Source organism: Sarcophilus harrisii, chromosome 3 (genome assembly GCF_902635505.1).
Source record: "Sarcophilus harrisii chromosome 3, mSarHar1.11, whole genome shotgun sequence".
Classification (NCBI taxonomy): domain Eukaryota; kingdom Metazoa; phylum Chordata; class Mammalia; order Dasyuromorphia; family Dasyuridae; genus Sarcophilus; species Sarcophilus harrisii.
In genome coordinates this window covers 461,788,623-461,849,570 of record NC_045428.1, presented here as the reverse complement: position 1 = coordinate 461,849,570, position 60,948 = coordinate 461,788,623, and the positions used below count along the sequence as shown (strand labels likewise).

The 60,948-nt window shown below is 33.4% G+C and overlaps 3 protein-coding genes and 2 pseudogenes across 5 annotated transcripts in view; 3 read left to right on the top strand and 2 right to left on the bottom strand.

The window, feature by feature from the left end:
* Nucleotides 1-9,561: 9,561 nt before the first annotated feature.
* On the bottom strand, nucleotides 9,562-10,509 carry LOC100929994 (annotated as a pseudogene).
* A 6,232-nt stretch (nucleotides 10,510-16,741) lies between these two features.
* On the bottom strand, nucleotides 16,742-23,511 carry LOC100928198 (annotated as a pseudogene).
* Nucleotides 23,512-24,310: 799 nt separating this feature from the next.
* On the top strand, nucleotides 24,311-29,361 carry LOC100930257 (olfactory receptor 150-like). Of its 3 annotated transcripts, none has more exons than XM_012545111.2 (2): nucleotides 24,311-24,327; nucleotides 25,780-26,701. In XM_012545111.2, exons 1-2 carry the CDS (start codon nucleotides 24,311-24,313, stop codon nucleotides 26,699-26,701), a joined length of 939 nt encoding a protein of 312 aa, XP_012400565.1. The 3 variants fall into 3 exon arrangements, with proteins under 3 accessions (XP_012400565.1, XP_012400566.1, XP_003764387.1); XM_012545112.3 differs by lacking the exon at nucleotides 24,311-24,327 and adding an exon at nucleotides 29,335-29,361 and having other exon boundaries at nucleotides 25,769-26,680; XM_003764339.3 differs by lacking the exon at nucleotides 24,311-24,327 and having other exon boundaries at nucleotides 25,769-26,701.
* A 3,592-nt stretch (nucleotides 29,362-32,953) lies between these two features.
* Nucleotides 32,954-33,883, top strand: LOC100914550 (olfactory receptor 150-like). The gene has a single exon (XM_031957233.1). The coding sequence runs from the start codon at nucleotides 32,954-32,956 to the stop codon at nucleotides 33,881-33,883; it is 930 nt and encodes a 309-aa protein (XP_031813093.1).
* A 23,376-nt stretch (nucleotides 33,884-57,259) lies between these two features.
* LOC100930511 (olfactory receptor 150-like) overlaps nucleotides 57,260-60,948 on the top strand; it is a 5,734-nt gene continuing 2,045 nt past the window's right edge. The window contains exon 1 of the mRNA XM_023499523.2: nucleotides 57,260-57,278. Coding sequence (XP_023355291.2) covers nucleotides 57,260-57,278 — 19 coding nt within the window. The remainder of the gene's footprint in view (nucleotides 57,279-60,948) is intronic.

The window sequence follows — 60,948 nt, the reverse complement described above, 5'->3', positions numbered from 1 at the left end:
ATATGGCCTAGGGTGATCCATTTCTATTTGAGTTTGATATCACTTGTATAAAAGAAAAAGATGAGTCAGTCACATTATAACATAGAGAAACCATGGGACACATGCTATCCATATAATGTCAAGAGATCCACAGCAAGGTTTCCAAGAAAACATTAGGTGGATGCTGGTGATGAATTAATCAGAGGGCATGGAGAAGATTCATTCAGGATGGCAAAATATGAAGGGATTACCTCCTTAGTAGTAATAACTTTGCACATGAAATCGTAGTTGTAATGGAGTATTAAAGAATTTAGGAAGGGGAAAAGGAAAGAGAAAAGCATAACTTGGGATAAATAAAATGGAAATACAGAATTAGTTATTTTAACTGTGAATGTGAATGGGATGAACTCTCCCATAAAACAGAAGTGGATTGCATAAGGGATTAAAAGCCAGAATCCTACAATATATTCTTTACAAGAAACACATTTAAAGCAAAATGATACGTACAAAATAAAGGTAAAAAGACTGGAGCAGAATCTATTGCCTCAGGTGAAGTAAAAAAAAAGCAGGAGTAGTGATCCTGATCTCAGATTAAGCAAAAGCAAAAATAGATCTAATTAAAAGAGATAGGAAGGACACTATCACTTGCTAAAAGATACCATAGATAATGAACCAATATCAATACTAAACATATATGCACCAAGTAGTTTAGTATCCAGATTCTTAGAAGAGAAGTTAAGAGAACTGCAAGAAGAAATACACAGCAAAACTATACTAGTGGGAATATCAAACTTGCTCTCTTAGAATTAGATAAATGAAATAAGAAAGAAGTTAAGAAGTTAAAGAGAATATTAGAAAAGTTAGGTATGATAGATCTTTGGAGAAATTTGAATGAAGACAGAAAGGAGTATAATTTTTTCTTGGCAGTTCATGGAACCTATACAAAAACTGACTATTTACTAGAGCATAAAACCTCAAAATCAAATGCAGAAAAGCAGAAATAGTAAATGCATTTTTTTTAGATTATCATATGATAAAAATCACATTCAATAAAAGGCCAGAGGAAAGTAGACCAAAAATTAATTGAAAACTAAATAATCTAATCCTAAAGAATGAACGGGTGAAACAACAAATCATAGACACAATCAATAACTTCATCCAAGAGAATGACAATAATGAGACAACATATCAGAATTTGTGGATGCAGCCAAAGCAATAATAAGGAGAAATTTTATATCTGTAGATGCTTACTTACATAAAATAGAGAAAGAGAAGGCCAATGAATCGGGCTTACAACTAAAAAAGCTAGAAAAAGAACAAATTAAAAATCCTCAATAAAATGCCAAATTTGAAATTCAACTCTGGAAATAAAAGAGGAGATTAGTAAAATTGAAAGTAAGAAAACTATTGAATTAATAAATAAAATTAAGAGTTGGCTTTATGGAGAAAAAAACAACAAAATAGTTAACCTTTCGTTAATTTGATTAGAAAAAGAAAAGAAGAAAATCAAATTGTTAGTCTCAAAAATGAAAAGAAAGCATGTTCCACAAATGAAGAGGAAATTAGAAGTTATTTTGCCCAACTATATGCCAATACATTTGATAATCTAAGTGAAATGGAGAAATATCCACAAAAACATAGATTGCCCGGGTTAATAGAAGAGGAAATAAGCTATTGAAATAGTCCCATTTTAGAAAAATAAACAGAACAAGCTATTAATAAATTCCCTAAGAAAAAATCTCCAGTGAATTCTACCAAACATTGGAAGAGCAGTTAATTCTAATACTATATAAACTTTTGTAAAAAAAAAATAATAATAATAGGGAAAGAAGGAGTCCTACCAAATTCCTTTTATGATACAGATATGGTACTGATACCTAAACCAGTTAGGATGAAAACAAAAAAAGAAAATTATAGATTAATTTCCCTATGTAATATTGTTACAAAAATCATAAATAAAATATTATTAAAGGGATTATAGAAAATCATCCCCAGATTAATACACTATGACTAAGTAGGATTTATATCAGGAATACAGGACTGGTTCAATATTAGAAAAACTATCAGTATAATTAAGAATATCAGTAACCAAACTAACAAAAATCATATGATTATCTCAATAGATGTAGAAAAAGCATTTGATAAAATCCAACACCCATTCCTATTAAAAACATTAGAGAGTATAAGAATAAATAGACTTTTCCTTAAAATGATCAGTAGCATCTATTTAAAATCATCAGCAAGCATCATATCTGATGGGGATAAATTAGAACTATTCCAAATAAGAATGGTGTGAACAAAGTTGTCCACTATCACCACTATTATTCAATATTGTATTAGAAATGTTAGCTTTGGCAATAAGAAAAGAAAAAGAAATTAAAGGAATTAGAGTAGATAATGAGGAAACCAAACTATCACTCTTTGCAGATGATATGATGATATTCTTAGAGAACCCTAGAAAATCAATGAAAAAACTACTAGAAAAAATTCACAACTTTAGCAAAGTTGCACGATACAAAATAAATCATCAGCATTTTAAAATATTACCGACAAAGTCCAGCAACAAGAGATTCAAAGAGAAATTCCATTTAAAATAACTGTCAAAATATTTGGGAATCTTATCTGCTAAGGGAAAATCAAGAACTATATGCACACAATTACAAAACACTTTCCACACATCAGAAAAATATAAAATTCTCATGAGTAAGGTAAGAAAATATAAAAAAATGATAATAATACCTAAATTAATCTAATTATTTAGTGACATACCAATAAAACTCCCAAGATATTATTTTATAGAGTTAGGAAAAAATAATAACAAAGTTCATCTGGAAGAACAAAAGGTCAAGAATTTGAAGGGAATTAATGAAAAAAAAAAATGCCAGTGAAGGTAGCCTACCTGTCCCAGACCTAAAACTAAAGCAGTAGACATCAAAACTTAGCTTCCTACTTCCCTCTGTTTTTCCAGGAACTGTCCAAAAATCAGAAGAAAATAAATTTTAATTATAATTTGAAGGAATTAATTGGGCACATAATTGTAGTCCAGCATTAAGTCTGGGGCATAGTCCTATACTCATCATTCTTTGCAAGGATAGCTTCAATTATTTAGGTTATTGGTGGGCAAATTCAGTAAACAGTTCTTTAATGAATGATTCTTTGAATTCTTCAAACAGCTATGGAATAAAAAAAAAATCTCCTTATCATCAAGACCACTGAATTTAGAATGCATTGCTTCCTCCATTGTTCACACAATTTATGACGAGACCAACAATTCAAAGACACAGCCCAACTACAATGAGCCTGATGTAATGCTGGAGAAACTGAGGCAAGATAGAGATTAAAGAGTATTTAATAATTTACTGGCACCAAGTGGATCCGTGGTTTGGTTCCAGGACTGAATGAGACTATCGTCTCCAAGAATCCAGCAAACCATGTGAGTTCTCAATGACCTAAAAACACATGGCTCAGACTCAGGGGATAGAGTGAGGCAGGGGTGAAGTCAGGGTGCTGAGAGCAGGAATGGGACTCTGACAATCAGGTTCTGACAGGGTGAGGGGAGGCATGGGGGATGGGATGACCTAATGAGAGGAGGAACCCCGGAGATTGGGAGAGGCAACTTGATAAAATTGATAAGTATCTGACATTCTGATAGCTTGGGATGGGGAGAGGCATTCTGATATTCTCAAATATAAGGTCTTTTTATCCTTATCAAATATTCTGATTAAGAAGAAGGGGAAATTTTGCAGGACTGAGCTTTGAGCTGATAATTATAAACTGAAGCAGAGAAACTGAGTCAGCACTGGGTCAGGATAATTAGGGAAATTGAATCAGGATAATAAAAGAGAACTGTGGCATAACACTGATATTATTTCCTTGATCTTCAAGAAAAAAGCACCAGGAAGATTAATTTCAATTTATTTTCTCTGGGAGAGTTCTGAAAGAAGCAACTACAATTATAATATGGATCTTTCCAATTGTGAATTCTGTGATTGTGTAATTTGGTGGCATAATGGATATAGACTAAATTCTATGGGAAGTCTTTGAAAGGATAAGATTTAACAATTTAGATTCCATTCTGCCTAGAGGTAGGGAGGTCAAGTGACTACTTGCTTAAACTCCTACTGGATGATCCTTTGAGATCTCTCTCCAGTTTCAAATTCTATAATTTCATCTCTACTACTACCTGGTAACCCATTACATTGTGTATTATTCACACAACTCTTCAGGACCAACAACTCAGTGTCAGAAATAACACTTCAAGAAATCCAATTAGATGCCTTTGTTTAGGGTTTCAGAAAGGGAAAAGACCTGGGAGATTCATTTAAAAGCTGCATTTTTTGTAGAACCATGAGAGGTCTCTAATTGAGTCAAGAAATAATCGTAATTCCTTTGAGTTTATGCTAATCAACAAAAGATTCTTCCTTTAAAGGACAGAAAGTTTGTTCAATGATGCCAAACTTTCCTTAGTATTAATCATGTGGGATTCTCAGAAAACTACCTCTTACAGCATGTTGATTTGGCATTCCAATAAATTGCACAAAATCTTGGGGTTAGCTTCATTCTGAACATGCTTGATGATATTTCCTTCCCTCTTCTCATCTCAATTCAGAACAGGCACAGGCATCTCCTTATTATTGAATCAGGCATAAAAGGGTTAATATTGTGTAATGATTAAGTCTTTTAATTGACTACTGAGCTAGAACCCCATGTATATATTTAAGGGACAATTCACAACCTATTCAGGACTCTTCTTCCTGCCACTCATGAAACATAAAAAGCCTGTACTGAGTCAGTTACATGGTAAGAGTCAAATCTTCTCCACTTCATCTTGACAAAGAGACCCCAAAACTCTCTAAAACTCCTTGAAGGAGAGATTCTCCTTGAACCCTGTGTCTGTGGGACCCCAAGGACAGAAACAACATAAACAGCTTCATTCTGTTATCTAGGTGAGTCTAGCTGAGTTGGAAATTCTAACCCCATTAAATTGGAGAAACACCCATTCAATTCTGAGATTTTCTATTCAATTCCAGCTCAAACTCCATTCACTAGCTCTCATCTGGAGCAGGCCTCGGCTTGTGGCTAAGGCTTCTATTATTTAAAAAAAAAAAGCCAATTTTAAATCCTCTCCTACCAAAAGACCTAACATGCCATACCATGCTATGCCATGCTATGCTATGGCAAGGAAACTCTGCCTGCTGAAATAATATTTTCTTTCAGTGTTATCATCTCCCTATCTTTACCTATTTCCCTAACAAGACTTTATATCTCTCTGTCAGGATTTCTCTACTAGAAACTTTACTTCTCTGTCAGGACCTTGCCACTAAGGAATTCAGCCTTTCTATTCATGCATAGCAAAGGCTGACTTCCCAATGCCAATAATAAACTTCTTTTTATCAGTCTAGCTTTTCAGGTTCATAAATTCCTTTATGAAGGACCTCTGTGCCACCAGAAGGGGGTTCCCACAACTCCCTACCTTGCACCAATCTTAAGGGGATTTAGGGGAGCCAAACCTCTTCATTTGGTTCCCTGAACCTCGAACCTGCTACTAACCTCATCATTTAACTCCCTGACCACCAGAAACCCTAACCTCATCATTTACTTCCCTGAATCTAATCTCATCAATCTGTTCTTGGCCTCCAAGACGAGAGAGTGCCTGGAATGGATCTCCCTCCATTTGTGTTTTCTTTCCTTTGGTAAAGGGTCTTATGAGATTCCAAAAGACATTTATTATCTCTATCTAAACTAAATAGCCATACCTTGGCTACCAGAGCAGTTGCATCAGCAGTAATTGTGGTAGACTAGTTGAAAAGACATTGATCCTGCTAAACATAATCAGGAAAATGACAAATGACTAATTAGCAGCCATAGCAAATTACCTTTTTTATGAAAGTCCTAATGAGACTTCATTATTAGCCTCTCAACTAAGCATAGTCATTTTTTGATTCTTAGTTGTATAGTATGACTTTTTCTAAATGGAAACAAACTTTCTCTGTGCTTGATTTATCTGATTCAGGTATGAAATCAGGGTGCCTTTTTCCTTCATCTCCTCCTTCTTCTCCCCGTTTATTGGGGAGAACCTTAGATTAGAGCTAAAATGGAATTGTTCCTTTACACTCTGTAGAGAGGCTGAAATTGAAACACTGGGAATTCTATATCCCTCACTGAAAAGATAGGTAACAACAAAGCAAAGATTTTGAGGCAAATAAAGGATAAGGAATGGAAAAAATCATCAGTCACTGTGGTCACAGCCAAAAAGTACCTTTATAGCCCTAGTGCATGAGTCATTATATTATTCTTTATACAATGGGCTCCCTTTCTTGATATATTTAAGCTATTATAAAGTAACCTCATTTAAAGTAGCTTTGGACAGAGTGAATTTTTATGAGTTATACAATAATATGTTCCTTTCATTTAACACAAATATCACCAACAAAGAAAATCCAAATGAGCTCTTGTCTGAGGTGTGCTAATTTCTTTACAAGGAAATGCTTGAGTTCTGAACACAGCTGGAGATAATTCTTATTCATAGCTATTCATAATTACAACTTCAATCCAGTCTCTAGGCAATTATAAAGAAATCAAATTTGACTCTAACAGAAATCCTCTGAAAGCAGATGGAAGTCCCTTTCTTTAACTTTCATTGTGAGCATTTATACCTCAAAAATCAGTAAATGTAGATCAGATCTCAATTTGTTGCTTTGTTTATTGTCTAGACTTTAAAAAGGAATGGACAAAATGTTCATAAAGCAGATTAAGCTTCAAAATATTTGTGCATGTGCAATGCATTTTCTCCATTTAAGTTTGTCATATATTTCCCAGCATTCCTCTGTTCTTTCCCCATCCATAGGCAGCTCAATTGAGTTCAGTAATTATTTTTACTATAGGTGGTCAGAGTAAGAGTATGTTTTAGGGAAATTTGGGGTCACTGCTGTACTCTCCAACATATCTAAATGGTTAGACCTTTTGTTCATATATCCTATAGACCTGGAAATTTCTACATGAAATCTGAAATAAAATCTCATAATAATAAGACATATTTATATAAATTTATACTTTTAAAAAAAAATTTATACTTTAAAAAATTTAAAAAAATTTATACTTTCATGTATGACATCTTACAAAAGTCTTATAAGAACCCTGTGGAAAAATTAGAACAAGGAATTTTATCCTTTTTTTAAAGATGACTGTACTGCTGCTTAGAATGGTTAAATGATTTATCCCAAGTCACATAATTAAATGAAGAAAAACTGATATACTGAATTGGTAAGTTCAGAAGCTTAGGCCTTCATTTTTAACAGAAAGTAAAGATTCAAAAGCAAATGAAATTAAACAATTCATTATTATTGTCTCAGTCAAAGAGGCTAATAATAATATTAACTTATTCCTTTAAAGATGTTTCTTCTTTTCTGGTCTTGCTAAAGACCAGTTTAATTTTAACAAGTCTTGGTTTCTAAAGAGATGAAGCAACTTCTTTTCTTGAATTCTTTCCCTATGGACACACACACACACACATTCACACATGACATCAAGAGATTGAAGGCATAGAATTTGTGTTTAAAAATTCCATCATAACTACTAAAAATGGAGGTGGGAGAGATGACACAGCCCCTCATGATGATATTCCAGAGACTTTAAAAAGCTTAAAATGCTTTATGAACAATAGCTAGGAGTAGTGATAATAGTTTTATGACCCAAATTCAGGAGACAGGGAATCAAAGCAAATGTCATTGTTCCTTTTAGAATAATTCAACACCCACTTATTCCTATCTATTGTAGTAGGACTAAGGGTGACCCAGGGTTTACCACATCATCTGAAATACCAAGTTATTAAAATTGCAAGTGAATGTGTTCCCAAAAGTAAACAGTAATTTCTGCTTTCCCCAGGAATTGACCCAACCAAAACAAATAATGTATCCTGAAGTTGGCAGGGCCCAAATATTTTATTGTGCCTACCCTGTGAGATGTTTCATTGTGCCTACGCTGTGAGATTACCATATTACAATAGAAACAACAAGATTGAGCAACTGGTTGGATGTTGGAGTTGAAAGACAAAGGTAAATCCATAGTTAATCAACTTCACTAGAAGGATAGAGACAAACCTGAACAGAAATAGGAAAATTGAGAACTGAGTTATAATCTTTTATCCGTGTGTTTATGAGGTATTAACACAGATTACTTTTTTGAATGTTTTATTTTTCTCAAATGCATCTAAAACACCTCTTAAGATTAATTACTTTTTACATTTTTGCTTCAGATTCATTCCATCCTTCCTTCCCACTTTATTCCCTGAAACAGAAAGCAATTTGTTATAGATTATACATCCAAATGTATAATTTCAATCAATATAAATGTATAATTTCAATCCTGCAAAATGTATTTCCATATTAGTCAGGTTGGGAAAGAAACTATGGACAACCCCCCACCCCAAACAAATCCATGAAAAAAATGCGTGGAGGCTCCATCAATTCTTTTTTGGGAAGCGAATAGTATTTTTTCCTCATGCATTTTTTGGAATTGTCTTGGATCATTGTATTGCTGAGAATAGCTAACACAGTTGATAACCTTTACAATATTGTTGTTATGTAAAGTTCTGATTCTGTTCACTTCACTTTGTAACAGTTCATATAAGTCCTTCCATGTATTTCTGAAATCATTCTGTTCATCATTTCTTATAGTATAGTAGTATTACATTATAGTATTCCATTACAATTATACTCCCCAACGTTTTCAATCATTCTCCAATTGATGGATGTCCCCTTATTTTCCCATTCTTTGCCACTACAAAAAAAGTTGATTTAAATGTTGTTGCCCAAAAAGGTCTTTTTTTCTTTTTTATGTCTTTTTGGGATGCAGATCCAGTTAGTAGTATTGCTGGATCATATAGTATACAGAACTCTATAACTTTGGGAATAGTTCTAAATTGCTCTCCAGAAAGGTTGGACCAGTTCATAATTCCATTAACAAAGCACTTTGTCTCAATTTCCCTTATTACTTCTAACATTTATCATTTTTCTTTTGTTGTACCTTAGAATTATTTTCATTTTTATTTTTCAATTGATATTGATTTACAACATTTTTCATATGACTGGATAGTTTTCATTTCTTTGTCTGAAAACTATTCATATCTTTTAGTCATTTATCAATTGGCAAATGACTTGTATTTTTATAAATTTGACTCAATTCTCTATATACTTCAGAAATGAGTTCTTTATCAGAGATATGCTATGCAAAAATTTCTTCCAACATTCTGCTTTCCTTTTAATTTTTGATGTACTGGTTTGGTTTGTACAAAACTTTTGAATTTGATATAATCTCTCTCTCTCTTTCTCTCTTTCTCTCTCTATCTCTCTCCCTCCTTCCCTCCCTCTCTCTCCTCCCTTCCTCCCTCTCTTCCTTCTCCTCCTCCTCCTCCTCCTTATTCTTCTTGTTCTTCTCCTTCTCTCTCTCTCTCTCTCTCCTCTCTCTCTCTCTCTCTCTCTTTCTCTCTCTTTCTCTCTCTCTCTTCCCCCTCTCTCTCTTTCTCTCTCTGTCTTTTTGTCTGGACAAGATCTAGTAACGCCAATAACATTATGAGAATTAGGTCTAGAATTTTAGTCTTTCTATCACTTTCTTCAAAGCAATTTTGACATCCTTATTTCTCAAACTATAAATGAGAGGGTTTAGCATGGGAACAAGTATTGTGTAAAAGACTGAGGATACTTTCCCTTGATCCAGGTAGTTGACTGAAAATGGCTTTAAGTACATAAATGTAAGGGAGCCAAAGAAGACACCAACTGCTGCAATATGGGAGCTGCAGGTACTGAAGGCTTTTGATCTGCCTTAAGTGGACTGAATTTTTAAAATACTAGCAATAATCAAAACATAGGAGCAAATAATTGTTACGGTTGGGAAAAAAATATTAAATGCATTGGAGGCCAGAGTCACCACTTCATTAACATAAGTGCTAGAACAGGAGAGCTTCAAGAGTGGAAGGAGGTCACAGAAATAATGATTGATGGCATTTTCATTACAGAAGAATGCTCTAATCAAACAACTTGTGTGAGCTGTGGCCCCAATTAAGCCCAACATATACACCCCACACACCAGCCATGAGCACGCCTGAAAGGACATGATAAGATTATAACGAAGAGGATGACATACAGCAACATAGCGATCATATGCCATCACAGCCAACATTTGACATTCAGAAATGGCAAAAAAACCAAAAAAATAGAACTGTGTCATACATTCAGAGTAGGAGATGATATTCTTCTCAGACACAAAGTTCAACAACATTTTAGGAGTGATGACAGTTGATTGGCAAAGATCAATGAAGGACAAACTACAGAGGAAACAATACATGGGGTTATGGAGATGAGAACTCAACCCAATAAGTATAATCATGCTCAAGTTTCCCACCACAGTGACTACATAAATTCCTAGGAACAGGAAGAAGAGTGGCATCTGGAGCTCAGGCTGGTCTGTCAGTCCTCTGAGAAGGAATTCAGTCACTAGTGAATAATTTTCTTTCTCCATTCGTTTTTAGTATAAAGTAAGACACAAGAATCTACTGACAAGAAACGGAAAATGAGAGTTCTCATTGGTAACAGTCTTAAGTGAGACCTCAGACAAAACAGTAAAAATATAATATAAATTCTTCTGATTCTTTGGTCTCTGCCTATTTTCCTATAATACTGAATATGTCTCCCTGGTATATGACATGTAAACCAGACTATTTGAAAGTACTATGCTTGGACTTTTATCCTACAGGCAGTAGTAATTTTGATCCATACAACTATTTAATTTCAAGGGTGTTTACTAACAAAATAAAGTATATGCAAAATATTAGACATGCATTGCATATATGAAATTTTAAAAGAACATTGTGGCTTAAGTTCACGCAACATATTTACGTAAAGTAAAAGACAAAATACTGAATCAACTTGCCTCAGCAATTCATCAAACCTTTTGGGTCTTTGTGAAACTATCATAGAATAGGCTTTGGAGGTGTCAACCAATTACTTTTGGAATTTATCAAGTTGGGAATTATTGCATCCATTTTCTTTTTGAAGGTAAGGCAAAGATGTCACAAAGAACTCAGTCATTGCCAAGGGCACATAATTAGAATTCTGTAAGCTGTTAACAAATCTGGCTCTCCTCCTGGAGAGAGTTCTTGAGGTCTCAAAACATTTTAAATAAAATGTTAGATTGATGTATTGGTCAATAAGAGAAATTATTTACACTTATTGCACTTAAATTTTGGCACAATATTTCATAAACCATATTATGAAAAACCCAAACTGGACAAAAGTTCAGTTTTGTGGAATTACACTGGTGGAATACCTCACAAAGAGTAGCCAATAAAGATTTAAATTCAACTTGAAAAGTGGTACTCAGTAAAGTTCTTTGGGGATTTAGGAGTGTTTTGTGCTATTGATCACACATTGATCAATGATTTAGATGATGGCATTGATGATTTTCATTAGACACAAATGTTGGAGAGATAAGTAACTCATGATTTGACCAATACACGATTCAAAAATATGCATAATACTTTAGGATAATAGGCTTAATCTAGTATGACAAAATGTAATAGAAATAATATAAATCCTGCATTGTAGTTATAGGAATCAGTTCCAAAAAATAATATGGAAGTAAGTTTAAAGTGTGTTTGATAAAGCTCAGGGGATTCAGTAGACCACAAATTTAATATAACTAAGCATCCATAATGCCAGCCAAAAAAACCACTAAAGTAATCTTTGTTTCATTGGAGAGAGGCTTACTGTCTCAAAATAAGGAAATAATATTCCTATTACACTCTACCTTGGTCAAACCACTATTGGAGTATTGTTTCCAGTTCTATTTATTATAGTTGAGGAAAGACACTGATAAAGTAGATAATATTCAGAAAAGGACAATGAAGGTTACAAATGATCTTGCAAATGTGTCATATGAAGATAACTTGAATGACTTGTGAAAACTTAGCATGGAAAAGGAAAGAAACAGTTGGGCATAATAATTATTTCCAAGTACTTTAAAGACTGTTATTTCTAAATCACATTAAACTTGTTCAGTTTATCCCTAAAGTATAGCACCAAGGGCAAAGTGTGAATGTTGAGAAGAAGCAAATTTAGCCTTGATGTGAGGGCTTACATCCCTTACAAGTACTTTTCTTCCAAAAGAAAATGGTTTTATTTGGTAGATTGTGAGGTTTTTTTTTCTTCAAGTAGACTAGATAAACTATTACTTTGCTGAATATCTGGATAGAGTTGTCCAGTAGGATCAGAATTACATGAAAATTCCCTCCCAACTTTCAAATTCTACATTTTTTTAGTTCTGAGAGGGAATTCCTCATATCTCCAGATTCTCTTTGTATTTTTTAAACTAGTTGAACCCAGTCTTTTGCTCTGTGCAATTGAGTTATGGGTAAAACATAATGTGAGCATATTCTTTCTTTTTCAAGTTCCTGAATTTCTATGCATCTTTTTTATTAGAATGAAGAATAAAATCAAATTAATCAAATACTCACTTTCTATGATCTTAAATTTTAAATCCTCTTCATTCACAAACTGGTAGCAGGCTAATGTTTTCTATGAAAATTACAATGGTTATGGCACAGAGACTTCTAATCCTTTTTAGTGATGATGAGAATGAGAATATAGAATTCCATCTCTAAAATGTTCTAGATATTGATTTGATCTGAAAATGATCATGTCTAATTGTGTCTACAGAATTTCCTCTTCAGTTATAGGTAAAGAAATAGCATTTACTCATGTCTACAAAGCTCTTGATGATGTACCTTAAGGGTTTTATAGTTGTCAAAAAACTGGGACCTTATTAACTATACACAGAGGCTCCCACAGGAACTCATCTCACAAGGGATTCCCCTTTCTGGAAAGAAGTCATTATTGTTTTCTGTTAGTTCCTAATTTTTGCCTTTTATATATGCCCTTTATCTTCTCAGAATTTGATGCCAATACTATCCTGAGAAATCTGTTATGTGGGACCAATTTATTTGAATTGAGTATTTAAAGTTTTGGTGCAGTTGTTAAAAGAATAATCTTCCCTCAAGGTTGAAGTAGTCTGAATTCAAGTTTTATGGTAGTTGAGAAAGCTGAGCATCTGACAAGTCTGATGGCTCACAGAAGGGGTAGAAAAGTATAAGAATTAGTAACTAAACTTATTGGAAAAGAGATAAAGTGAATTGGAGTTCCATAGCTGATAATAAAGATTGATATTGTTTAGGTTGGTTATTGGGTTATTTCACTTAATCTCTATTAAGTGAAAATCTGAAGATAGCAAGGTTAAGCAAAGAATCAGCAACTTTTCTTCTTGGTTTTGTGGTTTAAAAGATATGTAAGGAAGCACATACAGCCTTGTAAAAGGTGCCCATAAAAATGTTTTTAGTAGAATACCAGATTTCAATGAACACCAAAAAATAAAAATAACATGACAAAAAGGATTTAGGATCAAAGGGATTTATTTATAATGAGAGTTGTAGAATGCATTGTGTAGAATGAATAAGCAATATAGCTTTGGCTAGGTTAAAAGTATTTAGAATGCACTTTCTTAATTGTTGATTTCTTTTGTATTTATTTTTGCTGATCCTCAATGCCTAATTTATGGATTTTCTGTCCAAGGATTATATTTGAAGAACTTTATGCCTTTAAGTGAGCCCTAGTAGAGAGCTGTGATGACTGAGATACCCTTTGGTTTCATTAACTTTTATCTATGCAAAGAAGGGTGAGTGGTAGGCTTTCCTACAAAAAAATGAAAAGATAAGCCTCCTGCAAGTCAAAACCTCATACAAAACTCTGATATCCTTATGCTAGTACACATCTGAATTCTCTTTCCTATTCCTGGGTAAGTTCTTGTGTGTTAGTCTAAATGCTTAGGGAAATTTTCTTTTAAGACTTTCCTGGAGATAAGATTTTTTTTACCAATGAACTAATTGTTTTAATAACAACCCTCAGGAGCAGCTACATTGTGCAATGGATAGAACACAAGCTTTGGAGTTAGGAGAACCTGAGCTTAAATCTGGTCTCGGACATTTAATACTTATTAGCTGTGTGATCTTGGACAAGTCACTTGACCTCAAATGCCTTGCAAACAAGCAAAAACAAGCCCCAAATAAAATAGCTCAGTTTTGCTTAGTTCTAAGACATTTACAAATTTCTCTGTGTAAATTATTTAAATATTCTATCTTGCTTAGAATAGTTGTTTGCCAAATGCTAGTTGGATTATATCAGACTAGATAATGTCTTTTACTATCCCTTATAACAATCTAAAATTGATGTTGTGAGCATTATTGTCTTCATTTTAGGGACAAGGAAAATGAATTTTTAGGAGACCATGATTATACCACTATTGAATATCAGGTAGCTTCTTTATATTATATTTCATTATTTAAGGATGAATATTTACGCCAAATCTTACTGCCTCCAGAACATGTCTTTTTCAAAACTTTTTACCAAAAAAAGAAGAAATGTTGGTGACAATGGAAATGTAAAGAATATTTACTTTAGTATCTTTACAGCTATAAATAATCTTTGACATTTTATTCACACAGACCTGGATTGTTTTAAGGGTTTTTATTATTTTTTTCAGATTTGCCATATTACATTCAAATATGCAGTTGTTTAATTAATCGGATAATTATTTAGTTAATATTTTATATGTGCATTATATTAGCTTCCTGCTGGGATGATGTAAAGAAGAAATAAACCTCCATCTCTGAACTCAAGCCATCATATCATCTAGTAGGATAAATATATACATCATAAACTCTGGATATCATTGACATAGGGCTTCTGGACAACAGTATTGAAGACTCCAAATTTCTTTAACTTTCAGTCTCAGAGGGGCAATTGCTTATTGTCTAAAGTGATTTTTACACAATCCCCCCTTACCTTACATCTATAAGAGACTGTTGTTGTTGCTGTTGTTCAGTCATTCAGTTTCATATCTCACTTTTAGTAATTCCATCAACCAAGGAAATCAAGCTCTTCTACCCTCCACTATCTCTTGAATTGGTCCCAGTTCATGTTCATTGTTTCCAAGACGCTATCTAGCTATATCATCCTCTACTGTCCCTTTTTCCTTGTACATTCAGTCTTTCATACATCAGAGTCTTTTCCAATGAATTCCATCTTCTCATTTTGTAGCCAAAGTATTTAAGTTTCAGCTTCAGTGTTTGTCCTTCCAGTGAACAGCCTGAATTAATTTATTCTAGTATTGACTCATTTAATAGACTTGCTCTCCAAAGTACTCTCAGAATTCATTTCCATCAGCACAATCAAAAGTGTTAATTCTTTAGCACTCAGCTTTCTGTATATTCCAATTCTTATAGCTTTAGAGTCTTAATGGAAAAACCACATCTTTGACTATATGGGTTTTTGTGAGTTTGTTGCAAAAAATTTCCTTTTTAATATGTTATGCAGATTTGTCATTGCTGTCCTTCCAAGGAGCAAATATCTTTTAATTTCATGGTTAGAGTTGCTGTCTTTAATTACTTTGAGCTCAAGAATATGAACTAGATTCTTTTAGTCTATAACCCTATTGATCTACCTTCTATGTTGTTTCCTTTCAAAATCTGTGATAACTTTTTTTTTTGAAAAATAACTTGAGCATGCATTTATATGTTGAGGAACAAAAATACTGGAGTTGTAGCCAAAGATATAATACCCAACAAAATTAAGCATAATCCTAAATGAAAAAAAAAAGATATTCAATGAATTGGAAGACTTTCAGGGTTTTGTTGCAAAAAGATCAGAACTTAACACAAAATTTGACATACAAGATCCAAGAGAAATAAAAGGTAAACATCAAGTAATAGTCACAAGGGAGTCAATAAGGGTAAACTATATTGTAAACTATATTTCTAATGCCATTAATAACTGATTAATTTGGAAAAAAAAAGGATTGGAATAGAGCTGATATATTGTGATTCTAAAAAGTAAAATTAGGTAAGTAATAGCAAAAAGAATAATTATTTTATACAAATCAAGTGCAAGAAGAAGAAATGATACAAGAATTAGATAGGAAAGAGCTGGTAGTTCTGGAACCCTACTCTTATGATGATGGGTTCAAGAGGGAACATATATATATATATATATATATATATATATATATATATATATATATATATCTAGGAGTAAATAAAAATCTTCTAAATTCAGAAAGACATAAGAGGGTAAAAGGGTAGAAAGGGAAAGAGAATAAGTGAGGCATTTTTAGAGGGAACTCCACATCAGATTGAAGTTAAAGAGAGAACAACAAAAATTTAGAAGGGAATAAAAGTCTTCTAAATTTATAAAGAAATGAGAGTGATGAAATAGGATAAGGGGGAAATATGTAGATTAATGGAAAATGAATAAAGAGAGAACAGCATATATATCTCTAAATTCAGATAGAAGCAAGAGAGCAAGAGGAAAAGAGGAAGAGCATAAAGATAATTGGAAAAGGGAATAGGTTAAGTCATAGTATGACAAGGAAGCATGTGGAAATAATCTAAAGAAGCCAGGAGAGATAGGAAAAAGAGCCCAGAAACACAAAATAAAGATCAAGAATATAATTTATTGTGTTAAAAAAAATAGGAATAATAATTATAATCTCAAAGCTAAAGTTAAAATAAATGTAATGAAAAAAGAAAAGTGGGGAAACTATATATCCCATATTACTCAACAGTTTTTAAAATACCTAAAAATATTGAATAGTATAGGCTTGGAATATTGCTGTGGTATAGGAAATGATAAGTTCATGGAGTTAGAAAAATATGGAAAGACTACGACTTATGAAGGAAGGTGTTATCCACCTTCAAAGAAATAGGGACATACAAGTATAATATAGTCTTACATAGATGCATATGAATGCATATGTCTATATATGGGTATGATCAGAGACAACCACATGTATGTAAAACATATCTACTTGTAGCCTTCTTGGTGGGGGGAGCGGGAGGGAACAGAGAAAAACAATAAAGTAAAAAGCATAGTATAGAATAAAAGGGATAAAAAGCTACTTGAAGAATATTACATATTAAAAATTAGAATGGTGTAAATGGAAGCTAATGACTCAGAGACATCAAAAATCAGTCAAATAGATGAAAAAGAATGAAAAATGGAAGAAAATATAAAATACCTCCTTGGAAAAACAGCCAACCTGGAAAAGAGATCCAAGAAACACAATTTAAAAATTATTATCATTTTTTTAAAAGAAACATCCATTCTTTATTATCTAAGAAGCCTGTCATCTTTGCCATCATCATATTTACATACATATTCTCACAACCTTAAACTTTTGTTTCCCACTCAGTCAAATCTTCAGCAGAAAGGAAAAAACATTTCTGTCCAACTGATTTTTATTCCCAGAGTACTAAATTAGTAACACATACTGGTTTGGACCACAAAGACCTTAGAAATCATAGGATGGCAGAGAACTCAGGGAGTGTACAAGTAGTCTTTTCAAAATATTAGCAGCAGCCTTAATGAAAAGTGGACTTAATTCCTAGATAAGTCCACTGGAGGTGGAATGAAGGATGCTAATTATGGATAGGAGTACAATGGAATGATCCAGCTTTCATTTAGACTAAGGGACTCATGGAATAAAAGAGAATTATATACCATTAGGAAGGACCTCAAAGGATAAGTAGATATTCTGAGGATATAGAATACCTTTCCACCATAACCTCAAGACAGAAAGCTAAATAGCTCAAGCAAGGAAGTAAAGCTGATCACTGTCTGGAATACCAAGTGGACAACAGGGAACAGAAGAGGCCAGGCAGTCTGCGAGTCAAAAAGTCTTCTCAGATAGTGATGTGGGTGTGGTCCCTTTAAGATTCCTTTCTTTCTGATTCCCAACCCCTCCTAGTTAATGTAATTACCTTTTGATTCACAAATCTTGGTCCCTTTGAATTCCAATAGAAGATCAGGATCTGAGCCAATTTAGGATTACACCCACAGGCCCCTCTAGCTAAATCTCCCATTATAAAAGGGGCCAAGTGGGATCTCCCTCTTTGCAGAGGTCCCAAATATGCCAGCCTCACACTTAGCATGTCAGGACCCTCTGTCCACTGGATTCTCTGTTCGGTGTCCTTCTTATCTCTACCTTTACCTATTTTCCTAACTATATTTTATTTATTTTTTTTTATTTATTATAATAACTTTTTATTGACAGAAACCATGCCAGGGTAATTTTTTTACAACATTATCCCTTGCACTCACTTCTGTTCCGATTTTCCCCCCTCTCCCTCCACCCCCTCCCCTAGATGGCAAGCTGTCCTATATATGTTGAATATGTCACAGTATATCCTAGATACAATATATGTGTGCAGAACCAAACAGTTCTCTTGTCTAACTATACTTTAACCTTACTTCCAAACCCCATAATAAGCCTCTTTTAACAATCTAGCGTTTTGGGCCAATAAATGCTTTTATTGGGGTCACGCTGCCACTAGACTTCATTTAACTCAATATCCTTGCACCAAATCCAATGGAGTTACAGAGGTACTCTATTTGATTCCCTGTACCCCTAACCTGCCACTGGATCTCAATTAAACCCTAATTTCATTTAGGTACCTCATATCTAGACCTCATCAACAGGGCCTGCATATTTTCCACAAGTGCACAGACAAGTTGCTCAACTTCTTAGCAGCCAGGCATGCAGCCACAAGTACTTCCTCCTTACTAGCTGTCTCCCAGTTTTCATAGTCCAATACTGATTTGTTTTTGATGAGGGAGAATCCAAAGACTCAAAGTCACAGTGTCTGGCCACTGTCATCTCTGGCACTCAGCCCCTAGTTTCTGCAGAAAGTGACACTCTGCAATAGTTTCAAAGTTGGGTCCTCCTACCACAACATGGGCTCCTTCTTTCATTGGTCATTCTTATTCCATTTCTTTCCATATGCAATAGGCCTGTTGTCTCAGAACCCAGTCACAGGCATCAGACATGAGAAGAAAGCTTTCTCCAAACCTCTCATCACTGGGACCTCTGAGTGGATTTTGACCATTGAGATCTATACCAAGTTGATATGATCTTGGATCAACAAAACATCCCCAACTTGATATTCAGAGTTCAGCCCACCAGTAGCATGGGTGACAATTAAAGTGTGAACATTCATAAGTTGGAAAACTCTCAGGGAATGCTACCTTCCAGAGTGATAGCCTCCATATAAATGGAAATTGCCAAAAAATAATAAAATTCATCTTAGAGAACAAAAGGTCAAGCATATCAAGGGAACTGGTATAGTTATTGGCAGTGCAGAAAGTTGTGGGAACTGGGGTGGAGAATCCCCTCTGGATGGTGCAGGTCCAATGTGAAAGAATTCACAAACCCAAAGTCTGAATGTGGCAAGAAAAGGAATTTTTATTGGCACTGAGAAGCCAGCTTTGCTAGGAAGACAAACTTCTTAGTGGCAAGAGGTCCTGTTAGGGAAACAAAGGTTACCACTGAGAAGAGGATGTTTTCACAGTGGGCAGGAATCCTGGCAGGCAGCTTTGCTTCTTTGGCAAAGCATAATCCTACTTCGGACCTCTGCAGAGATTTGGAGTTCAAAATTGACTTTTTATAAGAAGTCTGAGGCTGGAGCTTCTATTGAATGAGTTTCAATGCCCCCAGGCCTAGATTTCCAGTTGAAAAGAAAGTACATATCTTGGAGTTTAAAGTCACTCAATATCAGGGCTAGATCTCCAACTAAACAAGACCACTTAAGTTCGAACTATTGAGAGTGGTCCTAGACTAATCTTCAACTCAATGGAGAATGAGGTAGTCAATAGAGGGTACAGTTAGTTCCTGCCAAGATTTCCACCATTCAGAGCTCCATTAGCAAGGAAGGTGAGGAAGGGAGGCCATGGCAGAATTAGTAAAAGTTTGGGAGAGGACATCTTGTTCTTCTATTTTGCATCTTCAAGAGAGAAAACATATGGTTCCAGTTCTCTTCCTGGTGGGGTTCCTAAAAATAGACAAGAACTCTGAATGGAATCTAAAGTAAAGAAGAGGTGGCATTCCAATCATGTCCTCAGCATATCATTTTAGACAACTCAGGAAATCTCCCGCTTAGTGACATATGGAACTGCCTCTTAATTGAGATAAGATAACTTGCTCTAATATGTTTTTGCTCTATTTTCTGATAGATACTCTTTTGTGTAACTTCTTGGATTTCTATTTGCTATCATCTAGGCCATTATGAAGAAACTGGATAGCTGACTAAATCACTGAAACAAAAATATCCTATATAATATCCTCCCAAATTGGTCATCAGATTTCCTTATCAAAAACTTCAAGCATTAGGAATACATAATAGTCAGTTTCATTGTTGATTCTGATCATTAAAAATGTAAGCTATTTTTCTCTTTGTGCTGTGATTAGAACAAGGTTTTTATAATTTCCTTTTTTACTATCTCCACTAGAGTCTTATGAGGAAATTTCCCTAATATTTTGTGTTTTATATCTAATAATCTTCTTCCTTCTCAAGAATAGATTAGAACATCCTGATGCATACTACACAAGGACACCAGAGCTTCATCCTAGATCTTGACATGCAAGAAGAATACACCTTTTTTTTTTTTTTTTTGGTAGCAAGATTTACCACTCAGGCTCTTTGCTTATTTCCTTAGGAATATATATATATATATATATATATATATATATATATATATATATATATATATATATATCAGGTTATAATAAGATAGTTAGACCACTTGTTCTCTACCAGAGCTCATCTGAAGTCTGATTCTTGTCTATTTTTAGGAGACCTAACACTGAAGAGAACCTGTAACTATACATTTTCTGTCTTGAAAATGGAAAAGAGAAGGCTAAGACCTCTCACAAAGTCTTCATAATATATTTCATAGACAGAAGACCCATACACTAGGAACCAAAGAAAAGTAAATAGAAGCAGGAAAGATTAGCAATTAAGAAAGTGCTTCTGGACACTGTTTACCTGCTCCTAAGCAATAATAACTCATCCTTTTTCACATTTCATTCTACAACTTTTTTTCCCATTATGAAGAAACTCTTTTTCATTCTAATTGTTTCTTGTCATATTATTTCTATTTGGTGGTGATCATCAAAACCTGGTATTACCTAGAAGACAAATCTAAGGACAGCTTTTTGAAGGATATATGTGCTTTCTAAAATACCCTTTTATCTATTAGATCTGGAAGAAAACATATTCTTGGCTTAGTTTTGAAATCTTCAGTCCTTCACTCTATTGCTATCACTCAGCAACTAACCTAATGGGTTTCTTGTTGCTACCAATTATAGATGTCCTGTTATTTTATTTCTTCTCAAACAAATTGAGTTTCCGACTCACATACTTCTTTTCTGTCCCTTCTTATTAATTTTGTTAATATGCAGACCTGTTAGGTGTCCAAATTTTTCAATTACCATTATATCTGAATTGAGGTTGCTTCAACCATGACAGGGAATGATCAAAGTTTTAAGAACTACCCTCAACTTTCTGAACCCTAACTCAAATAAATTGGTCCCACATGACAGAATTCCTCAGCAAAACACTGGCATCAAAGTCTGAGATATTTATGTACACAAAGGGCAAAAATTAGGAGGTAAGAGAAAACAGTAACGAATTCTTTCCTGAAAAGGGCTAATCTCTTGTGAGATGAATCTCTGTAGGAGCCTCTCTCTCTGTGTATTATTAATGAGGTCCCAGGAACTTTCTCAATAACCATATAGCCCTCAAGCTATATCATTAAGAGCTTTGTTGACATGAGTAAATGCTATTTCTTTATCTATATTGAAGAGGAAATTCTTTATAATGTCAAAATTCAAAATGATCATCTTCAGATCAAATCAATTTCTAGAGCATTTTAGAGATGGAGTTAATCATCACTAAAAAGGCTTAAAAGTTTCTGTGCCATAACCATAGTAAGTTTCATAGAAGACACTGACCAGCCAAGAGCATGTAAATGAAGAGGATTTAATATTCAGTGATAGAGGGTGAGTGTTTGATTAATTTGATGGTATTCTTCATTTTAATTTTAAAAGAAGCACAGAAATTCAGGCAAAAGAAAGGATATGTCCACATTCCCTACCCATCACTCAATTGCCCAGAACAAAAAACTGGGTTCAGCTAGTTTGAAAAAAAAAAAGAAAGAGAATCTGGACTATGGGGTAATCCCTTTCAGAATTAAAGAAATGCAGAATTTGAGACTTGAAAGGGAATTTCCATATAGTTCAAGTCCTACCCCACAAATCCACCCAAATACCCACTAAAGTAATGAAGCTTATAAATCTTTGCTTGAAAAAGAACACATTACCTACCAACAGAGAACTTTTTCTTTTGGAATAAAAATACTTGTTGAGTATTTTATCCTTACATCAATGTTTATTTGCAACATTCACACTTTGCCTTTGGTGCTACTTTGGGGAGAAACTTGGTAAATCTAATATCATTTTAATGATCTAGCAATCATTAATATATTTGGAAACAATTACCATGATCCTTCTCTTTTCCATGCTAACCTTTCACAAGTCATTCAAATTATAGTCATGTGGCATGTAGTCAAGATTATTCATGACCTTCATTGTCCTTTTCTGAATATTGTCCTTTGTCAATGTTCCTCAACTATGACTAACAGTATAGGAAACAGTGCTCGAACTATGGGTTGACCAATGTCAATATTTTTTTAAACTGATTCCTATATTACAATGCAAGACTTTTCATTTGTTCCTATTTAATTTGATCATACTAGATTAAGCCTATTGTCCTAAACTATCATGAATATTTTTGAATCATGAATTGGTCAAACTATAAGTAACTTCTTTCTCCAAGATTTGTGTCCAGTGAAAACCATTAATGTTGTCATCCAAATCACTGATCAAGGAATGATCAATAATACAAAACAGAGTACTAATCCATAAAGCACTCTTCCAAGGACCCTTTTCAAGTTGATATTAAATCATTAATGAGTACTCTTTGCAAGGAGTTCCACCAAGTGTAAATCCATGAAATTACTTTTGTTCAGTTCATGTCACTTCACTTCACATTTTTCATATGGCTTTATCAATTATTTTGACAAAATTTAAGTATAATAAGTTTATACCATTTCTTTTATTGACCATCAAATCAATCAACCATTCTATTCAAAAATGTCTTGAGACCTCAAGAACTCTCCTCACAAATGCTAAATAGATTTCTTAGCAGTTCACAGCATTCCAATCATGTGCTTTTGGCAATGTCTGAGCCCTTTTCCTTACAAAGTAAGGAGGCTATAGTTTTGACTCCAAAATATGATAAGCTCTAAATATAATTGGTTGGGAGCTCAAAAGCCACTGTTTTGTGAATAGAGTTCCACAAAGAGTCAAAAGTTTTGATGATTTCCTCTGAGGAGAAAGTAATTTGGGATTTTATCCTTATGTATACTTGCTATGTGCACACAAGTTTCAATGTTCTTTTGAAAAAAATTTATCCAAAGTTTTGGTTCCAAATTCCATTCCTCTTTCTTTCTCTATTCTCCCCCACTCCTTGTGATGGTAAAAAATCAGATAAAATTTCACATGTGCACTTATGTAAAATACTTCCAAATCAGCCATTTTTACAAGACTTGAATAAAAAAAAAAAGAAAGAAACTAAAAATAGCATACTTCAGTCTGATTTCAAATATCAGTTCTTTCTCTTAAAGTTGATAATATGCTTCATCATGAATTCTTTAGGAATTTTTTTGGATGATTATATTGCTAACTAAATAACTAAAACATTTACACTTCTTTATTATACAATCTTGCTGTTACTGTATACAAAATTCTCCTGGTTCTGTTAACTTCACTATGCATCAGTTCATGTAAGTTTTTACAGATTTTTTCTAAAATCATCCTCTTTGACACTTCTTATAGCACATTAATATTTCATCACAAGCATATACCATTCTTGTTTAAGCATTCCCAAATTTATGGGCATCCCTTTGTTTTTCAATTTTTAACTAGCATAAAAGGAGATGTTATAAATATTTTTGTACAAAAAGATTTTTCCTCCTTTTGTGAATGTCTTTGGGATAAATGACTAACAGTGCTATAGCAATTTTATATATTGGCTTTTGGGCATAGTTCCAAATTGGTCTCTAGAACTGTTGGATCAGTTTACAACTCTACCAACAGTATATTAGTGTCCTGATTTTCCAACATATCTCCAACATTTATCTTTTTTTCTGTCATATTAGCCCATCTGATATATGTGATATGTCACCTCAGAGTTTTTTTTTATTATAATAACTTTTTATTGACAGAACCCAGGCCAGGATAATTTTTTACAACATTATCCTTTGCATCCACTTCTGTTCCGATTTTTCCCCTCTCTCCCTCCACCCCATCCCCTAGATAGCAAGCAGTCCTACATATGTTGAATATGCTGCAGTATATCCTTGATACAATATATGTGTCCAGAACCAAACAATTTTCTAGTTGCACAGGTAGAATTGGATTCAGAAGGTAAAAATAACCCGGGAAGAAAAACAAAAATGCAAACAGTTTACATTCATTTCCCAGTATTCTTTCTTTGGGTGTAGCTGCTTCTGTCCATCTTTGATCAACTGAAACTGAATTAGGTCTCTTTGTCAAAGAAATCCACTTCCATCAGAATACATCTTCATACAGTATCGTTGTTGAAGTATATAATGATCTCCTAGTTCTGTTCATTTCACTCAGCATCAGTTCATGTAAGTCTCTCCAGGCCTCTCTGTATTCATCCTGCTGGTCATTTCTTACAGAACAATAATATTCCATAACATTCATATACCACAATTTACCCAACCATTCTTCAATTGAAGGGCATCCATTCATTTTCCAGTTTCTAGCCACTACAAACAGAACTGCCACAAACATTTTGGCACATACAGGTCCCTTTCCCTTGGGTATAAGCCCAGTAGTAGCACTGCTGGGTACCTCAGAGTTATTTTAATTTGCTTTTTTCTAACCAATAATGACTTAATGTATTTGCTTTGGTTTCTTTATCAGGAAATTTTTTGTTCATAATTTTTGCCCATTTATCAACTAGGGAATAACTTGTATGTTTGTAAATTTGATTCAGTTCTCTACATATTTGAGAAATGATATCTTTATTAGAGATATTTGTTGCAAAATTTCTTACCTCCAATTACCTGCTCTTCTTATAATTTTGTTTGCATTGGTTTTATTTGTGCAAAAGCTTCCTAAGTTTATATAATCAAAATTATATATTTTACATTTAAATGCTCTATCTCCTTGGGTTCTCAATTCTTCCCTTATCCATAATTATTACAAAAAAATTATTCCCTGCTTTCTTAATTTATTATATTGCCCTGTCTGTATAAATCATGTACCCATTTTGACCTTATCTTGATATTCAGCATGACATATTGGTCTATACCTAGTTTCTCCCATACTGTTTTTCAGTTTTCCAAGCAATTTTTGTCAAATAATGAGTTTTTGTTCCAAAACTTTTGACCTTTGAGTTTATTATAGACAGGATTACTATGGTCATTTAATAAAATAATCCTCAATGTTCTACAAGTATTTTATATATTGTAATATTTTGTATATATTTTATTTTGTGAACAAATACCTTCAGAAATAATTAGCTATTATTATTGTATGTGGGAGAGAAGGTCAAGTAAGTCTACTTTACATACCATATATACCTATAAGGTTGATAGTCTTGAGTTTATGAAGGAAAACTGATAGAGCCAAAAGAATCATGAGAATTTATATAATAATTTTATTATTCTTTCTGAGGTTTCACTCAAGACTGGAAATAATGAGGACTCTTTTTTTCTCTTCTTGTGAACAGATTCTTGTCTTTTCTTCTTACCCTATCAAAAGAATGGAGAGAGGAAATTATTCACTAGTGACCCAGTTCATTCTCATAGGATTGACAGACCATCCTAAGTTCCAGCTGCCGCTCTTCTTCCTATTCCTAGGGATTTATGTAGTCACTGTGATGGGGAACCTGGGCATGATTATACTTATTGGGCTGAGTTCACATCTACATAACCCCATGTATTATTTCCTCTGTAATTTGTCCTTCATTGATCTATGTCAATCAACTGTCATCACACCCAAGATGCTAGTGAATTTTGTGTCAGAGAAGAACACAATCTTTTATTCTGATTGCATGACTCAGTTCTATTTTTTTGGTTTTTTTGCCATTTCTGAATGTCAAATGTTGGCTGTCATGGCATATGACCGCTATGTTGCTATATGCCATCCCCTCCGTTATAGTCTTATCATGACCTATCAGGTATGCTCATGGTTGGTGAGTGGAGTGTATGCATTGGGCCTAATTGGGGCAACAGCTCATACTGGCTGTATGCTTAGAGTGTTTTTCTGTAAGGAATATGCAATTAATCATTACTTCTGTGATCTCCTTCCACTCTTGAAGCTCTCTTGTTCTAGCACCTATGTCAATGACGTAGTGACTCTGGCCTCCAGCATATTCAATATCTTTTTCCCAACACTGACCATTATTTGCTCTTATGTTTTCATCATTGCTAGCATTTTAAAAATTCAGTCCTCTGAAGGCAGATCAAAAGCCTTCAGTACCTGCAGCTCCCATATTATAGCAGTTGGTGTATTCTTTGGCTCTCTTGCATTCATGTACCTGCAGCCATCTTCAGTCAGCTCCATGGATCAGGGGAAAGTGTCCTCTGTCTTTTACACTATTATTGTGCCCATGCTAAATCCCCTCATCTATAGTCTGAGGAATAAAGATGTCAAAATTTCATTGAGGGAAGTCATAAAAAGAACATTCTAGTAAAAGGAGAATTGGATTGATGGATTTAGTGGAGACTGAAAAAAGAGAAAGATAGAGGGATGTAAAGAACATTCTAGCAAAAGAAGAAATGGAGTGATGAATTTAGTGGAGACTGAAAAATGAGGGAGAAAGAAGGAGAAAGATTGAGAAACAGAGACAGAGAGATTTGAAGAAAGACAGACATAGAAAGAGACAAGACAGAAAGACAGAAGAGTCAGAGAGAGAAATTTGTAAAAAGCAGATACTTTGCCCCTTATTTATATTTTATTAGAAGACCAACTTACATGCATTTTGGGAACTTCTCAAGCCAGTAAGCTACATCTCCCTCCCCACATTTATGCTCCTGTTATCTCCCTGACTTGCATTCCAAGTGGTTTACAAAATTCAACCATGGAGTGACCTACTCCTGATATTTTATAGAGTTTGATTAGTTATTTTAAATATCTGTATTGCAGATAAACTGTATGCAGTTTTTCCAAATGCCCTTCTGTAAACTATCTGTAATTTTTGCAACTGGAAGTTAAGTTTTCAAGATGAATGTTACTTACAATGCTAAAGCTAGAAGAGTATTTAATGGTTTACAGGTCCAAACCATTGTTTTTTAGCTAAAGAAACTATATCTAAAAAAGGATTACTTATTTGCTCTTAGCCAGAATCCAATTCTCTTGATTCTTGACTTTTTTCTTTTCCAATACAACACATAATCATCTGGACAAAAGAATTGAATGGAGGGAAAAACAATTACAACCTTAAATGTGAATAGATGTGTAAGAAGTGTTAAGGGTCCATCCTGTAACACCATAATAGATGGACTCATGGTAAGGAAAGAAGTGGTTTGGGAGACAGAGAGGCACTTTTTTTGTCTTGGGAAAATAAACAAGATTTTCTGAAGTTCAGCACCATAAGCAGGTAAAAGAATCTGAATTTTGGGACAGAATTCTTCTATACTAAATGTTTAAAATCTGACCATGCTACAGTTGGGGGAACGGCAGGTATTTTCAAAAAATTTATCAACATATTTGTTGGGTTTACTGGTTTTTATTCTTTCCCTTCTTTTTCTTTCTTTTCTTTATAAAGTATTCTTACAAAGGAAAACTCTGTGAGAAACAGAGCTAGCCCTGAAAATAAAGAGTTTGACTATAGAAAGGATTTCCAGGCTCTGGAATTTAAAAGTGGTAAATTATCTTTAATACATGTCTTTTTTAAAAGTACATCTATCATTGTATTCTGAGCTATCTTTTTCATGAATGCTGCCTATATTTGAGTGTAACATTTGGCTTAAGGTTTAAATGTGAGGAAACCAATATTTCATTTTTATTATGGCATCTTAAATAATAATAATCATAGCTATATCTTTGTAGTAGAAGAAATTAAGACTGTCGAGTCAAGCCTCAGGAGTGTGAGCTCTGGGATAAATGAATGATAAATACGGGAATGGTTAGAGCAAGAACAGAACTTATTGAATGTGTATGATGGTGTGTGTTCCACTCAAGAAAGAGATAAAATGGCAGCTGGTGTGGGAGAGTTGATAAAAAAGAACTGAGTATAAAGACTGATCAGCCTCTAGGGCAATTTATTACAAACCCTTACTCTCAAAAGACAAAATGAGAGGGTAGTGTCTGATTTTCCACTTGGGAGAATAGCAGACAATGCTGAAGTAATAATTTCTCTCTTCTTCCTCTCTTATCTGAGGTTGAATCAAAAACTTGATCCATTTGGAACTATGTTACTAATTTGGCCATAAATAATTTTAATTCTTGGTTTATCTAGATAAATCTAATCACAATATCTTCTCTTGAATTAGGTATTGTCTTATTTTTCAATATAATGAGTAATTCAATAAATTATGATCCATGATTGTCAGGTAATATTATAACATCCTATAAAAGATTAGTAAGGGGAAATTAGGGAGATATGATAGAGAAACAAAATTTTTTATAGTGTTAGTTGAAATTAAATAGAATAAAACATCTAGGAAACTAGGTCACAAATAATATATTAAACTTTATCGTATATATGTTTCCTGAAAGATAAAGTAAAAAGGTCCTGAGAATATAGGAAGTTATTTTATCTGTTTGTTTTAGTGATCATTCTGGAGTCCTTAAAACTCTATGTTCTGTCCTGTAATAGTTTACACTAAAAATGCATTTACTAATTACTTCATAATTTCTTTGAAGAACAAAGGTGTTCTGATTAGCAACTTTTCATATTAACCAGATGTTCATCCAGAAATTATTGTCTAAGTTGGTTCTGAAATATATAAAAAATTTCCTTTACTTCAGTTCCTTTTAGCCCTCTCTTAATTTATATTGTAATCCTGTTGTTCCTTTCTCCTTGAAATTACCTAGTATAGAAATTATTATACACACATATGTATAAATTTAAAATATACATATATTTGAGTATTGAGAGAGAAAATAATAACATTAATAATGATTTTATGTGTAATATACATAAATAATAAAGTTTGATAAATTACAAATAAAATAAATTTTTAATTCTTATAAGCCTTTCTTTAAAGATAAAAAAGAAAAATTTTCCTCCTCAACAATTCTGATGCTTTGGTTTGGATCAGTGGCTCTCAGCGTGTGGTAGAGAAATCCCTGGGAAGTCTCCAAAACCTTTTCAGGGAGTCTATGAGACCAAAACTTTTTTCATAATAAAACAAAATATCTTGAGAATAATTATTTGAAAACTAGTGCTATAGATCTATTTTTCTCAATACAAGCTTTCAAAGAGAACAATATACTGTCACACTATGATAGCTATTCTTAACAAAATTTGAATGGATCCCTTGCAAAGAAATGACTTCATATGGCCTGGTCCCTGTAATCAGTTCAATCCAATCTTTCAAATATTTAATTTACAATTTACAAATATAACATACTATTTTAATCATGGAGAATAAAAAGACAAATTAAAAACAACCATTCCCTCCCCCTTGGGTTTAAGGTCAAAAGTATTTTCATAATAATACTAAGATGTTTCAATTTCTAATATAGTAAACACAGATATAGCTCAATAAATAAAATTTTTTTAGCAATATTCAACATTTAGCAGCATAAAAGAGTCCTAAGCCCAAAAAGTTTGAGATCCACAATCACAGATATCTGCTTCTGATCTTTCAAAGGGAACAGCCTATCATAATACAAGAAGTGATTGTTACAAAATCTGAAACAATTGTCTTTCAATGAAATGAGTTTCCATTGGTTAAAATTATATTCTTATTATGTTGCCATACTGTGTTATTGTGAATTGTGAAGTTTCTTTAGGGAAAAATGATTTTTATCTCTAGCAAAAAATCTATTTTTCCGTCCATTTTCCTGTCATGGTGATTTGATCCACTTTCTACTTCTCAGTCAGATGCACCCCTGTATTTCTGCTCAGGAGTCCTGAACTCTTGAGAAAAGAGAACTTGCTGTGTATAGCTCTTCAAAAATTAATTAATGCAATGTCATAATCTTCCTGCCATTCAGCAACTCTGTACACAACCAAACACACACACACACACACACACACACACACACACACACACACTTTTCACCTCTACTTTTGAAAATAATAATCAAAATGGTAGTTATTCCTAGAAAAAATTTTCAATAAAGTGCCCTATAACGCCAATCAAGATCTTTATAATTTTTGGATTAACTGTGTCCTCCCTAGCCACTCCTCCATTTCATGTTGTCTTCTCTCTTTAGAGAACAATGAAAAAAAGTGAAAGAACTAAGAAGTAGAGAAAGTATTAATGACTTCTTCCCAGGAAAGGGGAATCCCTTATGAGATGAGTCCCAGTGAAAGTCTTTATATGTGTATTACTAATGAGGTCCCAGATATGTTATAAAAAGCCTAAAGTTGCATCATCAGGGGCTCTGTTGCCATCAATGAACACTATGTCTTTACCTATGGTTAAGGAGGTTATGTCAGTCATAAGAATATTTTAAATTTTCAGTTAAGAGCAAAAAGCTAAAAGTAACAATTAGAAATAATTACTTTGCAAATCAAATGAAATCATTTTAGAGACTGAATTCTATGTCCTAATTCCCATCAACATTAACAAAGATTAGAAGGCTCCGATCATGACTTGACTATGAGAAGTTTAATAGAAAACATGTGCTTTATGTCAAGAATCTTTAAGATCCAAAGCTAAAGGGTAAGTAGTTGATTAATTTGGCATTATTTTTCCTTCTAAATAAAGATACATGGAACATAAAGAGTTTTTTTGGAGAATTAGAAAGAACATGCCATCTAATTCAAACCCTACCCCATAATTTCCCCTTAATGAACCTACAGCAGTGTTAATAATATAGTTTAAAGAGCTTAATTTAAATGGAACCAATGACTATCATGGCAATTCATTTCCCTTTGGGTTATATACAGTTGTTTCAGATTTTATGTTCATATAAAGCCTAAATTTGCTTCTTTTCAAATTTATGCATTCTAATAGATCTATGTCTGTTGGGACAAACTTTTACATATAATTTCTTTTCACATAATAGCTTGTAAAATACTTGGAAATAATTATCATTTCTCTCTGTTTCTTCCCTTCTCCATGCTAAACTTTCACAAGTTATTCAACTTGTACTTATATGGCATGTATTTGAGTAGATGAGATCATTAATGTCCCTCATTGCCCTTTTCCAGATGTTCCCTATTTTGTCAATATCCTTTGTTCACTATGAAAAAGAAAACTAGACCAAGTCAGTTTAAACTGGTTTGGTTTAAACAAGGTATAATGTGGTAAGTTCCTTATTTCTGGAAACCATAAGCCTTTTCAGGAAACATAAGGTAACAAATTTTTTTGGACTACCATCTTAAATTGTTCAGTTATATAGAGTTTGTAGTCTAATAAAATCCTGGATTTCTGACAAATAAACTGACTTCTAAACTTGCCTCTGTGTTTTTGCATTTTTAGAACTTATTCTTTTAACTGTCATTGCAAGTTTTACATTTATATTTATTAAATTTTATTTATTTATTTGTTTCTTTATTAGATTATGCCCATTGCCCTAATTTATCATGATATTTTTTAATCATTTATTTGTCAAATTGTGAATTAGTTATGTCTCCAAGCTTGGTGTCAAACATACCATCTGTTGTTTTTGTTCATCTTTTTGTTTTCATAGAGTACGGCATTAGTTCTGACATGCTTGTGAATTGGATATCAGTGAAGCAAAGCTGCCAAAGTCCCAAAACTCACTCTTCCCTCTGGGAACTATCACAATCCAGTGGTTAAGACAAAAAAAATTACTCTTTCCTCTGGAATAATCAAAATCCAATGATTAAGACATCCAGTGCATGATCTTGGCTTTTCAAAATTAAGGTCATTTCCCATGATCATGGTTATCCAAAAGGTCCTTCCCATGGGCAAATGCTAGATAACAATTAAGGCAAAAATTGGTTTAATTTACCTTTACAAAAATATGAATGAAGAAGGGAAAGACCCTCAAAATTTCCTGACAGAATAGAAAGTTACTATTTACACTCATTCTAAATCATTAAAACATAAACAATGAGCCATAAAGCCTTGAACTGGATTATTATTAGTCATTTAGTAAGAGCCAAAGTGATTAGCATTAATGAACAAGCAGAATCAAGAATACATTGTGCACAATAACAGCAAGAATGTGCGATGATTAATTATGAAAGGCTTGATTCTTTCTCAATAGTTCAATGATCTAAAGCAATCCCCATAGACTATGGACAGAAAATGTCATTTGCATCCAAAAAAAAAAAAGAACAAAGAAGACTGAAAGTAAATCAATACATGCTATGTTCACTTCTTTTTTCTGTTGTTTTTTAAAATCTCTCCCATGGTTTTTCTCTTTTGCTCTAATTTTTCTCTCCCACCATGATTCATTAAGCAATGTGTACTAAAAATAAATAATCTTACTACAATAAAAAATGTCAAAAAAGATTTTTACATATTCAATACATACATAAATATTTTACATAAATTTTAGGTTGTGAGTAAATATCTTTGAAAATAATTATATGAATCAAAAATATTATGACTATTGTATGTAGGAAAGATGTTAAAGCATGGCTCTTCTCAAAAGAATGGTTCATATGACTCATTCTTATAAAGAGGACAGTCTTTATTTTGAAATAAGGAAAAAGCCAATTCAAAAAAAATCAAAAGAATTTATAATATAACTTTATTGCTTCACTTGAGGCCTCATGTTAGACTTGTAATGACAAAGACTATTTTTTTTTCTTCTTATATACAGATTCTTACTCTACAATCCAAAAAAAATGGAGAAAGGCAATTATTCACTAGTGACTGAATTCATCCTCATAGGGCTAACAGACCAGCCTGAGCTCCAGCTTCCACTCTTCTTCCTGTTCCTAGGGATTTATATATTCACTGTGATGGGGAATCTGGGCATGATTATACTTATTGGACTAAGTTCTCATCTACACAACCCTATGTATTATTTCCTGTGCAATTTGTCCTTCATTGATCTCTGCCAATCAACTGTTATCATACCCAAAATGTTAATGAACTTTTTATCAGAGAAGAACACCATTTCCTATCCTGAGTGCACAACTCAATTCTGTTTTTTTACCATTTTTGCTATATCTGAATGTCAAATGTTGGCTGTGATGGCATATGACCACTATGTTGCTATATGCTATCCGCTTCGTTATAGTCTTATCATGTCTTATCAAGTGTGGTTAGGTTTGGTGTGTGGAGTGTATACATTGGCCCTCATTGGGACCGCAGCTCACACAAGTTGTTTGCTTAAAGTGTTTTTCTGTAAGGAAAATGCAATTAATCATTACTTCTGTGATCTCCTTCCACTCTTGAAACTCTCTTGTTCGAGCACGTATCTCAATGAAGTGGTACTTCTGTCATTCAGTACATTTAATATAATTTTCCCAACACTAACAATTATTTGTTCTTATATTTTCATCATTATTAGCATTTTAAAAATTCAGTCCAGTGAAGGCAGGTCAAAAGCCTTCAGTACCTGCAGCTCCCATATTATAGCAGTTGGTGTATTCTTTGGCTCTCTTGCATTCATGTACCTGCAGCCATCTTCAGTCAGTTCTATGGATCAGGGGAAAGTGTCTTCTGTCTTTTATACTGTCATTGTACCCATGTTAAACCCCCTTATCTATAGTCTGAGAAATAAAGATGTCAAAATTACCTTAAAGAAAGTGATAGAAAGAACATTTTAGTAAAAGGAGAAATATTAGAATAATAGGTTAATGGGTTTATTGGATATTGTTGTGTTGTGGAGGGAAGGAGAAAGGGATGAAGAGAGGGAAGGACAAGGAAGGAGGGAAAGAATAAGAAAAGGAAGGAGGAGAGAAGGAGAGCAAGGAGGGAAAGATTGAGAAAGAGAGATTTGTACAAACCAAATATGCTGCCCCATAATTAATTAAGTAGAAGCCCAACTTAGTCCCATATTTGTAATTAATTAGAGCCCAACATTTATCCTTCTCATCTCTCTGACTTTCTTGTCAAATGGGCTGTGAAATTCAATATAGATTTACCTGCTTCTAATATTTGAAGAATTGGCTTTGCCATTTTAATAATCTTTATGAAAAGAAAACACATTTTTCCTAAATGTTCCTCTGTGGGTCAATGATTTTTGCAACTAGCAGTTAAATCTCCAAAATTTTATATGATGAATGTTACTGAGAGTGCTAAGGCTAGATTTAAGTTTTCAAATTCAACCCCTTGTTTTTTTTTAGCTAAATAAACTATATCTAAAAGAAGACAAATGGCTTGCTGATAATCACAAGAACTACTTAAGAGCAAAACCAAATTGTAAATATGAGTCTCTTGATCCTTATTCCTTTTATCTCTTCTTCAAAACATTATATAGTCATCTATACAGAAAAATCTAAATGAAGAAATCATAATTACAGCTTTAACTGTGAATGGAATGGATTCATCTGCTTGAGCTATTAGAAGTACATTCTTAAGCTTGAAACCATAGGCGCGCAAGCCACATTGGGTGTTTTAAAGCTGACCATGCCACAGGTATGGAATAATGCAGATATTTTCAGAATTTTTTCAATATATTGATTAGTTTTGTTGATTTTTCCCTCTCTTCTTTCTTTATTGTCTTTAAAAATATTATTTGTTATATGGTAAAATTCTATGAAAAAGGAAGCTAGCCCTGGTAACAAACAGCTTGGCTCCAGAAAGGCTGTCTGAGCCCTGAAGTTTAAAAGTTATAAATGGCCTTTGATATATGTTTTCCATATAAATATATCTCTCTGACATGTACCTTGGTGCCCCTTCTTTCCATGGATATTGTGTATTTATATGTAACAGTTAACTCAAGGTTCAATTATATAGAATTATATGTGAATTCTGAAAAGTGGAAAGGTAAAATTTAATAAGCAGGGACTCAAGTTTCCTCATCTGGCTACTTAATGCTTACTACATTACAAATATCAGGAATTTTCCCCCTCAGCAAAGTGAGGTCTGGAACTCTATCTTGGTTGAGGTCAGATATCTCACTCCTATTGGGAAAGCTTATTCACTCTGTGCATTGTTTAATATATTCTTGTTGTTATGACTTCTCTGAAATCTGCTTGTTATCAGCTTGGATAAATACATTTATTGGCATTTCACTATAGGTAATGTGTGTGTGACTAGTATTTGCTGGAAAAGGAATTAGGCCTTGGATACATGGTTTGGGCATCTCTTCTCAAAAAGAGGTATTGATCAGGAGTACAACTTGACATTAAAAATTATTTTCACTAAAATAATATCATTTAGGAGAGCTTTGAGATGTAATTCTATTCTGGTTCACTCTTTGAAAAGATGAAATTGTCCAGCTTCATGGCTGTTAAGCCAAGTGAAACAACTCAGGAAATTTACCTAGTCCAGTTGGAAAGTTGGATTAAAGAGTTGACCAGAAGTTGGGAAATGTGCCTGAGGCAATAGGAAACTATTACTGAGATTTTCATACTAGTTCATCCTCTGAGGATGAAGATTTGCTTGGCTAAAGAGCCAAGAGTCTCTAGAAAATGCTTAATTTACTAAAAAACATATTGGAATCACTGGAAGAAAATGACAATTGCTACCTGCATGCTTTCCTGAGGAGGAAATTGGTGCTATGGGAAACATTATGATAAGCAGATATCAAAAGAAGCCTGTCAAGAAACCCAGGTATTTGGAAATCAACTCATTCCTTACAACATGCAGAAGCTTTCTTTCTTTCTTTCTTTCTTTCTTTCTTTCTTTTTTTTTTTTTTTTTTTTGCTGAGGCAATTGGGGTTAAGGGACTTGCCCAACACCTAGGAAATGTTAAGTATCTGACTGGATTTGAACTCAGGTCCTCCTGATTTCAGGGCTGGTGCTCTATACTCTGTGCCACTTAGCTGGCCCAATTTCTGAAGTTTTCAAAGGAAAAGGCAGAAACTTTTTTAATATGACCTGCCTCAATATTACATTTCTCTGGCATGAATGTGTCTTTAGTCAAATAAATTATGGAGGGTAAGCCAAGAAACTGTTAGAATTAATGGAAAACTCCTAATTATAAAAGGGATTGAGGCACCTGCTTTTTTTATTGATGGAGAGTTTCAGGTTAGAGTAAGGTGAGAGAGAGAGAGAGAGAGAGAGAGAGAGAGAGAATGAGAGAGAGAGACCAGGTAGCTTTGTGACATTCCTAACATTGCATGATCTTCAAAAGATAGAGTTATCTTGTGACTTTTTCAAAATCAGGTGACTTAAAAGCAACTGAGACTTAGTTTTAAAAAAAATTAGAAAAGCTAAATGGCATCATTAATGATTTTCTTAAATGTAATATCCCTCCTACTTTGATCAGCTCTCAGTATCACTTATTAAAATGTTTCATCTATTAGAGATTTCTGGACAGAATAATAATCTACCTTGAGGTGCATTAAATGAGTAGGGTTAAAGGCAAAAAGAGTACAAGCAGGGTCAAAATGTCATATAATCCCTGAGGAGACAAACCTTGCTAAAGAGATTTTATAGATAAACAAAATCAGGCTGCAGATCACACTGCTTAGAGGACTCATCACAAACTAATTTGAGAGGGAAGATTTTCATGTCCTCAAAGTAACCAAGAAAACTCAGAAAATATAACCAACTTGAAATAAAAAAAGACAAAACAATATAATAATGATCAATATCAAATAACAGCGAGTCTCCTTATAACTTGGTAACCCACTTTCAATTTAAATTTAATCCAAACATTTCACCTAGAGTCTCAGTTGTCTAGTCATCAGGTTTCTAAAAACATCTTCCCTTCATCTTCTGAAATAGGCCTCATCCTCAGGGAAGGTCTAAAGAAACTTCTTCCTAGCAAATCTGCTCTTCTGGTTCAAAGTCACTGACAAAGATTCCCACTAATTCTGCTACTATCTACCAGTAACAAGACTCAGTGTCAATGGAAAACTTCTTGACAAAGATATGAAGTGATTTGTCCTTTCTTTCTCCAGCTTATTTTTCAGGAAAGTAAATAGGATTGAATGATTTGAACAGGATCACACAGCTAATAAGTGTTTGCAGCAAGATTTAAATTCAGGAAGATAAGTCTTCATGACTCCAGGCCTGGAATTCTATCCACTGTCACCCAGCTGTCCCAATACAATTTAATACAACCTGCTAAATTTGCTTTTCCAGAAAATAGCTCATGTAGTAAAAACCAGCTCAAGCCTGGTTTTCCTATTAACAGAGTTATGAGAAGAACATCAAATTAAGAACTCATAATTTACCTCAGAGAATTCTAGTTTTTATATAATACTTGATGCTTCTATCTGTAATTACCTAAATTCTATACCTGATCTGGACACTGCCACCAGTAGGCTGAAGGAAAAAAAAAAATCTAAAAACAAAAATCCTTGAAGACCTGACTTAGAAAATGAACCCTTCTGCTATTTAAAATTATTAGACAATGAGTTCAAAATAAGATAAAGATGATTCAAAATTTCCTAAAAATTCTTAGTGCAATTTTATATGTAAAATCCCTAATCCAGTTTTTGAGAACTTCCCAAAACATATTCAAGGGCTATATATCCCATTAGAAACATTTGGAAGTCAATCACACACATATGTGTATGTATATATGTACATATTCAAATGTGTGTGCATATTATATATAATAGTTCTTGGAAAAAAGAATCTAATATATTGTTTTCTCAAATTTTACTTCTCCATTTATCTATCTATGTCTTATTTCCCTCTTTTGAGGATATTATCCCTATATCCTTTTTGAACTTTACATTTAATATTTTATTTTTCAATTACATATCAAACATTTTTTTTTACATTTGTTTGTAAAACTTTGAGTTCCAGATTTTCTCCTTTCCTCCTTATACCCGCATTCCTTCATGAAGGGACATGTGAGCTATGTAAAACTTTTCCATAAAAATCATGATGTGAAAGTAAAGACATATCTTCTGCCCCCCAAAAGAATCTTCAAGAAAAATAAAATTAAAAAGAGTATGCTTCTATCGGTATTCAGACATAATCAGATTTTTCTCTGGGTAGAGATAGAATTTTTCATCATAAGTCCTTCAGAGTAGTCCTGGATCAATGTATTGCTAAGAATGACAAAGTCATGCACAGTTGATTATCTCACAATATTGCTATTGCTTTGTATATAGTACCTAGTACATTTCACTTTGGTAGAGCTCATGGACATTTCCAGGTTTTTCTGAAAGCATTTTGCTCATTATTTCTCATAAAATAATATACCATGATAATCACATACTAATTTATTCAGCCCCTCCCCAGTTGATGGACATTTTCTCAATCTCCAATTCTTTGCCCCGAGAAGAGAACTTCTATAAATATTTTTGTAAATATAAGTGCTTTTCCTTTTTTAAATCTCTTTTGGAATTCATGCCTAAAAGTTGTATTTCTAATTGAAAGGGTATACATGACTTTATAGCCCTTTAAATCCCCATATCATTTTGACAAATGATATATTTCAATGATCTAATCTTATACATGAATATATGACTACTAGCAAGTAAATGGTAAATCCAAGAGCTCATTTTTAAGTTATTTAGGATATGGAACTGACAACAAGTTCAATTGAAAGCAATAAGATATTTCACATTTGCATCCTATTGTACCAACTCAAAGATATTTTAGTACTAATCTATTAATAGATTTAGTATTGCAACAAGAAAACTTCCATTATTCAACTGCCTAATTGCCAAGAAGGGTAAAAGAGGGACATAACTATAATACTATCAAGATTTTCTCCTTAAAGGCACAGACTAAGTATCGCAAGGGATTCTCTTAGGCTCTGTTTTATTCCAGGAACAAGTGATATCTGACAGCCAATCATGTAGCAAAGTTCCACTTTATTCAAGGGGTATTTAGAAGAGCAAGACTTAAAATTAACCAGTTGTGAAAAATTTCCTGTTCAGAAAAGAAATAACACAATAGGGAAATTGAGTCAAGAAAATCCTATTTTAGCCTATGCCAGAATTGCCTTCTCAGATTTTCCCAGGGATAGATGTTCACCTGTAGTAGTTCTCAATCTGCATTCCCTTTGGAAAGCTCATGGAATTTCTTTTGAATGGTGCACTACTGGCTTGATAACTCAGATAATCATACCTGAAATCAGAACTTAGAACAATATCAAATTACAGTTCCATGAAGTTTAACCACCAAAAGGAAAATTTCATTAATTGTAATTAGTTTCATTAATTGTAATTAACCAAAACTGTAGTTTTGAGGTAGGATATTTTTCATGTCATTACAACAGTTAACAATGAGCAACATGAGGACATTTATTCTTCATTTGTAAATTTAGAATAACCATATTCTGGAACTTTTACAAATACAATGAATACATGCTTGATGATTCAAATCCCAGAAAAATTGGGACTTTAGTAAGTATCCAATCTGTTTTTCCTATTCACCTCTAAGGCAGATAGATATTTTTTTTTAATGTAAGGACACATTATTAAATTGGTTCAAAGATTAACAGGTACAGATTCATAATTTTTCATGAATGACAGCCAAATAATCTCAAATGAAACTTATTCTATAAGCAAACTTGTAAATTTCCTCACTGACTGGGAGAGAGGTCCTAAGTTTCTCAAATTTCAGAATTTTATCATATCCCTCAGCAGATCTGATAAGGTCTTATAACCTTTTCCAAGTAGAAAATCCTAAGGAATTGGACAGATAAGAATTAGTTAAGGTGTATATACTGCTCTTGTTCTGACAGCAAGTTATTATTATTAAAGCAAATATACATTGTTGAGGATCACTCATAGTGTGAAACCAGAAAGCCTATAAAGTGTTAACAAGGAATTACACAAAAAGGCAGATTGCTTCTCACAAGCCTCTGCAGCTGTGTAACAGAGTTAAGTCTCTACTGTTATCTTACTTCTAAGTTGAGCTAGCAGACACTGCTGGAATTCCCATGACCCTAATAATCAAAGATAACTGTCTGGAGATCATAAAACACAATTACAGATGCGGGTGTTGCTTGCAAAGGATGTATTTTTTTTTTTACCTTGCTGTGCTTTGAAAACATTTATATTCTATATAAGGATGGAATAAATCAGAAGTTTTCACTGACAAACAGTTGCTTCTTGTCTCCTTGTATCATTTGCATCCTCTTACATGACACATTCTATTTTACCAGTTAGAATTAGCTCCCCAGCCACTAGTAACAAGTGGCCCTAACAAGCAGCTCTCAACGGGGCATGAGTAACAAAGAAACGGGGTGCTCAAGAGCCATTTATGATAAAGAATCCCTCAGGGGAGTCCCTTTGGTAACCCTGCATGGGGAAGGAGAGCAAAGAAAACCTGATAAAACGTTTTTTTTTTCCTTTTCAGTCAGATAATTAAAATAGCCAGATTTACATTAAAGGGCTGAGTCAGGAAAAATGCTTAGTAAAATTGATAAAGAAACAAGGTCATATAATCACACAACAAATTAAATAGTTCCTAGATATGGTGGAAAAAACTTTACGATGGCCATCAGAAGGTGGCACAATGTGTCAAGAATTTCTTGCAAAAGTACTAACACTTATAAGGAAAAGATATCAAGGTTTAATTGTTACATTATATGAATGACTTTCTGGGTGCCCATAAAGATACTTTTATCTTAGAGCAAGCTTTACAAGAAGTAATAAGACAATTAGAATTGCATGATTCGGAAGTAGCCCCAGAGAAAATACAAAAATGCCCTCCTTTTCAGTACTTAGGCTTTCATGTAATGATAGATTATTATAAGACCACAAAGGTTGCATATCAGAAAAGATAAAGAACTTCAAGAGATTTTCAAAATCTTTTGGGTGGCATACAATGACTTCAACCAAAACTGGGATTGTTTAATGCACAATTGGTTCCTTTATATGACATTTTGAGAGGAAATTCAAATTTAAATTCTCCATGTCAGCTTAGTCAGCTATGATTGCAAACAGTTGAACAAAGCATTGAAAAGACTCAAACAGGTCATGTAGACCTAGAAAAAGGATTAAACATAACATCATTAGATACTCCTGAATATCCTCCTTTGATATTACATCAAGAAAAAGCTATTGTAGAATGAATGACATTTCTGATGCAATTTAACTCTTCATTAACTCCTTATGTTACTATGATAGCTAGATTATTATTCAAGGCAGTCAAAAGGATCATTATTTTGACTGGATGTCCTGTACTTTCAATGTATATTTCTTTTCCTGCAACATTCCTCAATGATGTATTTCAGACATTGTTAGAATGGCAGTTATTGTTATAATTTCCCTTGTCTTAATTACATGGCTCTCCTTTACCTAATGCCAAATTGTATTTTACATGGGCCTGGGTAATACCTAGAATAATTACTGACAAGCCAATTTCCCAGGCTCTCTTTGTTTTTATCGATGTTACTAAACATAATAAAGCAGCTTGTTTTTTAACTTCTTTCAACCAAATATATGTTTATGATACTCCTTTTGAGTCTTCACAATAGAATGAATTATTTGCTATTTTATAATCTTTAAAGATTTGGCCTGGGAACATTAATTTACTTTCTAACAGTGTTCATGCTATTTTTGCTCTAAAGCATTTAAAGATAGCTCTAACTTCTGTATTTCAGTTATTTATTCATGTGCAGACATAGTTAAGAGCACAATATGGCAAAATATTTCCTTACCATATACGGTCACATACTAACCTCTCAAGACCCTTCTCCACTACTAATGAGATAGTAGACATATTCTCTGGTTTTACTTATGCTAGCACTTAGCAAATTTGAGGGAGTTCAGGCCATCATAAATTATCTTTGTGCTGCTGCACAATTCATGGGCTTTCCAGTAATATTAAAAGTTGACAAAGCTCCTACCTACACTTCAACCCCAATCAAAGCTTTTTGCACAAAGATGCATATTTCACATGTTACAGGAATCCCTTAGAACTTACAAGGTCAAGGGATTGTGGAACATAGTCATAGAGACATTAAGACACTACTTCAAAAACAAAAAATGAGGAATACAGGATGGGACTCACCAACATTATAGCTATCTTATGCTGTCTTCACCATTAATTTTTTGATGTTGATGATAATGGCTTAAGTACCACAGACAAGTTTTATCCCTTCCTGTCAAGGTCATCTCAGGCACCATCCTCATTATTGCCACATGACACAATCTATTAGGGCCATGTGGCAAGACTCCTGCATCAGTATATAGTATGGACCATCATGTATACTGACATCGAGATGACGATATGTTTGTTTCCACAGATGATGGAGAAGAAAAATGGATTCCAACCAGACACCTCTGAATCATCAGGGAGAAAGCAAACATCCTTCAAGTTCCAACAGCTATTACAGTATCTCCACCCTTCAAATTCATCAGCATCTTTCCTGGCAGTCACCATCCAGAAGAGGACAGAAAAGAAAAGGCTAAAGTTCTGGTGGGACTCTGACAATACTGTTTACACTCCTAAGCATGTCAACTCTAACAACAGCTGCTGCACAATATTGGACTTACTTTCCTTTACCACCACAGGAATGAACTATGACTTGGAAGAACAAACTTACTGATATAACTACAAATAATACCATGCTGTTAGGGGGAATATGAAACTTATGGGAACTTTAGACCCAATAGCTTTTAACTTCACAGGCAAGGCTAATCGTGTTTCTATATGCTTTAGTTAAAATGTAATTGAAACCTGGTGACTCAAGTTAGCACAACAAGGAAAATAAGCAAAAGAACATGCTAAAGAATTTGGAAAATATTGGGGAATATGGAAAATATATACTGCTTCAATAGTCATTAATAAAAACAATAGTTTCATTAGGTACCCCAAAATATCACTATGTAAGAACATTTCCACAACATGGATCCGTAACCCATAATGGGAGGAATGTTATAATTTATATCCCACTGTCACTGTGGATGGTCCTTTAACAAAAACATTATTTCATTGTGGAGGAGATTATACAAAGCCTGATTTATCACAAACAATAACACTAGAGGAGGATCTCATACAAACTAGAGATGGAAAAGAGTTGCCCAGCTTGTGGAGGACTTTTTCCAGTCTTGATTGGGTGAATCATACAAAATTTCAAGGTGGCATTTTTATAGGAGGAAAAAGATTCTCTATACAAGCTTGCATAAATTATCCTCAAGTATTCATTGCTACCGGAAGATAAGCAAGGAGACTTGTCTATGCAACACAGTAATGTATTGGGAATATTTAACATTCTACATAAATTGCTTTTTAACATCCTCTATAGATTGTAGCATACAAGTTATAATTATAGAAGAGCCCTCTTTTGCTATTTTCCCTACTTCATTGAATCATTCCTAGTATCAATCAGCAGGAGATCATTCATTACCAATGATATCTGATGCCTTAGAGAAAAGGACAAAACAATTTGTTGGACTTCTACTTGTAAGTATAAGCCTTCTTGTTACATTAATTACTTATGCTACCATTTGCAAAATTGTGTAAAATCTGCTGCCTTTGCTGAAGAATTAGCCAAAAAATGTTTCCATTGCATTTCATGAACAACAGAAAATAAATATAGGCTTGGAAAACAAAATAGATTTATTGGAAAAATTAGTATTGTGTCTGGGAGATTAAATAGAAATGATTAAACAGCAGTTATCCCTCAGATGTGATTACAGATATACATATGTATGTCACAGCCAGTAGATATGATAATATTACTTCTAACATCATTTGGGATAAAATTAGAATGCACCTTGAAGGTATCTGGCATTCTTCCAATCTCACATTGAATATAAGGGATTTAAATGCAATAATTAAGAGTATTGAACAAAATTGCCTCTGGGAATGTTGAATATATTATCTGTCATACAACAACTGAATCCTTTTAGCAGTATAACATCTGTTTTGTTATACTTTGGACCAGCTCTTATTATGCTTGTTTTATTATTACTCTGCTTGACTGGGTTATTGAGAGTGCTCCTTCAATCTGTCAGCCAAAAAAGCACGGAACTCCACTTAGATACTCTAAAACAAACTTGGAATTTGTTGAGGACCACACATAGTATGAAACCCAGAAAGCCTGGAAAGAGTTAACAGGGAATTACACAAAAAGGCAGATTGGTTCTCGTAAGCCTTTGCAGCTGTGTGTCAGCACACTCAAGTGGCTGATTCTCACAAGCAGTCTCTACTGTTATCTTCTAAATTGAGCTAGCAGATACTGCTGGAAACCCCATGACCCTAACAATCAGAGATAACTGTCTTAAGGTCATAAAACATAGTTACAGATGTAGGTGTTGCTTGTAAAGGAATGTATGCTTTTTAAAAATCTTTCTGTGCTTTGAAAACATTTATATTCTGTATAGGGATGGAATAAATCAGAGGTTTTCACTGACAAACAGTTGCTTCCTCACTCTTGGTATCATTTGCATTCTTTCACATGGCATGATCTTTTTTGCAGGTCAGAAATAGATCCCCAGCCACCATTAACAAGTGGCCCCTAACAATACGTCATTAAATATTTAATAACTTTCAAATATTTTTACCACATTCTTTTAACAGCTCAATTCATAATCTAATAGCATTCAGATTAAAAGAAAAATTATTCTTATGGACATGTATACATATATAATATTTAACATATACTTTAACATATTTAACATGTATTGGTCTACCGGCCATCTAGGGGAGAGGGTGGGGGGAAGGAGGGGAAAAATTGGAACAAAAGGTTTTGCAACTGTCAATGCTGAAAAATTACCCATGCATATATCTTGTAAATAAAAAGCTATAATGAAAAAGAGAAGTTATTGTTCTCACAGTATTTCAGATACAGTAGTTTCCCAAATTTCACTAGAAAAAAATTTTAAAACACAATAATAACACATACAATATTATGCATTTAAGACATGAAACAAAATGTGTTGGCAGTCAAGTAATATAAATTCAGACAATTATATTTCCAAATTATTTTATATAGAAGTTTTATTGCTTGCAATAGTGTTGCTTTTAAAGCTCTTAAACATTTACAAATTCATGGTCTGTTCTAAGTATGTCATAGTGATTTTGCTGCTAGTTTACATAAACAATTAAATTTTGATGGGAAAAAAATTCAAGAGTAACGCAAAATAGCCTTTCATATTAAATTTTACTTATTTTAAAATTGTTTACTGATTTAAATGTTTCTCTTATTTTATGTTCAAAAAAGATTTAATAAAAGCAATTCTTAAGTACCAGATAAATATAAACTGTAAACTTATTTTATCCTCCTTTCTCCAATCAGAAATCACATTCCTTCTTTGCCATAAAAGAATAAATGAATATATCATCATACAGAGAAAAAATGATAAGGACTCTTCATGTAACTTCCACAGTTTTCTTTTTTCCCTTAAAATCTATTCAATAGAGTGGTATCTCAAACTCACTAAAACATTCCAGCATTTATAGAAACATTCAAATCATAATTTCAGCCACAAATTTAGTTTCTAATTAGTTTGTAATGCCATTAATTTCTGAAAACGAAGAATAAAGATTACCTTCCTTATCTATGTCTCTTGTCTGCCTCTCCAATTTAGTCAGAATTGAAAAGAAAGAAAAAGAGAGAGAGAGAGAGAGAGAGAGAGACAGAGCGCTTCAGAATAGTTTTCTTTTTTTTAAGCCATTTTTCCTTTGACTGACAAGATCACAAGAAGAAATTGGATTGATTTACCTAGACATAAATAGCAGACAATAAAAAGCAGAAACATTGATGTACCTCCTATCAAAGTTCTTCCTTCTAATATCCCACTAAGTTTAATTTTAAAAAAAGTCAATTTTTTTTAATTTTTTAAAAGCAATCTCAAAAACTGTTGATTTCAGAAATTGAATGTTCCATCTTTGGGCCAACAATTCTTTATACAATTTTAGATATCTATTTTTAATCATTCCTTTCTGAATGATCAATTTCTTGTGTTACTAAACTAAAAAGAATTTCTATAAACAGCTTACTAGAGCTATCCCTCAGGGATATCACCAAGAAGCATTGACCTCTAAGAAAATCCTTTTGGAAAAAACAAAGTCATTCTGGACATGGTTCAGAAGAATGTGGCAATCCAAGGATTAATGAATGATCTTTGGACAAGGAAATCAATTAGTAGAAATATTATCAGAGCATTGTAGGGTTTATGAGTAGTCACCCAGAGACTTACAGTCTCAATCCCTTCATTGATCACCATACTTGCTACAGTGGAATTTATAATTAGTAATATCCAAATAATAATTTATTTAACAATACATGTGGAACAGAAACAAATCCGATCCAAGACTCTTGATAGCCAAGAACAATGACCAGTGTCTTCCACCCAATTAGTTTACAATTTGGAGGGACCGAAAAACAGGGGGAATGGCTTGAAAGGGATTAAAACACTTAGTTTCTTTTTGATGAAGAGGACTGAAAGACACTGGGATGAAAGGGAGGAGAGTAGTTTTGTGATATTCCTAAAGTTGTATGATCTTTAGAACAAGGAATAATCTTCTCCAAAAGCTGGTGAATTACTACCCCAAAACTTTGCTTCACAAAATAGTGAATAAAGACCAAATGGAGTAACGATATTTTTTAATTCATCAATACTCACATAGATTCTCTAGAAGAGGAAAAGGCATCTGGAGTTAGGGAGAATCTATGAGTCCTTTGAAAATAAACTCCATTACTGCAGAATGATTTCCCTTAGAAATTTTCCAGTAGATAAAAATCGTGGAGATGGAATTTAAGATTTTATGCAACTCTCCCTCCCCAGAAAAAAATCTCACATTCTTACTCATGCTTATAGTTGCCTTTGGATGTTTTAAGGGCATCATCAATGGAAGTATTAAAGCACAGGCTAAATAAATACCTGTTACGAATTTTATATATTATATTTCTATCAGAGTCCAGAAATTAGAATATATCAAGGCTTCTTAAACTTTTGCCACTTGTGATCAGTTTTTACCATGGAAATTTTTATGTGACCCTGGGTATTATACAAAGCAAGCATTTACTAACAATAAATCTTAATTTCATGACCCATACATTCATTAATACAAACCAGCATGGGATCATGACTCATGGTTTAAAAATTTGAAATAGATGACTTCTAAGTACAAATTAAACTCCAAAGTTCCATGATTTTTATCCATACTGTCTACTTCTGAATACTCTATCCCTAGAACTCTGGGAAGGCCATGTATTTGTTCCAGAGGCTTTATTTCACTAGATGTTACAATCTACCTGGTTTAGGTATCAGTACCATGTCTGTGTCATAAAAGGAATTTGGTAGGACTCCTTCAATCCCTATTTTTTCAAATAATTTATATAGCATTGGAGTTAATTGTTCTTTAAATGTTTGGTAGAATTCACATGTAAATCCATCTGGTTCTGGGGATTTTTGTTAGGGAGTTGATTAATATCTTGTTTAATTTCTTTTTCTAAAGTGAGATTATTAAAATAATTTATTTCCTCCTCTGTTAATCTGGACAATCTATAGTTTTGTAAGTATTCATCCATTTCATTTAGCTTATCAGATTTAGCCATACTGTTGGGCAAAGTTGTTCTAAATTATTGCTCTAATTTCCTTTTCATTCCTCATACTAACAATTTGATCTTCTTTTCTATTTCTAATTAAATTAACTAAAGATTTATGTATTTTGTTGATTTTTTCATAAAACTATCTCATTATATCTCATTATTATCATTCTCTGGATGAAGTCATAGATTGTTTCTATAATCTATCATTTCACCCTGTAAAAAGCTGAAACTTTGAATAGGTGCACTTAAATCAGACAACCATGCACTTAAGGCTAATTATCTATTCAACAATGTCTATTAGTATACGTTTGGAATTACTCTTCTCATAGTTAATGCTGGCTCAATGTTTGGAGTTAAGAGAATTGTAGGTAAGGATTAGAGGGTGGGGTGAGAGAGGCAAGAAAACTTCACTTTTGTGGCAGGATAAGAAGGGAAGTTGGTAGCAAGCCTTGTGGTGGTTAGTTTGTCTCATTTAAAAACTCATTTGGGGACTTCCAGCCAAGATGGCAGAGAGGACACACACATGTATTTAAGCTCTGTCTTTTCTCCCAGAATAATTTATTTCATGACAAGCCTTAGAATTAGTGTTTGACTGAAAAAAAAACACAAATAATTACCAACAGAAGATATCCTCGAAATTCACCAGAAGAGGTCTGTTTTTGCTCGCAAATGGAATGGCTAAATCCAGCCCAGACTGAAGGCAGGCAGTGGCAGTACAGCAGACAGTGAGAGTAAGGCAGGCAGCTCACACTGAGCAGACCGGAGGGGAGTGGGGTGTGATCTCAATCATTTCTGTGAGGAGAATTTTACTACTTTACTAGTAGTGTGGCTACTTTGCCCTGGCAGCAAACCAGTAGATCAGCAGAGAAGTTATTAACACAGGGGGTAAAGATTATAACCCCACAAAGCTAGGGTCTCTCGGGATCTGGCCACACCCACCCAGAGTGTCTCAGCATGCTCTCAGACTCTCAGAGCACAGACACAGTGCAACCATTGCTGTCCTGCTAGTGCTTCACTGCTGCCTCTGCAGTCTGGAGAAGAAGCTCAGTAATACCATCCAGCCCCCCCCCCCCCCCCAAAAAAAAAAAAAGCAGATTGCATTTGGTTTTTTTGTTGTTGTTGTTAGTTCGTTTTCTTTGATTCTTCTTTGACAAAATGAGCAAAAAATTAAAACAGACTCTTAACTATTGATACCTTCTATTTGGATAGAGAGCAGACTTTAAACCTTGGGAAGACTAAAAAGAGACTAAAATCCCCAAAGGGGGATATGATCTGGTCCTCCACACACAAGACTCTCATAGAAGAAATTTAAAAAGCTCTCACAAGAGAGCTAAAAGAAAAATAAGAAAAGGAAAGGGAAGCTTGGCAAGAGAGTCTGGATAAGTCATCCCACTCATTTAAAGATACAGTGAATAAAAAAATCAAATTCTTGAAAAACAAACTTAGTGAATTGGAAAAAGAAAATAGCTCTCTAAACAATAAAATTGGCGAAATGGGAAAAAAAATCCATAGAACAAAACAACTGACTTAAAAACTCAATTGGACAATTAGAAAAGGATATATAAAAAAGTGAGTGAAGAAAATAATTCATTAAAAATCAGGATCAAACAAATGGAAATGAATGACTCAAGAAGACGCCAAGAATCAGTCAAACAAAACCTAAAAAATGAAACAATGAAAAAAATGTCAAATACCTTCTTGGGAAAACAACTGACCTGGAAAATAGATCTAGCAGAGATAATCCGAGAACTATTGGACTTCCTGAAAAATATGATGAAAAAAAAAGAACCTGGACACCATTTTCCAGGAAATTATCAAAGAGAACTGCCCAGATGTCATAAAAACAGAGGGTAAAATAGAAATTGAAAGAATTCATCGATCATCTACTGAAAGGGACCATAAAATCAATAGTACAAGAAATATAGTGGCCAAATTCCAGAACTATCAGATGAAGGAAAAAATACTGCAGGTTGCTAAAAAAAATCAATACAAACATAAGGAGCCACCAAAAGGATTATGCAGGATCTAGTGGCATCCACATTAAAAGATTGAAGGGCCTGGAATCTGATATTCTGAAAGGCTAAGGAACTTGATATACAGCCAAAAATAACTTACCCAGCCAAAATCAGCATTTTTTCCCAGGGAAGAAGATGGTCATTCAGCGAAATAAGTGAATTTCATCTATTTCTGATAAAAAAAAAACTGAAACAAAACAAAAAGTTTGATCTACAAATATAGAACTCAAGAGAAACCTAAAAAGCTAAAAAGAACTCTTGGGAACTATATGTCTGCTATAAAGATATATAAAGAACACATGTATACTTTGTCCTATAAACTAGAGGTGGAAAGAAAATTGTACCAGGAAAAGAGTAAAGTGGGGGTACTACATCTCACAAAGAGGCAAAGGAAACCTATTATATCTGAGAGAAAGAATAGAGGGTGTTAACATAGTGTATATATTACTGCCATCAGAATTGGCTTAAAGAGAAAAATATTAGACTTATTTGATTTATGGTTAAACTTCTCCCACCTCATTGAAAAGTGGGATGGGAAAAGTGAAAAGGGAAGGAGTAAGCTAAGCAAAAGGGAATACAGAAATTGTGAGGAAAAGGAGTAGGATGGGGGAGGAACTCCAAGGTGGGGGGAGAGATGCTAATAAGGGAGGGCTGTTGAGGCAAGTAGTGCCCCTAAGATAAATACAGGGAGGGGGGTAAGGAGGAAAGGAAAGAGAAAAGTATAATCTGGGAATAATGAAATGGCAGTGAATACAGAATTAGAAGTTTTAACCATAAATGTGAATGGGGTGAACTCTCCCATAAAGCAGAGGTGGATAGCACACTGGATTAAAAGCCAGAATCATACAATATGCTGTTTACAAGAAACATTTAAAGCAGGATGATATATGCAGAGTAAAGGTAAAAGGCTGAAGCAGAATCTATCACGTTTCAGGTGAAGTAAAAAAAAGTAGGGGTACCCATCCTGCTCTCAGATAAAGCAAAAGCAAAAATTGTTCTAATTAAAAGATGTAAGGAAAGAAACGATATCTTTGAAGGGTACCATAGGTAATGAAGCAATATCAATATTAAACATGCATGTGCCAAGTGGCATAGCATCTAAATTCCTAAAGAAGTTAAGAGTTAACAACAAGAAGAAATAGACAGAAAACCTATAATAGCGGGAGATCTCAACCTTGCACTCTCAGAATTAGATAAATCAAACCACAAAATAAATTAGAAAGAAGTTAAAGAGGTAAATTGAATACTAGAAAAGTTAGGTATATAGATCTTTGGAGAAAACTGAATGGAGACTGAAAGGAGTACACTTTCCTTTCAGCAGTTCATGGAACCTATACAAAAATTGACCATATATTAGGACATAAGGACCTCAAAATCAAATGCAGAAAAGCAGGATTAGTAAATGCATTCTTTTCAAATCACAATTCAATAAAAACTTCATTTAATAAAAAGCCAGGGGAAGATAGACCAAAAAATAATTAGAAATTAAATAATCTCAACCTAAAAAATGACTGGATGAAACAGCAAATCATAGACAAAATTAATAATCTCACCCAAGAGAATGATAATAATGAGACAACCTACCAAAATTTGTGGTATGCAGCCAAAGCAGTAATAAGGGAAAATTTTATATCTCTTGAGGATTACTTGTATAAAATAGAGAAAGAGAAGATCCATGAATTGGGCTTGCAACTTAAAAAGCTAGAAATAGAGCAAATTAAAAACTCCCAATCAAATACCAAAATTGAAATTTTAAAAATAAAAGGAGAGATTAATAAAATTGAAAGTTTAAAAAGCTATTGAATTAATAAATAAAACTAAAAGTTGATTCTATGAAAAAACAACAAAATAAATAAACCTTTGATAAATTTGATTAGAAAAAGGAAAGAGGAAAATCAAATTGTCTTAAAAATCTAAAGGGAGAACTATCTACTAATGAAGAGGAAATCAGAATATTAATTAGGAGTTACTTTGCCCAACTTTATGCCAATAAATTTGATAACCTAAGTGAGATGGATGAATACCTACAAATATATAAGTTCCCCAGATTAACAGAGGAGGAAGTAAATTGTTTAAGTAGTCCCATTTTAGGAAAAGAAATACAATAGGCTCTTAAATATCTCCCTAAGAAAAAGCCCCCCAGTACCAGATGGATTCTGTGAATTCTGTCAAACATTTAAAGAACAATTAACCCAATTCTATATAAATTTGAAAAAATAGGGAATGAAGGAGTCCTACTGAATTCCTTTTACGATAGGGACATGGTACTGATACCTAAACCTGGTAGGATGAAAACAAAGAAAAAAAATTATAGATCTCTAATGAATATTGACGCAAAAATTTTAAATAAAATATTAGCAAAAGAGATTACAGAAAATCATGCCCAGGATAATACACCATGACCAAGTAGGATTTACAGCAGGAATGCAGGGCTGGTTCAACATTAGGAAACTTATTAACATAATTGACTATATCAACAACCAAATTAACAAAAACCATATGATCATATGAATAGAAGCAGAAAAAGCATTTTTATAAAATCCAACATCCATTTCTGTTAAAAAAAAACACTAGAGAGTATAGGAATTAGTGGAGTTTTCCTTAAAATAGTCAGTAGCATCTATTAAAAGCCATCAATAAGCATGATATGTAATGGGGATAAATTGGAATCATTCCCAATAAGAGCAGGAATGAAACAAGGTTGACCACTATCACCATAACTATTCAATATTTTATTAGAAATGCTAGCCTTGGCAACAAGAGTTGAGAAAGAGATTAAAGGAATTAGAGTAAGTAATGAGGAAAACAAATTATTACTCTTTGCAGATGATGGTATACATAGAGAACCCCAGAAAAACTACTAAAAAACTATTAGAAATAATTTACAACTCTACCAAAGTTGCAGGATACAAAATAAATCCACATAAATCATCAAAATTCTTATACATCACTAACAAAACCCAACAGCAAGAGATACAAAGAGAAATTCCATTTAAAATAACTTTTGATAATATAAAATAATTGGGAATTTATCTGTCAAGGAAAAGTCAGGAACTATATGAGCAAAACTACAAAACACTTTCCATACAAATAAAGTCAGATATAAACAATTAGAAAAATATTAAGTGCTCTTGGATAGGTCGAGTGAATAAAATAAAGATGACAATACTACCTAATCTAATCTATTTATTTGATGCTTATACCAATCAAACCCCCAAGAAACTATTTTAGTGAACTAGAAAAAATAACAATAAAATTCATCTGGAAGGACAAAGGGACAAGAATTTCAAGGGAACTAATGAAAAAAAATCAAATGAAAGTATCCTAGCTGTACCAGATCTAAAACTATACTATAAAGCAGAGGTCATCAAAATTATTTGGTAATGGCTAAGAAATAGACTAGTTGATCAATGGAATAGGTTAGGTTCACAGGACAAAATAGTCAATAGCTATAGTAATCTAGTCTTTGACAAACCCAATGACCCCAGCTTTTGGGATAAGAATTTACTCTTTGACAAAAACTGCTGGAGAAATTGAAAACTAGTATGGCAGAAATGAGGCATTGACCCATACTCAACACCATATACCTTGGCATATGGTAAGATCAAAATAGGTCCATGATCTAGATATAAAGAATGAGATTATAAATAAATTAGAAGATCATAGAATAGTTTTACCTCTTAGACCTGAGGAGGAGGAAGGAATTTGTGACCAAAGGAGAACTAGAGATCATTATTGATCACAAAATATAAAATTTTGATTATATTAAATTAAAAAGTTTTGTACAAACAAAACTGATGTAGACAAGATTAGAAGGAAAGCAATAAACTGGGAAAACATTTTTACATTCAAAGGTTCTGATAAAGGCCTCATTTCCAAAATATATAGACATTTGCCTCTATTTTATAAGAAATCAAGCCTTCTCCAACTGATAAATAGTCAAAGCATATGGACAGAGAATTTTCAGATGAAGAAATTAAAACTATCTCTACTTATATGAAAAAGTACTCCAAATCATTATTGATCAGAGAAGTGCAAATTAAGACAACTCTGAGATATCACTACTCACCTGTCAGATTGGCTAAGATGACAGGAAAAGATAATGGTGAATGTTGTTGGGGATGTGGGAAAACTGGGACACTGATATATTGTTGGTGCAATTGTGAACTAATCCAACCATTCTGGAGAGCAATTTGGAACTATGCCCAAAAAGTTATCAAATTGTGCATACCCTTTAACCCAGCAGTGTTACTACTGGGCTTATATCCTCAAAGAGATCTTAAAGAAGGAAAAGGGACCCACATATGCAAAAAAATTTTTGGCAGCCCTTTTGGTAGTGGCAGGAGACTGGAAATCGAATGGATGCCCATCAATGGAGAATGGCTGAATAAACTGTGGTATATAAATGTTATGGAATATTATTGTTCTGTAAGAAATGACCAACAAGATGATTAGATGATTTCAGAGAAGCCTGGAGAGACTTACATGAATTGATGCAAAGTGAAATGAGTAGAACTAAGAGATCATTATGCATGGCAATAACAAGGTTTTACTATGATCAACTCTGATGGATGTGGCTCTTTTCAACAATGAGATGATTCAAATCAGTTCCAATTATTTAGTAAAGAAGAGAATCAGCTACACCCAGAAAAAGAAGTATGGGAAATGAATGTGGACCACAACATAGCATTTGCACTCTTTCTGTTATTGTTTGTTTGCATTTTTGTTTTCCTTCTCATGGTTTTTTCTTTCTTTCTAGATCTGATTTTTCTTGTGCAGCAAGATAACTGTATAAACATGTATACATATATTGGATTTAGCATATACATTAACATATTTAACATATATTGAACTACCTGCCATCTGGGGAGGGAGGGAGGGAAAGGAGGGTAAAAGTTGGAACAGAAGGTTTTGCAAGGGTCAATGTTGAAAAATTACCCATGCATATGTTTTGTAAATAAAAAGCTATAATAATAAAATTTTTAAAAAGTGTGCATACCCTTACTGGGATTATATCCTGGAGAGATCTTAAAAGAGGAAAAGGGACCCACATGTTCAAAAATGTTTGTGGTAACCCTCTTTGTAGTGGCAAAAAACTGGAAATTGAGTGGATGCCCATCAATTGGAGAATGACTGAATAAATCATGGTATATGAATGCTGTGGAATACTATTGTTCTATAAGAAACCACCAGCAGGATGATTGTAGAGAGGCTTGGAGAGGTCTACATGAACTGATGCTAAGTGAAATGAGCAGAACCAGGAGATCATTATACATGGCAACAATAAGGCTATATGACAATCAATTCTGATGGATGTGGCTCTCTTCAACATTGAGATAATTTAAACCAGTTCCACTTGTTCAGTGATGAACAGAGCCATCTACTCTCAGAGAGACAATGATAGGAACAGAGTGTGGAACACAATATAGCTTTCTCACTCTCTCTGTTGTAATTTTCTTGCATGGTGATTTCTTTTTCAGTTTTTCTTTTCCTTCCTTCTTGATCTGATTTTTCTTGTGCAGCAAGATAACTGTATAAATATGCATTCATATATTGTATTTAACATGTACTGGACTACCTGCCAGATAGGGGAGGGAGTGGGGGGAAGATGGGGAAAATTTGGAACAAAAGGTTTTGCAAGGATCAATGTTGGAAAAATTATCCATGCATATGCTTTGTAAATAAATAAACAAACAAATAAATAAAAAGAAAAACAGTCTGATCCATTGCTTTCTCACATTTTATTATTACACTTACTTAGAAAACATTTACATCTTTCTCTTATTCCCCTTTTGAGGATATTATCCCCATATCATTTTTGAACTTTATATTTAATATTTTATTTTCCCAGTTACATGTTAAACATTTTTTTACATTTCTTTTTTAAAACTTTGACTTCCAGATTCTCCAGAAGGCACATGTGAAATTAGATAAAACTTTTTCCATAAAAATCATGATGTGAAATGATTTAGATTCCTTCTCCACTTCCTCCAAAAAAATCTCAAGAAAAATAAAGTTTAAAAAAATGTATGCTTTAATCTGTATTCAGACACAATCAGTTCTTTCCCTAGATATAGATAGCATTTTTCTTCATAAGTCCCTCAGAGTAGTCTTGGATCTTTGTATTGCTGAGAATTATAAAGTCATCCATTCATGATAATCCTACAATATTGCTATTACTTTGAGCACAGTATATTTCATTTTGCTAGAGTTCACGGAGGACTTTCCAGGTTTTTTCTGAGAACATCTCGTTCATCATTGTTATAGACCAATAATATCCCATCACAATCACATATCATTTTATTCAGCCACTCCCCAGTTGATTGGCATCCCCTCAGTTTCCAGTTCTTTACCCTGAAAAGAGAGCATCTAAAATATTTTGTACCTATTAAACCTTTCCCTTTTTCCACTCTCTTTTGGAATTTATGCTACTTGTATTATTAGATCAAAAAATATGCATGATTTTATAGTCCTTTGAATCCTCATATCATTTGAAAAATGATACAGATCAAGTGCCTAATCTTATACATGAATATATAACTAGTAGCAAGTGGATGATAAATCCAAGAATTCATTCATTTAGCTTCTTAGGATATGGAATTAACAACAAATGCAATTGAAAGTAGTGATAATTAATACTTGCATCTTATTACAGCAACTCAAAGATACTTTAGTTTTAATCTATTAGTGGATTTAGTATTGCAAAAACAAAACTTCTAATTGTTCACCTGCTTTATGAAGGAAAAGAGAGAGAGATGGCTATATTAATACCAAGACTGTCTCCTTCCTTTGCTTTGTTTTATTCCAGGAACAAGTGATATCTGACAGCCAATCACCTAGCTAAGTTCTATGTAATTCATGGTGTATTAGAAGAGCAAAGCTTAGAATTAACAGTTGTGAAAATTTTCCTGTTCAGAAAGGAAACAATACAATGGGGAAACTGAGTCAAGAGAATCCTGTCTTAGTCTATGTCAGAATTGTCTTCTCAGCTTTCCCTAGGGATAGACATCTACTTATAGTAGTTGTCAGACTGCACTCCCTTTGGACAGCACATGGAATTTCCTTTGAATGGTGGACTACTAGCTTCATAATCAACCCGAAATCAAAAATTAGAACAATATCAAATTGCAGCTTATTGACAGGTACTGATTCATAATTTTTCATAAGTGATAGCCAAATAATCTCAGATGAAATCACTCCGTAAGCAAACTTGTAAATTTCCTCACTTTGACTGGGAGAGAGGTCCTAATTTTTCAAATTTCAGTACTTCACAATTTTATCACAGTTGTCAGCAAGGTAGACCTATTCCAAGTAGAAGGTCTTAAGGAACCTCACAGATAAGAATAACTTAAGATTTCTGTGCTGCCTTTCTTCCAATAGGAAATTATTATTATAAAAGCAAATATACTCCATTAAATATTTAATAACTTTCAAACATTTTATCACATTCTTTTAACAATTCATAATTTAACAGCTTTCAGATTAAAAGGGAAATGTTTGTCCCAACAGCATTTCAGATACAATGGTTTCACAAATTTTACAATATAAGAAAATAATTAGGAAACACAGAAACAGATATAATATCTTGTATTTAAGAGATGCAACTAAACATTGCCAGTCGAGTAACATAAATTCAGTCAAATATATTTCCAAATTATGTTACATGAAAGTTTTTATTGGTTGCAATATTGTTGCCTTTAAAGTTCTTAAAAGTTTACAAATGCATGGTCTACCCTCAATACCTCTTAGTGATTTTGCTCTTGGTTTACATAAACAATTAGGTTTTCAGAAAAAAAAATGTGCAAGAGAAACACAAAATAGCCTTCCATATTAAATTTTACTTGCTTTAAAGTTGCTTCCTGAGTTCTTAAGTACCAGATAAATTTAAACTCCAATCAATGAAATCACATTCCTTACTTTCAATAAAAGAATAAATACATCACTCTTCAGAGAAAGAATGATAAAAAGTCTGAGGACTCTTTGCATGTAACTTTCAGAGTTTTCTTTTTTTCCCTTAAAATGAATTCTAGAGAGTGGTATCTCAAACTTGTTGAAATATTTCAGCATTTATAGAAACATTCAATTCACAGTTTGGAAATTCACAGTAATTACTGTCACAAATTTAGTTTCTAATTGGTTAGCAGTATCATTAATTCCCGAAGTCTGAGAACAAAAATCTCCTTGTTTCTTATCTGTGTCAGTTGTCTACCTCTCCAATTTATTTAGAATTAGAAAAAGGAGAAAAAGAGAGGAGGAAGAAAGATGGGGAGGAGGGAGAGAGAGAGAGAGAGAGAGAGAGAGAGAGAGAGAGAGAGAGAGAGAGATGGAGAGAGAAACAGACAGAAAGAGAAAAAGAGGGAAAGAGAGAGTGAGAGAGAGAGACAAGAAAGACAGAGACATACAGAGAGAGACAGAGAGACAGAGACAGAGAGACTCTTCAGAGAAAGAAAGAGTTCTTCAGAATAGTTTTCTTTTTTGAGCTATTTTTCCTTTGGCTAATCAGATTACAGCAAGAAATTAGTTTGATTTACCAAGACACAAAATGCAGATAATGTGATAACACAGACACATAGTGTACATGCCCTCAAAATTCTTTCTTCTTATATCCCACTGAAAGTTTAATCAAAATATCAGTAACTACAGATTTTTAAAAGCAATCTCCAAGCCTTTTATTTGCAGAAAGTAAAAGTCCCTTTTTGGGGCCAGATCAGGAACAACCATTCTTAATACAATTTTATAGTTCTATTTTAAATCATCCCTTTCCAAATGGGAAGTTTTCCCTGTTGTCAGGCCAAATGGAACTTCCATAGAGTGTGTCTATTGGCTTTCTACAGCTATCCCTCTGGGTATCCTCACCAAGAAGCACGAATCTCTAAAAAAGTCTTTCCATGTGATTACACCCAAATAACTGTTTATTTAGCAATACATGTGGTACAGAAACAAATCTGATCTAAGATTCTTGGTAGCCAAGAACAATGACCTCCCAGATAATTTAATTGGAGGGAGTGAAAAATATGGGAAAGGAGATGACAGAGATTGAAACACCTTTTTGATCTTTTTGATGGAGAGGATTGAAAGACCGGACATGATAGGAAAGGGAGTACTTTTGTGACATTTTTTAAGTTGTATAACCTTTAGGACAAGAAATCTTGTAACTTCTCCATAATTTGGTGACTTACAAGCAGTCAAAACTTAGCTTCACAAAATGATAGCTAAAGACTAATTGGAGTAAGTAATTATTTTTTAATTCATCAGTAATCACATAATTTACCAGAACAGTAGAAAAAGGAACCCAGAATTCTAGAGAATCTGTGAGCCCTATGAAAATAAACTTTTGGTGCTGTGATTAGAATAATGTTTTCATAACATAATCTCTATGACTCTTACAAGAAATTTCTGTTATAAGAAATTTTCTCTAATCCTTTGGGTCTATGTCTAACAATCTTTTTAATCTAGTTAAGAGATAGCAAGAATACTGAGATGTATACTAGCCCAAGAACACCAGAGCTTTGTCTTGAATACTGATATTCAAAAGGCACATTTTTAGTTGCAAAATTTGCCATTCATGCTCTTTTGCTTACAAAAAAACTGATTTATACCCCAGGGTATACCAAGGCACTTTAACAACCACATTTATCTACTGTGGCACATCTGAAGGAACAAGGTTATCCAAACACACTGCTTACACAGCAGACCCTATGGACTTCCAAATCAATTTATTTCTTCTCTAGTAATTTCAGCAACTGATTTTCTTGCCTCTTCTACCTTTACTTCTCCTTCCCATGAACAATTAAGATTTTCAATTGCCAAACTTCCTTAACTACCATGACCCATAAGTTCAGGCTTCCTCAACCAACTGGAGTATTTATATCTCAAATTTGACACTGAGATTTTCAAATCCCAACTCAAGTAAATTCATTCCAAGTACCAGAAATACCAGAATTTCTATACATTACACAGAAATAATATTTTATTGTGAACATTAAAAATAAATAAAATTGAAAGAATTAAGAGGTAGAGGAAAATAATAATGACTGCTTTCCAGAAAAGGGGAATCCCTTATGAGATGAATCTCTGTGGAAACTTCTGTCTATGTTTTACTAATGAGGTCCCAGGAATCTTATAAAGGCCTTAATATACATCAAGAGCTGTTTTGACTCTGATGAACACTGTTTCTTTCCCTTTACAAAAGAGGATACTCTGGATAAAGTTGAAATTAGGAATGATTATATTTAAATCAAATAAATTCTCAGAGCATATGAAAAACTGAGTTCTGGGTCCTAATCTTTATCATTACTAAAGGATTGGAAGCCTCTATGACTGGCCAATATCAACCTTAATAGAAGACATTTCTCTGCCAGAGCTGTGTGAGTAAAGGGGCTCTATGATCCATTGCTACAGGGTGAGTATTTTCTTAATTTGAAATTATTCTTCCTTCTAAATAGAGATAAATGGAACCTCAGGACTTTGAAAAAAGAAAAGTCATCTCCATATTCTGTTCTATGCATCATTGAACAAAGGCATGTGGTTTCAAGACTAAGTATAAATGCTTTTTAAAATAGTAAGAGATTTTGAAGATATGAAAAATTCCAGCTCAGAATTATAGAATTACAGCATTTTAGAGTTAAAATGGATCTCCTGACTAGTCCAAGGTATACCCTATAACTTTCTCCAATCACCCTATAGCAATGGTAGTACTCGTGCCTCCACTTGAAGATCTGCTTTGAGGGGGAATCTTTTAGTATCCAGGAATTTGGTAGAGGCTTACTCTTCCCATAATCCTAAATTTATTTCTTTGCAGTTCTCCTTTTTTTTTTGTTCTGTTATTTGAGGATAAACTTTGAGGATAAGACCCCATAACATACTTGGAAACAATTATCATGTTCCCCTGATATGCTTTCCCACTGCAAGCTAAAATTTTACAAGTCATTTAAATTATCCTTTTATGGCATGTCTTCAAGATAATTCATGACCTTTTTCTGAAAGTTATCCAACTTGTCAATGTCCTTATTAAACTATTGTAAACAGAACTGGTTAAAATACCTCAAATGTAGTTTTACCAAAGTAGAATATGATAGAACTATCACCTCCTTATTATTGGATGTTATTCTGAGATTGAATCCTTTATTTTACTGCCACATTATATTTCTTAAATATATTGATTTTGCAGTATAGTAAAAAATATAGATCTTTATCAAACAAATTGACTTAAACATAATGCTATATGTATTGAACTTTTGAAATTTATTTCTTGCTACTATTTTGTATCCATATTAATTTTCACCAT

Excerpts from the sequence above, each read along its gene's own strand:
- LOC100914550 (XM_031957233.1), top strand. The coding sequence starts at position 32,954 with ATGGAGAAAGGCAATTATTCACTAGTGACTGAATTCATCCTCATAGGG.